Consider the following 68,251-nt stretch of genomic DNA (forward strand, 5'->3'; position numbering starts at 1 on the left):
TTTGGCTCACAGCCATCAGAGACATGAATATCACTGCCAAGGTCTGTGAATCTCTCCGTGACCTCAAAATCCTCACCACAAACAGGTACAGATAAGATAGCAGCATCCAAGATGTCAATGAAAGCCTGGATCTTAGTTTTGACCAAAAAAACCCCGTAATCCCAGCGGATCCTACTCCTCATTCAGCACCTCGAGGGCCCCTACAAAGATATCCAGAGTCTCCACAAAGATGACTGCATCATCTGCGAAATCAAATTCAGAGATCTTGACATTCCCAAACGATGCACCACAGCCTAATCTCTCTGAAATCCTCCCCAGAATCCAGTCCATACAAGCGCTGAAAAGTGTGGGGGCCAGTACACACCTGACGAACTCCAGTTACAACTGGAAATAAGTTTGCAATGGTATCACCACATCCCACAGCACTCTCAGTACGAGAATAGAATTCAGACAACAGTTTGATCTGTTTTGGTGGCAAACCATGAAGACCAAGAATCCTCCAGAGGGCATCCCGATTCACTGAATCAAATCCTTTGCAGAGATCAACATAAACTGCAAGCAGCCCCTGCCGAAACTCTCCTCTGCATTTGGTGAGGACCCGAAGAGCAAGGATACGGTCAATCGTTGACCTCTTTGGTGTAAAGCCTGACTGCTCTGGATGCTGGTGCTCAAGCAGATGGTGGCGAACCCTATCAAGAATTGTCTGAGTAAAGATCTTGCCCGGCACTGAGAGCAGCGTCACCCCTCGATAGTTGTTGCAGTCCTGGTGATGACCATTCCCTTTCCAGGGAGGCACAACATGGCTGCTCTTCCAGTCAGTTTGGATGACGCCTGTGTTCCAGGCAGAGCACATAACTGCATGCAATGACATGAGCACAGCATTTCCACCAGCCTTGAGAAGTTCAGCATGGATGCCGCAGATCCCAGGAGCTTCACACCATTTCATCCGGTTCACCGCATGATGTGTTTCCACAAATTAAGGTGAACCACAGTTTATTGGAGGGTCAGCAGTAGGGATTGCAACACCCCTGACATCTAACTCGACAGCTCGTGGATCAGCCTGGTACAGTTGCTCAAAGTAACTGGCCCAGTGGGCCTTCACCTCGGACTCCTCTGTCAAGAGCCCACCACCCTCAGCTCTAACTGCAGTACACTGAGGGATGGGCTTGGAGAAACGCAATGTGAAAATTCCCCTGCAAGCAGAATAAGAATCAGTTGACCACAGGTGATGCTCTACCCCCTCACAGATTCCTCACACATAGGCCTCCTTGTCCACCTTCGGCGCACATATAGTTTCACACCTCAACTCCCTGAACAGCTCAGTTCTGCCAGTAAGCCTGTCCCTGCGACTCTGGTCAATGGTATCCAGTGTCCCTTGAGAGACAAAATTCTTCTTCACCCAAGTCCCAAGACATCCACCGGTAACATCAAGGATGGTGGTCTTGAAGGAACTTCACAACTCTTCAGGAGTCCCCAAAGCACCCCGACCCCCCAAATACCGACTCAGTCTGTTCCCAAACTCCTCAGCTACCCTCTCATTCCTTGAGCTTGCCAACATCCAGCCTTGGCTGCGATGGTACCTTGGTTCTCCAAGATATAAGCTACAGCTTCAGAGTTGCTCCAACAAACCTGCGCTCGGTATTGAGGAACTGAGCACTCTGGTAGACTCTGGATCATCCTCCAGCGACCATCAACAAGCACATGGTCAATCTCCTTTGCCACACCACCCACGTTGGAATACCAAGTCCAGCGATGAGCCTGTGGTCGCTGAAACCATGAACCAGCCACCATAATTCCATGTCTTCTTGCAAAGTCAAGGAACTTATTGTTATTCTGGTTCACAGTTCCAAACCCATGGGGACCAACACATGTCTCATAACCATCCCAATCAGTTCCAATCGATGCATTGAAATCCCCCAAGACTAGAAGTGTATCTCCTCTGGGGCACTGATCAACCACAGACTCGAGCACGGCATAGAATGCGTCCTTCACGATGAGATTACTCGCCTCAGTCGGAGCATAAACAGAGACCAGGGAAAAGACACCCAAGGAGTGACGAATCCTTAGTCTCATAATATGCTCGTTGACCAGTGTGACCTTAATTATAATTGAAGTCAGCTTGTTGGACACAGCTACAGCAACTCCTTTGGCATGGTAACCATCAGAGTGACCAGACCAAGAGTAGGTGTAACCACCTACCATGATCTCGCCATTGTCCGGTCTCCGAACCACAGAGTGCTGCAATACTGATGTTCAAACGCTTGAACTCAGATGATAACAGAGACAGGTGATCATCCTCTCTTTGGGATAGGACATTCCAGGCACCCACCCGAAGGGACCGCCTCAGGTTAACCCAAGGAGACCGCCGTCTGGTGGACGACTCGTCAGCACCACCCTGACACACACTACCGCAATCCAACACAGGAAGGTTACCCCATGTTTTTGCTCCCATCGTCAAAGAGTCGAGGTCCCGAAGGCTTTGCCGCAATCCCGGAATCCAGTGAGCTGCCCTGCGAATGGCAGCTGCACAGGAGGTACTCCTATGGAGTGGGTTTTCAGATTTATTTGCGTTTTTAGTACATTTTGTGGAGTGAAAGGCTTTACCGTGGCCAGGTTGCAAATCCTGCCACCATCCTCCTCAAAAAAGTAACCCAACTCCAGGAGGACGTCTGTAGACACGATTGGGCACTAGAAATGGACAGCCGTTGGCTCACGAGGAGCTCCACCAACCTTTGAAAGGTTTTGTTTTTAATCCTGCTGGATGTTCATATCTTTCCACTCTCCTCACTAGAAAACCTGGTGGCGGAGATGGTTTAGTTGCCGAAAACCCGACCATGAAACAGGTTCATACAGGTTTACGTGGTACCTGTAGCACGTCACAGATCCAATCTGGCTTGACCTGGCTTGACCTGATTTGACCTGAATAACAAAATCGACTGACCAATATACTTGAAAAAATCTTCGATTTTGCAAGTAACAGACAGACAAATAAAGAAAGATGTCGTGCATAGCACAATACTTGCAAAATCCATAAAACAAATTTGACCTTAATAAAAATAATTTGTGGTTGAATGAAATTAACAAATATGCAAATCCTGTTCAAATTTCAAGTCAATCGGATGAAAATTGAGGATTTTAGAAATTGCAGTGAAGTTGTTGACTTTCGACCTATGTTGTTGGCCTTTTGACCTCAAAATCAATCGGCTTCTTGCTTATAACGAACTCTACCAGGTCGTGAAGTTTCGTGAAGATCAATTTAAAATTGTGACCTGGAGGCGACTGGCATGCACACAAACATACAGAAAAACAGACAGACAAACAAATTCACACGACCAACCAATATAATTGAAAAATCTTCGATTTTCACAAGAAACAAACTGACAAAACAAACAGACAGACACCGGTGAAAACATAACCTCCTTCTCCCTTCAGTAGCGGAGGTCATAAACAAAAGAAACTAGCGATACCCGTGCACATGCACGGGATAGCAGTACAACATAGCTGGTCGCAGACGACAGACCGTACACGGGAAATGACAAAAATACGCATTGTGCAAAATACAAGTGGTACTATGGAACGCCAAGACTTCCCAAACATTGTCGGCATGTCTGCTAAGTGCCACAGCAATTTCATAGGGATCGTGTGACGGCGAGCCGAGTTTTTAGTGTGCAAGCTTGGTATTATAATAGAGATGTTTATTATCCCATGCACTGCGAAGTGAAAAGCGGGGCGAAACAATTGGTTCACTTCTGTATATCCGTCGGTCCGTCTGTCTGTCTGTCCTTCCATCCCCAAAGTCAGTTAATGATCGAGGAACAACTTGGTTTTAATCGAAATGTTGTATTTTGCATTTTGGACACAAAATGGAGCATGAATCGAAAAACAAACAGCTGTAGTTTTGCAGTTCTTTGGCTCTGAATTTGTCTCAATCGCACATGCACAAAGATTTTTTTTTTCCACTGTCTGCCTGCTTGTCTGGCAATCAAACGAAATTGAAAATCATTCCAAACAGGAAACTCACTGTTTTTAAGGACGTTATAAAGGACACAAACAGGCACGAAGAACCAATTTAACAAGTTAAATAAGGTGGTGTAAAAGATGCTGCATCAACGGCGGTAAACTTCCGAATTTTGGTTTTTTTCGACTTTTAAAATCTTTATTATATTTCGGAATTTTATTTTTAATGTGACCTTTAAAATCATTATTTTATTTCAATTCAATTATACACTTAAACACTGCTCCACAGGGATTCCACAGGGTCTGGTAATAGCATGGTTTGCCAAGACAATCCAGCGCCATCGTCTTCTTTTTTCGGACATAGCACATGGCTGTGCTGCTGAGCCTCGTGGCAAGAACCTGAGTACAAGGCTCATTGAAGGCTTGTGGTAGAAAATTTGACAGAATGACGAACCTCAAAAGGCTGCTAACAGCTTCCATTCTCCTCGATGGAAGGTTCCGTTTGAATTTTGAGCTGGCTGAAGCTATTCCATTGATTAATTTCTCCTGCTTTGGCCTTCAGTGCATCTTTCTTCACCTGCCACGTATAATTTCTCCTAAACTGCCGCGGAACATGCCTGGTGTGTTCCACGAGACACTAGAACATTCACTGCCCGCACGATTCCTGTTTATCCCAACCGAGTCCAGCTCATGAGGGGGAGTGGGGGGGCACAAGGGTTTTATCCTGACTGCCTATTTGGAAAAAAAAATCACTAAACGTTTTATTTATTTTATTGTTCATGCAGTGGGAAAAGGACAATTTTATTTGTCCAAGCAACTCGATCAGAGACAGTGGTATAACAGCGTTCACTCAAACATATTTGAGATGTGATGCCGTCTCCTTGTTTGAATGACGTCACGTTTTGTATTCATTTCGTTTTCAAATGGACCTGGGCTCGTGAAAAGTCCTGACCTGAAATAAAAGTCAGTTGTCGGAATTAATAAAACTTATTTGTTACAATCTCTTTTTGGGTGAAGCTTTTTGGATTGCATTTTAACCCCAAAAATGAAGAATCACCCCCATTCTAATTTTCTGCTAGGTCAGGCCTGGTAATTTCCACATGACCTTCATACACACCCTTTCCTGTAATTGTAATTGTGAATGTAATAAAAGCAGAAGCTGTTTTGAATCGAGAAAAGCTTGAGGTTGCAGGTATGAGTACCATGGTGTGGGTTACATCTACATCAATAGTTTGTTGCTTTTAAAATGAAACCCTTTAGACATATTTTGATTTAAAAAATCATCTCAAACCAAAATACTGAATATAAATTAACAATCTTAAAACAATTATTTGTTTAGTTTGTTATTTATTTCTTTTTTTGGAATGATCCTGTTCAAATTTGCCAAAGAGATTATCATGTTCAAGGAGACTTATCATGCCAGAGACGAGTGTATGAGGCTCGATCACTTTTGTTCACAAATGAGACAAAGATCACAGGAATCATGTCCAGTATCCCACTCAAACAACAAACGACGACGACGACTTCTTCGGCAACATCTCCCATTATACCACCTACTTGAGGGGTCGGCCAGGGAAAGTCTTTCACGAACGGGCTTTCATTCCAAACGTCGCCATGACCCACCAAAACACTTGAAATACCTCTTTGTACAAAAAAAAAATTGCCAAGATTTGTAATTCTCTTTCATTTTTTAATCGTTCGAAACATATCCAATGCTTTAAATTCCTCGCTCTGTATAAGCCCGCTCATTGTTGTGCCAACGTGACCGCAGCCCTCGAACGTCATAAAGCACTTTGTTTTGTAAATGCATGAGAAATATTATTACACGTTTGTTCGATATCGTGCACCAGTGCCTTTTCATCCTGCATTATTATAACATAGCCAAAGTGCTGTTATGATTATTATTAAATACAAGCAGACCCGCCTGCAGGACTTTTTAACAGACATCTCAGATATCTGCTCTGATAGGCCAAATTACTATGTAAATTAAATAACACACTCCAACTTCTTCGCACATTACCAATTCATGGAGGTATTCTTTATTTTCTCTGCACATTACATGCACTATGGTGGTCGTTACAAATGCGATGCCGCAAGATGTAATAATGGGATAATTCTGCAAACGCTATGTCATGCGAAGCGCGAAAGCTCGTTTCATCTTTGCTTAAAGGGTTGTCTGTTTAGGGAGCATGGTGTGGCTAATCTGGTGAAAACACCAATTGTCAAAAAAAGAAAAAAAAAACGTTTGCATTGTATAGTGTAGGCCTCAGATGTGTTGAAGAGGTGATGGTGGCACGAAGCGAAATCAGACATGTTTAATGAAATAAACCTTTTAATTATCTTCATGTCATCACTTGGTGAATATATATATATATATATATATATATATATATATATATATATATATATATATATATATATATATATATATATATATATATGCTTGCGATACCCGTGCACATGCACGGGATAGCAGTACAACATAGCTGGGAGCAGACGACAGACCGTACACGAGGAATGACAAAAATACGCATTGTGCAAAATGCAGGTGGTACTATGGAACGCCAAGACTTCCCAAACATTGTCGGCATGTCCGCAAAATGCCACAGCAATTTCATAGGGATCGTGTGACGGCGAGCCGAGTTTTTAGTGTGCAAGCTTGGTATTATAATAGATATACTATGGAGTAGTCACAGCACTGTTGGGATTCGTGCGATGCACGTGCTTCCTAAAGCTGGGAAAGCAGTCCAAAATGATTCCTCGAGGCTGCACATTCAGCACTGATTTATACACCCTGGAATGGGCCCGGAATATGCAACTAGTACACATCCAGCGATAACTATAAATACGAGGGATGATCATTAAATTAAGAGTCTGTGCACTGACACCAAAGTAAAGACTATAAAAGTGATTGTGTACTTTTGTTTTAAATGTACCATACTCTTTACAGAGTATGCCTGGTGTTGGCTTAGTGGTTAGGGTGGCTGGCTTGGGATCCTAGGGGTCCTGTGTTTTATCCCCGTTTTCCACTGAATTAACACCAGGGGGTTGACTCAGCCTGCCATCCTTCTGAGGTCGGCGAAATGAGTACCAGTGTACTGGTCCCGGTATATGCCCCGGTTAGAATAGGTGTACCATATCCCTGTGTGTCATAAGAGGCGACCAGGGTTGGTGTCAGGAAGGGCATCTGACCATAAAAACATTGCCTCAAGAAGGGAACCATGGTTGCATGGAGCCCGCAAAAAGCTAACCCCGACTCAGCAGGGAAAAATGGCTGTAAAAAGGCTGTTTTTTTTTTAATCCTCTTTGTAGAGTCTGTGCTGCCAAAGCAGTTTCATGACAAGTGTTATCGTGGGTGGTTTGCCATTACCTTCTCAGCGTTGTTTGTCCATGCTCCATCCTTGTAAATTCTGAATGACAAGCAAGGAAGCAGCATGTACCATCTTTTAAGGTCTTTCCTATTACTCTATCGGGATTTGAACCACCGACCGATAGAGACTCACTCGAACCATTGAACAGAGTCTGTTAAAACACACACACACACACACACACACACACACACACACACACACACACACACACACACACACACACACACACACACACACCATGAAGAGAACGTGATGTTACATTTTGAGTCCTAACAAAAGGGCTCACTTGAGTAACATTTGAATATCTGACAGTGAATCCAGTTTAAACTCATTCCCTCACTCCATGCAGGCACACACGAATGATACATGGAAATGCATTTTTCGCAAGCCACTTCAAATTCATTCCTATCTGCACTTTATCAGAAGGGAGATAAAAATTAAAAAAAAGAAAAGATAGTGCTGCATTTCGCTGCATTTCAGTGGTTTTATTTTAGCTCGACGGTGTATTTACCTTTTCAGAATTGATGGAGGAGGTGAAAGAGGAGAGTTGGAGTCAATGTAGGGAAAGGAAAAAATTCTTGATTTGCTTCGAACACTTGAAATAGTTTCACGCCGTGAGCATTAACGGCATTGGCGGACGTTTTTCATGAGCGTGCAAAATGGATCTTTGAGGAAAGTGCATATTGATAAAAATGAAGGTAAAGCTTTAATGCACCTCGAAGGCCCCTGTAAGTGATTGGAGGAGAGGTAGACACTGGTACAGGTAGCCTTGCAACACTTCACAGTTCAGGCCCTCTCTGTCTCTGTGCACAGGTCTCTGTTTCCATCCCTCTTTGTGTTGATGATATTTACATCTGGTTTTGTCTCTGTCTGGCACTGCTTTTCTCATGAAGAGATCTCCCTGGATTGATGTTTTGGGTTCAGGTTAGAGTTTGGTGAGCATCGTTGGTGGATGCCGGTTGGACCGCGATTGGATTGCCAATCGACCCACCGGTTGCATCATTACAGAAAGCATGTCTGTGCTGCTGATGCAGTCGCCTTGCACATTAGGCCAGGAATTTTGAACTTAACCACCGGAATGCCACCACATAATGACCTGCCGCTTTTAAAAACGCAGCTGTGCTCTTTAACGTTCAGCTAAAAATGCAAGCAGGTGCAAACGCACCTCAACATCCATCCGAGGGATGGTGGTACACTCGTCGATGCACCGCCATGCCTGCGAAGCACCGATCCAATAACTTTGAATTGAGTTCGGACTCGAGATTTGATTGTGAAATCCCCCGTTTGAATTCACCTTTCCACGTGAGTGATGAATCCATCATCATGCTAATAAAATGCAAAAGGGCTCTTAATATACATTTCTTGTTGCTGCTTTTTGTATTTTCTGCATTTTATGTCTTTTTGCTGTTGTATGACACCACCTTGTTATTCCTCCTTTTTGTACTTACCACGTTTCTTCCTTGCTCTTCAATGAGAGATATTTGTGTGTTTTCTCGGTGCCTATCAGCTGTATGCCTGGAATTATTGTATTAATGCAAACGGGTTTTGTTGATGTAGAAGTAATATTTGAAATTGGTGTTGATGTCACCTTTTACCAACTTAGAAGGCGAGACACACCCGCTCCCCTCGGAAGCACTTACAGTACAAGTCGTCTTCCCCCCACCCCTCGCAGTGAGATGGGGGGTTTACCATGGGTACAACCAACACATATGCACAATTTGGTGGAGACCAGGCCAGCTGTTTTTTTTCTGTGATTTTTAGATTAATGTAACACACACACACACACACACACACACACACACACACACACACACACACTTATTTAACCCTTAATAGGTAACCAAGGGTTTTGAGGACCCTCAGCCCAACATTTTTTTCGAAAAAAAAATAATTAAAAATAATTATTAATAATAGAGTAATCTAGTTTTAGTCTCAAAATATTGCAAAGAGTTTCAGTTTTATATTTACATCATGTTATTGTAATAAAATGATTAAAACAATTTCTTTCAAAAAAAAAAATTAATTCGGGTGGGTCTCAAAGACGTGAGGTTGTACAGATGTTACTGTGGGATGATGGTTCCCTATTAATGGTAAATAGATTGCTACCCTTTTTGGGTGCAGTTTTAAAAACAAATTGGCTTTTTGATGTGGTCCATTATTTATTGGATGAAATCAACAGGACATTTCATCACTCCCAGGTGTCAACAGAAGACTCTCAGATCTCCAGGCTCTCATTGACATCTTGGATGCTGCTATCACATCTGTATCCATCTGTGGTGAGGATGCTGAGGCCACTGGGATATACACTTACCTTGGCAGTGATATTCATGTCTTCGCATGGTGTGAGATTGAAGTTGATAGATGTCTGGGTCAGGCCTGTGGAGTCAGGGATCCACTTGATAATGGGGTGTGGTGCTGTCGGTATCAATGCAGGACGATGAATGTCTGAGTCATTAAGTCCTTGGTGCTTCCACTCATACTCTACAGATATGAGGCTTGGACTCTGAACAAAGATCTGAGACAAAGACTTCATTCCTTCGGTACCAGGTCTCATAAGAGAACACCTCGCTATCACTGGTCAGACTGTTCAACGAGCGTTTGCTGAGAGAGGCTCAGATAAGATTTGTTACCTGTATAATCCATGAGCATCAGCTGTGACTGTATGGACATGTGGCTCGTTTTCCTGTTGCTGATCCTGTTCACCAGATTCTCTCAATGAGGGAACCTCATGAGTGGAGGAGGGCAACGGGAAGACTATGTGCCTCATCATTGCAGCAGGTTGATGAGCAAGTCTTCGCCTGGTTTCACTGATGTCGATCTTCTTGTGTATAGTGCAAGTGAATCTGTAGATCGCATTCATGAGGTACCGTCGAAGGGTCATTGACTTTAATACTCCTTTTGGGATGTGAAATAGAGGTGGTTGTCGATACCATAACCTCCATGAGCAAGACAGGTTCTTCATTCTTTCATTATTTATTGTTTGTTGGACTATATTTCTAGAAATGAAGGTTTCTTTCAAGGCAATTAATCCAAGTGTCGATTTATATGTGCTACATTTCTGTGAAACAGACTCGGTTGCATAATGATTAGAAAGTCCGTTCTCGATCTGCGAGGTCGGTGGTTCGATTCCGACCCAGGTTGAGTCGTTCCACAGACTTTAAAAAATAATACATGCTCCTTCCTTGCTTGCTTGACGCTCAGCATTTATAAATCACAGAGCACACACAAACCCTGCGGGTCGATATCCATGGAGGAGGAGGAAATTCCTCCTCAATTTTCCCACCGAGTGCGGAAGAAAAGCGACGTCATGAAGATGGTGTGACCAGTACCCAGAGTACCGCAGGAAGTTGTATCACTTCTCCAAAGCTCAGCGGCTGTATTTGTCTGAGGTCCAGTCCAACCGTATGGTGTTCTTGGTTGTCATCTCCACATACGGGTTTCAGATAGTGGAACAAAGCCTTCCTAGGTCTCAAAGTATCCACCTCCGTGCGTGCGTAAGTTTCTGTTGTTAACTGCCATCTCCACACTTGGGTGGGTTTCACGAGGTGGAACGGAAACCTACCAGGCCTCAAAGTATCCGCGTGCGTGCGTGTCGAAAAGAAAACGTCAATGAGCAAAAATCACAAGCAATGTGCGCTCCTCACCCCTCACCTCCTCACCCCACACCAATTATACCACTTCAAACAATGGCATGAGCAATGCAAATGTGAAATTCCCAGGGCCATGATGAAAGCAAAAGGTAACAGAAAATTCCTCCTTCATTAAAGAATAATGTTTCATCAACATCGGAATTCAGTAAAAGAGAAAAATCTACTTAATCCATTACATCTTACTTTCGAGAACTGAATTATAAATGTTCCCCAACGTCGGCAGACATTTCACGTGAAATATGGCCGAACAAGACGGTTGTGGCATTTCATATATTTTTCCGAAACACATCATTATTCAGAAAAAGAACACAACTCATTAGACACATTTTGCATTCATAGTTAATGTAATGTAGATACTCTCTAAATTGTATCACACAAATGTAAATTTCATTACTTTCCCTTCAAGCTATTCCATTTATCTTAGGGCCTATCATTCTTCTGATTCTGTTTTATTTGGATTTAGTTAAGAAGCTGACAGTGTTACACACCCGTTTCATTTAAAATAAAAAATAATGGAATGGAAAGTAATGACAATCTTTCTTTTCTTTCTCTCTCAAGGTCTTTCCCTGACAGGTGCTAGTATTTTATCACGTCCTGTGATTTTCCCGCTCTTCCAACCGTATAAATGTGTGAGGTTGGGCTTCACTGCTTCCAATAGGAAGTTCCAAGATGTGGCATAAAATTTGCCAGTCCATGACAAGATTTGCATCGGGTTTATGAAACAACCTTCATAGAGAAGGCTTCCGTGGAGAGAAGCGAAATGGACAGAAGCAAACGAACCTTATACGTCACAATAGCGCCTTACATATCGCCATGTTTTTATCCTCCGGCGATCAAGCGCGTTGTTTCAGCAAATTGGCTCTGCCTGAAACATTGGCATTCAAGAAGTTTCCTGAGCTGAGCCCGGCAATGTGGAAGTGGAGGGAGTTTGACCGAATGGAAACGGCTAACCACCATCACCACCCCCACCCCCACACCACATTCCCACTTCTTCCCCACCTTTTCACCAACTTCCTTTCACCACTCGAATTGTTGTGCAACTGTGCTTAATTCCCATCTGTGTATCCACAGAAGCCTCCTCTGGTTCTTGGTGGGCTTTCTACTTCATACAAGCGTACACATGGTGGTGCTTCTCATGCCCTCTACCAGTACCTCTGTACCCCCCGCCCCTCACCCAGAGCGATTTTATGTCACATGCGTTCTTCAAGAAACCCCCACCTGCTCACCTTGCCAAAGTACAGGCTGGTTGCCCTTCTGCATTCATTCATCCCCTTATTCTCCTGATTGCAGATCAATCATTTTCCTGTGTCCATTATCTAGTCGTCCTCACTTCAGTCTTTTCAAGTGTGCTGCCCATCACCACTTCATGCGCTCACTCATGCACATCCATGATTTATTCTACACTCGCTGATTCTTTCCCACTCTGTTCCTCTCCTCGTCATTGTTACTCGTTTTTGTGTTCTTTCTCTTTTGCTACTTTTGTATGTGCACACCCACCCCCCTTTGGTAGCTTGTCAACCTGCTGCGCTTTGTTGTTGAGCTTCCCCATGAGCCTTGACCCTTGTATAAAAAGTTTTTAAAAAGCACTGTCCAGCTGGTTCGTGAAAGACTTTGGCCAAACTTCCTCCTTGGTTGACTGCACAATAATGTGGGATTAATGGGGAAAGCAGCAGTATTAGTAGTAGTAGTAGTAGTAGTAGTAGTAGTAGTAGTAGTAGTAGTAGTAGTAGTAGTAGTAGTAGTAGTAGTAGTAGTAGTAGTAGTAGTAGTAGTAGTAGTGCTTTTGTTAGAATTGCCACAAATTCCATTCAATGTCACTCACTTTCCTCATCTCTGCTCGTCCATGTTCAGGGCTGCAGTGGGCAAGGTGGAGCATTTTGAAAGAGAAAGCAATTCCAAGACAGGAGGATAGTTAAAGATCACCAAAAAAACAAAATAACACATTGATACAAAAAACAGCAAAGTACCTTGTGAGGAAATACTGTTGTGGGGCCGGGTCTCGGTGGCGAGCACAATCACGAGATGGAGCAGTAGAGTCGGCTCCACCGAACACCCGGAATTTAGGTCGTACCTTTCAGATGAATCCGAAAGGTCACGGGTCCCTCATCAGACCGAAGATCGCCAATAGGTCGACCACGTGGGATAGGGTCAATTGCCAATTTCAATATACCTAAATACCCACGTCATCCAAACTACCGGGGAAATTCACCCTCGGCAGGATCTGCGTGGTCCGGGCCATTACCGAGCCAGATCCGAGTCGTACCCCGAGCAGAGGGGACCAGATTCATGACGGGCCGATTGCACGATTACGGCAACAATGAAGCCTCCTAATTCCCGTTCGCAGCGCAGCAAACCAATGATTGAAAGGACAAGGACGAGCTGGTACATTCAACAAAAGGGATATTTATTTATAACAATAATTGGGGAAACGAGGGGAGCACGCAAGGGCAGAGTTATCCGACAAAGCAATGCAAATAATGTACAGCAAAAAGCACTTAACAATTCTACTTGTAGATGGGGCCCACAGACACACAGATACCCAGCAATGGACCACGTCGGATCTTTATTGAAGGCCTCCAGTTCGAGAAAGGTGAGCTAGAGACCAGAGATATCTTGGACCTGTCCACCTCGTGTGGTCTTCGACGTTCTGGATCAGCGGGACTCGAACCCGCAATCACGATGCCACTCCGAGTACCAGGGACGGAGGATGAAGGACGGACGCCAACCAGCGTGAGGGCGGACAAGGCAGCGAGCGCCAGCAGGCAAGGCGAGGCGATTCCAGACGATCCGGCCGGCAAAAACCAACTGCAACTGCTTCCAGTCGGATCGCGCCGATCAATAATTCACTCCCCATCCAGGGGGCAGGGGACGCCCTGACATAAACCGTCCCCCCCCCCTTACTGGACGGTTATGGCACACGATCTGCCTGTTGCCCCTGTGATTGGCCAAAAGGGGCGCCAAGTCCGCTGATTGGACCAGGGGGGCATGGCAGGCGTCACGGCAGACCACCCCTCAAACAGGAATAGGAGTAATATTGTCCTGCATTGGCTCTCATTGGCCGAACGACGGCAAACTCACTCGCATCTCTCTGAGTGGTCGAGAGAGACACCAAGTCCTTCTTGAACTCCGCCAAACCGCGAGCGTTATGGCGTCAGGATAGAGCAAAGGTGTTGTTGTTGTGAAAGCGAAGATGTAAAAGAAAACCCTGACTATCAAAATAACTCCGCAGCGCACGAACATTAAATCACCCATGAGACACAGGGGATGGGTTCGAACTAAACACATATACTTAACGAAATAACTGAGCTCTGGGGACCTGTCTGTTTTTATGCTCATGGCTGCCAGATTCGTAACAATACTACAGAGTGCATCATTTAAAAGGTCCATGTTTCCTGAAACGTTTGAGGTGTTACAATATTCCGCAATATTCTGCTGCAAAACCATGAAACCGAGCAGACTGAAACTTTGCATGGATATTAAGGGAACTCCAAGGAAGTCCAAGAGTGAAAATTTGGTGTTTGGGTTAATTAAAACACTCCTTTTGAAGATAATTAACAGCCTTATTTAATAATGTCCATAAACAGGCGCATCCTCGGCCACCTCACTCTCTGGGGTCTTAAGGCGGCGCATCCTGGGTAACCTTGCTGGGGTCTGAAGCCACCATGTTTTTTGGCCTGCTCAACTATGCCTTGATTTGCAACAGACCACAACAGTTTCTTAATGATAAAGATTATTTTTTCACGTTCCTCACTCATTATCGAATGACTGATCATCATACCTACAAATCGCTGGGTACATTGCAATGCTAAGAAACGCCCGGAGATACCAGTGTTCGTGGCTTTATTTTATTTCCTCACATGCCATAATCTCGAATCTCTTAAACGAAGCCAAATTACAAAATGTAAGCTCCAGAATTGAAATTAGCAGCAGCTCCGATTGGTAAAAAAAAAAAAGTGTTAATTTGTCCAATTCAGACATATTTGATGTTTTGAGAATCTCCAGAAGGTGTGTGTTTAATATGACGGTTCAGAAATTGCTATCGCTTGCCAATCGAGACCATTCCTTATCAACCGTTTCGTTGAAATGCTTAAACCACTTGGCGAACGCTCCACAATATATGCACTGTCACTGAATAATTCATCTATCTATAATTCCAGGTGTGTGTGTGTGTGTGTGTGTGTGTGTGTGTGTGTGTGTGTGTGTGTGTGTGTGTGTGTGTGTGTGTGTGTGTGTGTGTGTGTGTGTGTGTGTGTGTGTGTGTGTGTGTGTGTGTGCGTGTGTGTGTGTGTGTCCGCTGTTTCTCGACAACCACTGGTCCGATCTAATTGAAACTTGCCAGCTATATTGCTGAGGACCTGAGGATGCGCCTTTTCAAGGTTTGATATTAATCGGACAAGTGCTTCCCAAATTATGGCCATTTATTTACCAACCAATGACATGACACGTTGCTGTATAGGCCGGTGTGCGGCCGGCCGACGATGACTTCACGGGCCGTGCCGGTTACATGGCAGCGAATGTCATGACAAGCAAAGACAGGGAGGTAAACTTGATTTTAATAAACTCTGTATGTGGAAGTGTGGTTGTTGCGAGAACGTGAGAGCGAAGGAACGGCCTGTGTGGTTGTCGTTTCTGGCTCACGGTTTGAAAGGTTTTTTTTATTTATTTATTTATTTTTGCACGTACGGCCACGCACGTACGGGCACGCACGTACGGGCAAGTGAGAGCGAAGGAACGGCCTGTGTGGTTGTTGTTTCTGGCACGCGGTTTGAAAGTTTATGTTTGTTTGTTTGCACGCACGGCCACGCACCTACGGGCATGCACTAGTATTGATAGATTTGAACAATGTTCAGGGGCCACATGCCTGCAACGGCCTTGCATTGTTCTGTGATCACTTCAACAACAACAAAATCCAACACAGGTGGAGGCCATTCAGCCCATCATGCCTGTGCGAACACCACACCAGCCCAAGATCATTTTAATTAATGAAAGAAAAAAATTTGTATTTTTTTTGTATTTCTTTGTTTTTGTAGTTTTTTTTTTTTTTGGTAATTTTTTATTTTTTTTTATTTTAGTTTTTTCCTTTCTTTCTTTTCTTCCCCTCGAAGAGGGGCATGGGCTTGGTTAAAACACACATCAACCACACAACCCCCCTTAACAAGACCCCCACCAACAGCACTCCGTACACAACCACCCATCAATACTCAAACAACCTAAAAGTCTTATCAACATCCCCATACCCCTCCATCTCCATAACTTCCAGGTTCCTGTCTAATTCTAATTTAAACTCAACCACTTTTTTCTGCTGCCACAACCTTTACAGGGAGACCATTCCATGCATTAACTTCTCTCCGAGTGAAAGTCCCCTGCCTTACCACCGTCTTAGCTCTCCTCTTCTTTACTCTCAGGCTGTAGCCCCTGGTTCTGTCACTGTCTACTCTGTTGAATAATTAATCTGCACTTATTTTATCTATATCTTTCATTATCTTAAACATCTCGATCATATCTCCTCGCAATCACCTCCTTTCTAGTGAAGATAACCCTGTCTCCTTCAACCACTCCTCATAGCTGAGTCGAGCTCGGCCCGGAATCAATCCAGTAGCCCGAAGCTGAACATTCTCTCTGGCATCCATGTCCTTCCAGAACTGTGGTGACCAAAACTGCACACAATATTCTAGATTTGGCCCTCATTAAATTCCTGTGCAATGTCAACACCACTTCTTGATTTATAATTGATCCCCTCCTTATACAGCCAAAAACCCTATTTGCTTTACCTATAGCTGCCTGCCACTGTGCTGCCTGTTTACCTCCCATATATATTACCACCCCCAGATCCTTCTCCTGTGTGACACACTCCAAAATTACCCCTTACATTCTGTAATCTCTATTTTCAGTGTTCTTTCCCATCCCCAACACCTTACAGTTGCTCAGGTTAAATTCCATCCACCAGTCTTTTGCCCAATCCATACAAGTATCAATACTCTCTTCTATCTGTTCACCACCCCCTCTGCGATCCACCGTACCTCCAAGCTTTGTGTCATCCACAAATTTGGAAAGCTTACTCTTTACCCCATTACCCAAATCGTTGATGTAAATATTGAATTGTAATGGTCTGAGTACTGATCCGTGAGGTACCCCGCCACTTACATCTTCCCAGCAAGACATCCTCCCACTCACAACCACTCTTTGCTTCCTAACACCAAGCCAGTTTGCAATCCAATTAGTCACCTGACCAGCCACTCCACAAGCCCTCACTTTGGCTGACAACCTCCTCTGTGGTACCTTATCAAATGCCTTCTTAAAGTCGAGATATACGATGTCCACTGCTTTTCCCTCATCCACCCAATCAGACACTGCTTCATGGAACTCTAAAAGATTTGTAAAACAGGAACTACCTTTGGTAAACCCATGCTGACTGTGTTTAATTAGTTTGTATTTGTTTAAATGGTTCCTCATTCGGTTTTTAATTAATGTCTCCAACACCTTCCCCACAAGTGAAGTCAAACTAACAGGTCCATAGTTTCCCAATTCTTCTCTGGATCCTTTATTAAATAATGGTATTACATTTGCTACTCTCCAATCCCCCGGTACCTGTCCTGACTCCAGGGAACTATTGAAAATATCCGTTAACATCTCGCTTACCTGCTCAGCCACCTCCATCAATACTCTCAGGTACATATTATCTGGACCCAGAGCCTTATCCACTCTTAGATTACTGAGCTGTTCCTTTACTTCCTCCACTCCAACCTGGATATTCTGTAAAAGCCCTTCCTCACCTCCTTGATAGATACTCTCAGCTATTGGCAATTCTCCTGACTGTTCTTGTGTAAAAGTTGAAGAAAAATACCTGTTCAATAAGCCTGCCATCTCACTTATATCATTAACCACTCTCCCGGTGCTATTCCTCCATGGGCCCACACTGGTCCTAACCTGTTCTCTTCCCCTTATATACTTAAAGAAAGCCTTGATATTGTGTTTAATATTCTTAGCCATGTCCTTCTCATACTCGCTTTTGGCTTGCCAAGTTATTTTCTACACTTGCCTCTGTTTACTCCGATAATGATATAAATCTAACTCCAATCCTGTTATTTTAAACCAAATAAATGCCTTTTGCTTCTCCTTAATAGCATTCCTTATCTCACTGCTCAACCACACTGGTCTCTTTCTACTTCTAGTTTTGCACCTCATTGGAATGAACTTACTCTGCACTCTACACATTTGGTCCTTGAAGGTTTCCCATTTCTCTGACTCTGATTGTCCTGTTGTTGGAGTCTCCCAATCTACATCACCCAACTCTCTCCTCGTACCCTCAAAGTTTGCCTTCCTGAAATCAAAAATCCTTACCCTACGATGATGAACTCTAACCCTCAACAGAATCTTTGCACAGCAATGTTCTGGTCACTTGCTCCTAAATGCTCCCCAACCTCCACCTTCTCCACCATATTGGGATCGTTAAAATCCGTTAAAAGGAGGTCTAAAACTGCACTCCCCCTCGTGGGCTTATCCACAAATTGGTTAAAAACCAATCCTGGACTAAAACTAGGAAATCCTCAGCTGCTCTGCCCTTTCCCTGTTCCTCCACCCAATCTATTCCAAGCAAGTTAAAATCTCCCATCATCAATACTCTTCCCTTACCAAATGCCATTTATACCAGTGGGTGGCCATCTTGCTTTTGTTTTATTATAATGTCTTTCCAAAGCAGAGTCCATTTATTTTTCTTGGTTTATCATTCCAACTATGATGCATAGGGTATTAGGTATAAAACCCAGTTCGATCAAGTTACTTTATTGTACTCATGTATATCCATCTTTACCAGGGCAGTCTGGACTCGTGACCGTGTGGCCGCGGAGCTTCGGTTTAACCTGTATATTGGCGGCCATCTTGGATTCTTAATATGACGTCTGTCAGAATTAAATTATTTCGTCATACTAGGATAAAACATGTTATGTTTAATATATAAGCCAATTTGCAGTACTTCAGTATCCCAGAAAAAAATAGAAATCGGAATTTACCTTTTTCTACCCCTTATTCTCGTTGTGCGAAAAAAGCCGAAATATCGACAAAAATTCAAAATGCCATCAAAAATTTTCCCTAAAGTGAATCGCTCAGGACTTTTTTTCGGTGGTATTGGAGACATTGGTGAGTAAAAATCAGAAGAGTTTGATAACATAGTAATTTCTTCCCCAGCTTCGACCTATTCCACTAGTCTACTTTTGAATTCTTCATGTACTCCTCCTTCCTACCCGGAGCCCAAAAAAGCATCCCACCAGTATCTGACTGTGTTTACAATCTCTAATCTCTAACCACATCCTCAACATCTATTCCTTCCTTAATGTCACCCCTTTCTCTTGATGCAATGCTGTCCTTTACCCAGATTGCTGCTGCTCCTCCGTTTTTCTCTTTCCTGTCACACTGATACACCTTGCAGACTTCTAATCCTGTCCTCCAGTTACTCTCTTCCTTAAACCATGTCTCACTCACTGCAACTGTATCGTACTGCTCGATATCTACTTTGGCTTCAAGCTCTTCCATCTTATTATTTTAACTTTTGGCTTTGGGATAGAATATGATTAACTTTTCACTTCCTGAAATTCTATTTTCCTGCCTGGCCTTACTCATCACAATTACATCATCAGTGCCTTCCTCAATAGCTTACCTATCCTCTGCTGGCCTAAAAAAAAGTCTCAATTCCCATTGCAAACCTTGCTGCCCCCTTTCTATTTAACATGCGGCCATCATTCTGGAAACACTCCCTTTGTCCCCTAAATGATTCTCACTACTTCCGAAATGTAAAACCTTCCTCTCTACACCATTCTTCCAACCATTGGTTGACGTCTATTGCTCTGCTCATAATTTCTATATACAGGGTGCCGCACAGAAAACCAGGAAATTTGGTACAGTTTATTTAAAACAAAAGCAAACTTAGATGTAGTGGAAAACAAAGATGCACTTTATTTTCAAACAAAACAAAACCAAACTTAGATGTAGTGGAAAAAAAAAATACACTTTATTATATGTTAGTTTATTGATATGGTAAAATACGGCAAAATAAATCTCAACATCTCAAATTTCCTGGTTTTCTGTGGGGCACCCTGAAGTTTCCTAATCTTGGGAGAATCCCGGAAAACATGACCTCACAACCCTTTGCTTTCAGCCGCTTACCCAGTATCCTATGTCTATTTTTCAAAACCTCTGAGGAAACTAAACTTTCCCTACATCATTCACACCTAGGTGTACCACAACCAACCTCTTCCTGCCGTGACCTGATACAATATAGTTTACCCTTCCTTCAATGTCCCTAACTCCCCCTCTTTCAAAACTACACAAAATTCTGTGTCTACAATCCTTCCTGCAGAATGAAGAATCTACATATTTAATTGTCTCAACACTCACAAAAACTGTCTCCCATACCTCATGTCTACCAATTTATATTTCTGCACTTCCACCACTGCCCACGCCTGCTGCACATCCGCCAATGCCCGTGCCCACTGCACCTCCGCCACTGCCCATGCCAGCTGCACCTCCGCAACTGCCCGTGCCAGCTGCACCTCCGCCAATGCCCGCTGCACCTCCGCCACTGCATATGCCCATTGCACCTCCGCTAATTCCCGTGCCCGCTGCACCTTCGCCACGACCCGGGCCCGCTGCACCTCCGCCACGGCCCGCACCTGCTACACTTCCGCCACGGCCCACTGCACCTCCGCCACCGCCCGCCCCAGTTGCACCGTCGCCACCGCCCTCCCCCGTTGCACCGTCGCCACCGCCCTCCCCTGTTGCACCGTCCCCACCCCCCTCCCACGTTGCACCGTCCACACCCCCTCCCACGTTGCACCGTCACCACCACCCTCCCACGTTGCACCGTCACCACCACCCTCCCACGTTGCACCATCCCCACCCCCTCCCACGTTGCACCGTCCACACCCCCTCCCACGTTGCACCATCCCCTCCCCCCTCCCACGTTGTACCGTCACCACTTCCAATATCCTCAACAACCCCACTCCACAACCGTAAACAACCATTATCTACGAATTTCTCACATTTTTCTTCTTGCTGCAAATTATCGATGCGTTCCTTCAACCCGGTTATAACCTTCCTCAAGTGGATCATTTCCTCACACTTCCAACAACAATAAGAACCCTCTGCTTCCCCCACTGTTGACGTGGCCCACACTGAGTAACTGTGACATTTTACGTCCTCCTCATCCTTTCTCCTTCTATTCGCTCTCTATTTATAACCTTATTCACCCCCATCCTCCCAAGGCCCCAACTAAACTTATCACGAGGCCTCACCGTGATTCTATCAATAAACTAACTCAACCACTGGCGAAAACTGTTATGAACACAACACGAAAAAAAATTACTTACACAGCCCTTGATACAAATCAGGGTCTGTGGAAAATATAACAAAATAACAAAAAACGCAAAACGCTGTCGTACTGGAAACTTAGCTGGAGAGGACCCGGAAGAAGGGCTCGCCACCCAGTCGTCCTCGTGTGTCGATCCCGGAACCGGAAGTCCGGAAGTGACGTCAATGCAATTCGACATCGACAAATACAAAAAATAAAAATAAACATTTCATTATTATTGTTGTAGTAATCAACAATAGACCTTTTCGATCGGCTTTATTCTCACAAAACCCATACGCATATCTACAACAACATAAATATACATAGGGTAAGAATAACAAAATACAATAACTTGTACACATAATACTGAAGGCAAATACCACATACGCATCACATAATAACGAAGTTAAACTCCATACTCTAATACCAATTACATTCCTCAGAGTACATTATTCCTAATATAGTATATAACATACCATTACTGTTCCAGCATGACTTTCCACGGAGTACGTGGTATACGTGTCAACACCAGCCATTGACCTTCATATACAGTGCTGCCACATCCGCCCAATTACCGTTGCCGCCAATTACAGTATGGCACTTTATTATCACAACATTCACCCCCTTCCGAGATATCTATCTCTATAAATCTAGTCTAATAGGAAGACGAATGGTGCGACCGGATCTTCTTGGCACTGGAGGGTTATCCACAGCATCTGATTGCTGTGGAGTTGCAGGAACCATATCAGGAACGAGATCACCCCCCTCTGAGCAGGGTGCGTCTTGGGGACTACCCTGGGGAATTACATTTTCTTCAGAAGCCTGAGGTAGAATTTGGGGTTCGCTCTTGGATGGGATTCCAATTGGGGCTAAGTGTCTAACAGAGACCGTAGTTTCCCTGCCATCCGGGTAGCGAATATGGGCATAGTGGGGTCCTGCTTGGAGGAGGTCGACTTCATCCACAAGGGGATCAGTTTTATTTGTGCGTACGTGACGCTTCAGCAGGACTGGCCCAGGATTGCAGAGCCAAGTCGGCACCGAGGCTCCCGAGGAAGAACGACGAGAATAGTTCAGAAGTCTTTCATGAGGGGTAGCATTGGTTGCTGTGGACAACAGTGAACGAATTGAGTGGAGAGCATCAGGCAGAACAGTCTGCCAGCATTTGATGGGTAGATTACGGGATTTTAGAGCCGTTGTGATTGCCTTCCAAATGGTACCATTGAACCTCTCCACTTGGCCATTCCCTTGAGGATTATAGCTAGTAGTTCTGCTACCAGCGATCCCCCTACTGGCAAGGAAGTCTTGTAATTCCTTGCTCATGAAGGAGGGTCCCCGGTCCGAATGAATGTAAGCCGGCATTCCGAAAATAGCGAACAGCTGACAGAGGCACTTGATAACCGTGGAAGTGGTCATGTCGGCACAAGGAAATACAAAAGGAAACCGTGAATATTCGTCCACAATGTTAAGAAAATACTGATTCTTATCTGTACTCGGAAGAGGCCCCTTGAAATCTATATTGAGACGCTCAAATGGCTGAGTAGCTTTTATGAGTCGAGTCTTATCTGGTTGGTGAAACTTGGGCTTGCATTCTGCGCATATTCTACAAGATCCAACAGCCTGCCGGACATCCTCCACAGAGTATGGCATATTCTTAGATTTCACAAAATGGTATAAGCGGGTAACCCCTGGGTGGCACAAGGCTTCGTGGAGGTTAAACAGTGAATGTCGATCGTGGCATGCCATCCCACAATAAGACCTGGAGAATGTATCAGAGGGAATGTTTTCTCGACCAGGACGATACACAATGTCAAAATCATAGCAAGATAATTCCATCCTCCAACGCATGAACTTATCATTCTTTATCTTATTTTTATGCTGCTTATCAAACATATAGCTCACTGATCGTTGATCTGTCTTTATAGTAAAATGTCTGCCTGTCAAATACTGTCTCCAGTGGCGAACTGTTTCAATAATAGCCTGGGCCTCCTTCTCAATAGAAGCATGACGACATTCGGGTCCCTGAAGGGTTCGGGAAAAGAAGGCTACCGGACGTCCTGCCTGGGTGAGGACTGCAGCAATTGCTACATCCGAAGCATCGGTCTCAACTTCGAAGGGTACGGATTCGTCAATCGCCCTCACCACTGAACCTTCAATGTCTTGCTTGAGTAGATGGAAAGCCGCTTCTGCTTCCCTTGTCATGGGAAATGTAGTAGTGGCACACAGTGGGCGGATCTTGCTTGAGTAGTCATATATCCACTGTGAATAATAGGCAAAGAAGCCAAGGATGCGTCGGAGCGATTTCATGTCCCGAGGCACAGGCAAGTCCTGCAAGGGTCGGAGTTGTTCCGGATCCAGGCGCATTTCCCCTCCTTCCACCACATATCCGAGAATACTGAGCCTGTTAGTTGAAAAGATGCATTTGTCTTCATTGTAAGTTATATTCTTTCTCTTAGCAGCCTCAAGAAATTTCGTGAGATTAGCATCATGCTCTTCCCGAGTCATGCCGCAAATAGTAATGTTGTCTAAGTAAGCAAATGTTCCAACCAGTTCTTCTTCTTGGATGAATGAATCCACGATACGTTGGAAGCAAGCCACTCCGTTGGTGACGCCAAAGGGAACCCGAGCAAACTGATAAAGGCGTCCACAGGCCTCAAACGCGGTGTATGGCTTATCTTCATTTCTGATGGGGATTTGATGATACGCACTACGGAGGTCAATCGTACTAAAAACACGGTATTGAGCAATCTTGTTAACAGTGTCATCTATACGAGGCAGAGGATACCCATCAAGAAGTGTAAATTTCTTGATAGTTTCTGAATAGTCCACGGCTAAGTGTTTCTTGTGAGTTTCGTTCTTAACGACAACAACCTGTGCACGCCAAGAGGAGTTACTGGGCTCTATAATACCTTCCTTCAACATCCTATGAATTTCCTTTTCAATGAATTTACGATCATCGGGAGAGTACCGGCGTGATCGAGCAGCAACAGGATAACAATCAGCTGTCAAGTTGGAAAACATTTCTGGAGGGTCAACACAGTGTACTCAGTCCACAGATAACAAGAGGAGGCAAACTACCTCCATATGTCAGTGTAACACTATCATGCAGTCCCTGAAAATCCTGGCCCAAAACTATATCTGAACACAGCTGAGGGAGTATGGACAGACGCACATCTTGGAAGCACTGACCGTTTACTTTGATATTGACTTGATAGAACCCTGATGTATGAGCGGTGAAGGAAGTGGATGCCATGGAAACATTGCCTTGGGTGTGATGTACACTTAAGGAATGGCACTTAACGAGGTCGGGATGGATAAAACTTTCTGAACTACCACTATCCATAAGGCCATCCAATTCCACTCCATTGAGCGTGACCCTCACAACCGCCTTTGATAACACCCCTGGGGCAGCGGCAGAAGACACAGCCGCTAACGTTGCCTGATCAGAGGAAGTTGCACAAGCACCAGTAGCTACTGATGAAGTACTACGGCACACCTTAGCAAAATGACCCTTTTTCTGGCACTTATGACACACAGCCTCTCGTGCCAGACATTTTACACGTGGGTGTTTTAAAAAACCACAAAAGAAACATTTAACTCCCGTAGCAGCCATTACAGTTGTGGGTTCCACTTCACCGGTATTCTGATTGGATGAGGCAGCACCCAATGAACGGGAGGGTTGAATAACACAATAAGATTCTGAATTTCTTTGGGCTGAATCTAGAGATCTCGCCTGATCAAACATGGCAGCTAAATCTAAAGTCTTATTTTCTAATAAACGTTGTCTGATCAGTGGTGACTGCAGGCCGCTAATAAAGGCATCCCTGATGGATTCTTCGCAATGTTGAGTTGCTGTTACAGCCCCAAAGTTACACTCTTTACTTAACGTTTTCAGAGTCAGAAGGTATTCATCTAAGAACTCTCCGACCTGCTGGCGGCGAGTTGCAAGATGATGGCGTGTGAACACTTCATTAGTGGGCTTTACGTACTGTGACTGTAAAGTACGGATAGCCTCATCATAAATGGTACACTCTGATATAGTTTCGTATAGTCTTGGTGAGACAAAATTTGTAAGCAGACTCATCTTATCCAGATTATCCTGTGGTAGAGCTCCCAGGAAGTTTTCGAACGTCTTCAACCAGTGTTTCCATTGTTGTGCCGCCGTGGGTGAACTGGGATCCGAATCCAGCCTCTCTGGTCTCAGCAAACGCTCCATTACAGTGTAGGCCTCGGCGCTCTTCTGGTCCAATCCAACCAGGTAAGTTTTGTGAGAATAAATTATTGTTGTAGTAATCAACAATAGACCTTTTCGATCGGCTTTATTCTCACAAAACCCAAACGCATATCGACAACAACATAAATATACATAGGGTAAGAATAACAAAATACAATAACTTGTACACATAATACTGAAGGCAAATACCACATACGCATCACATAATAACGAAGTTAAACTCCATACTCTAATCCCAATTACATTCCTCAGAGTACATTATTCCTAATATAGTATATAACATACCATTACTGTTCCAGCATGACTTTCCACGGAGTACGTGGTATACGAGTCAACACCAGCCATTGACCTTCATACACAGTGCTGCCACATCCGCCCAATTACCGTTGCCGCCAATTACAGTATGGCACTTATTATCACAACATTCACCCCCTTCCGAGAAATCTATCTCTATAAATCTAGTCTATTAGGAGGACGAATGGTGCGACCGGATCTTCTTGGCACTGGAGGGTTATCCACAGCATCTGATTGCTGTGGAATTGCAGGAACCATATCAGGAACGAGATCATCCCCCTCTGAGCAGGGTGCGTCTTGGGGACTACCCTGGGGAATTACATTTTCTTCAGAAGCCTGAGGTAGAATTTGGGGTTCGCTCTTGGATGGGATTCCAATTGGGGCTAAGTGTCTAACAGAGACCGTAGTTTCCCTGCCATCCGGGTAGCGAATATGGGCATAGTGGGGTCCTGCTTGGAGGAGGTCGACTTCATCCACAAGGGGATCAGTTTTATTTGTGCGTACGTGACGCTTCAGCAGGACTGGCCCAGGATTGCAGAGCCAAGTAGGCACCGAGGCTCCCGAGGAAGAACGACGACAATAGTTCAGAAGTCTTTCATGAGGGGTAGCATTGGTTGCTGTGGACAACAGTGAACGAATTGAGTGGAGAGCATCAGGCAGAACAGTCTGCCAGCATTTGATGGGTAGATTACGGGATTTTAGAGCCGTTGTGATTGCCTTCCAAATGGTACCATTGAACCTCTCCACTTGGCCATTCCCTTGAGGATTATAGCTAGTAGTTCTGCTACCAGCGATCCCCCTACTGGCAAGGAAGTCTTGTAATTCCTTGCTCATGAAGGAGGGTCCCCGGTCCGAATGAATGTAAGCCGGCATTCCGAAAATAGCGAACAGCTGACAGAGGCACTTGATAACCGTGGAAGTGGTCATGTCGGCACAAGGAAATACAAAAGGAAACCGTGAATATTCGTCCACAATGTTAAGAAAATACTGATTCTTATCTGTACTCGGAAGAGGCCCCTTGAAATCTATATTGAGACGCTCAAATGGCTGAGTAGCTTTTATGAGTCGAGTCTTATCTGGTTGGTGAAACTTGGGCTTGCATTCTGCGCATATTCTACAAGATCCAACAACCTGCCGGACATCCTCGACAGAGTATGGCATATTCTTAGATTTCACAAAATGGTATAAGCGGGTAACCCCAGGGTGGCACAAGGCTTCGTGGAGGTTAAACAGTGAATGTCGATCGTGACATGCCATCCCACAATAAGACCTGGAGAATGTATCAGAGGGAATGTTTTCTCGACCAGGACGATACACAATGTCAAAATCATAGCAAGATAATTCCATCCTCCAACGCATGAACTTATCATTCTTTATCTTATTTTTATGCTGCTTATCAAACATATAGCTCACTGATCGTTGATCTGTCTTTATAGTAAAATGTCTGCCTGTCAAATACTGTCTCCAGTGGTGAACTGTTTCAATAATAGCCTGGGCCTCCTTCTCAATAGAAGCATGACGACATTCGGGTCCCTGAAGGGTTCGGAAAAAGAAGGCTACCGGACGTCCTGCCTGGGTGAGGACTGCAGCAATTGCTACATCCGAAGCATCGGTCTCAACTTCGAAGGGTACGGATTCGTCAATCGCCCTCACCACTGAACCTTCAATGTCTTGCTTGAGTAGATGGAAAGCCGCTTCTGCTTCCCTTGTCATGGGAAATGTAGTAGTGGCACACAGTGGGCGGATCTTGCTTGAGTAGTCATATATCCACTGTGAATAATAGGCAAAGAAGCCAAGGATGCGTCGGAGCGATTTCATGTCCCGAGGCACAGGCAAGTCCTGCAAGGGTCGGAGTCGTTCCGGATCCAGGCGCATTTCCCCTCCTTCCACCACATATCCGAGAATACTGAGCCTGTTAGTTGAAAAGATGCATTTGTCTTCATTGTAAGTTATATTCTTTCTCTTAGCAGCCTCAAGAAATTTCGTGAGATTAGCATCATGCTCTTCCCGAGTCATGCCGCAAATAGTAATGTTGTCTAAGTAAGCAAATGTTCCAACCAGTTCTTCTTCTTGGATGAATGAATCCACGATACGTTGGAAGCAAGCCACTCCGTTGGTGACGCCAAAGGGAACCCGAGCAAACTGATAAAGGCGTCCACAGGCCTCAAACGCGGTGTATGGCTTATCTTCATTTCTGATGGGGATTTGATGATACGCACTACGGAGGTCAATCGTACTAAAAACACGGTATTGAGCAATCTTGTTAACAGTGTCATCTATACGAGGCAGAGGATACCCATCAAGAAGTGTAAATTTCTTGATAGTTTCTGAATAGTCCACGGCTAAGTGTTTCTTGTGAGTTTCGTTCTTAACGACAACAACCTGTGCACGCCAAGAGGAGTTACTGGGCTCTATAATACCTTCCTTCAACATCCTATGAATTTCCTTTTCAATGAATTTACGATCATCGGGAGAGTACCGGCGTGATCGAGCAGCAACAGGATAACAATCAGCTGTCAAGTTGGAAAACATTTCTGGAGGGTCAACACAGTGTACTCAGTCCACAGATAACAAGAGGAGGCAAACTACCTCCATATGTCAGTGTAACACTATCATGCAGTCCCTGAAAATCCTGGCCCAAAACTATATCTGAACACAGCTGAGGGAGTATGGACAGACGCACATCTTGGAAGCACTGACCGTTTACTTTGATATTGACTTGATAGAACCCTGATGTATGAGCGGTGAAGGAAGTGGATGCCATGGAAACATTGCCTTGGGTGTGATGTACACTTAAGGAATGGCACTTAACGAGGTCGGGATGGATAAAACTTTCTGAACTACCACTATCCATAAGGCCATCCAATTCCACTCCATTGAGCGTGACCCTCACAACCGCCTTTGATAACACCCCTGGGGCAGCGGCAGAAGACACAGCCGCTAACGTTGCCTGATCAGAGGAAGTTGCACAAGCACCAGTAGCTACTGATGAAGTACTACGGCACACCTTAGCAAAATGACCCTTTTTCTGGCACTTATGACACACAGCCTCTCGTGCCAGACATTTTACACGTGGGTGTTTAAAAAACCACAAAAGAAACATTTAACTCCCGTAGCAGCCATTACAGTTGTGGGTTCCACTTCACCGGTATTCTGATTGGATGAGGCAGCACCCAATGAACGGGAGGGTTGAATAACACAATAAGATTCTGAATTTCTTTGGGCTGAATCTAGAGATCTCGCCTGATCAAACATGGCAGCTAAATCTAAAGTCTTATTTTCTAATAAACGTTGTCTGATCAGTGGTGACTGCAGGCCGCTAATAAAGGCATCCCTGATGGATTCTTCGCAATGTTGAGTTGCTGTTACAGCCCCAAAGTTACACTCTTTACTTAACGTTTTCAGAGTCAGAAGGTATTCATCTAAGAACTCTCCGACCTGCTGGCGGCGAGTTGCAAGATGATGGCGTGTGAACACTTCATTAGTGGGCTTTACGTACTGTGACTGTAAAGTACGGATAGCCTCATCATAAATGGTACACTCTGATATAGTTTCGTATAGTCTTGGTGAGACAAAATTTGTAAGCAGACTCATCTTATCCAGATTATCCTGTGGTAGAGCTCCCAGGAAGTTTTCGAACGTCTTCAACCAGTGTTTCCATTGTTGTGCCGCCGTGGGTGAACTGGGATCCGAATCCAGCCTCTCTGGTCTCAGCAAACGCTCCATTACAGTGTAGGCCTCGGCGCTCTTCTGGTCCAATCCAACCAGGTAAGTTTTGTGAGAATAAATTATTGTTGTAGTAATCAACAATAGACCTTTTCGATCGGCTTTATTCTCACAAAACCCAAACGCATATCGACAACAACATAAATATACATAGGGTAAGAATAACAAAATACAATAACTTGTACACATAATACTGAAGGCAAATACCACATACGCATCACATAATAACGAAGTTAAACTCCATACTCTAATCCCAATTACATTCCTCAGAGTACATTATTCCTAATATAGTATATAACATACCATTACTGTTCCAGCATGACTTTCCACGGAGTACGTGGTATACGTGTCAACACCAGCCATTGACCTTTATATACAGTGCTGCCACATCCGCCCAATTACCGTTGCCACCAATTACAGTATGGCACTTTATTATCACAACAAACATCACAGCAGGATAGCTGAAAGGTATGCATGCTCGCTCCACGCTGTGTACAGTTAGGGAATTTTAGCAAATTGTATTGACCATCTGTGAAAAAATTGCTTACCAAAAAATTTCTTCACTAACGTATTCATCTCGGTGTCGACTAACACCTATCAATTCGTGCAAACCCAAATCCTTGTGGAAAATTCTGGGGAGCCAATCAAAGTTCGGGTGCTCAGAGGGCCTGCGCGAAAAAAATCGGAAAATTAACTTTTGCCAATATTGACTTGTGGGATGTCTAACTAGGGGTTTTTTGGGGTGCTGAATTGATTCCAACCATTAGATTTGAGGGAAAATGAATCCTTGATCATATAAAATGTATTTTATTGACATTTTTAACAGAACTGTGCTCAATGGAAATGTTGCTTCGTCAGCTTTTACGACCTTATTCATCAAACTCCCCAGTATCTTCCTCACTCCTCTTGTCATCCAGCTGGTTTATGTTCAGGCAAGAGTTACCATGACAGATGCCGCAAGCAGAAATACACTTGACTCCTTGCTTTTTACAGCAGCACCTGAGTGAGCTGCAGTCCCCCGCACAGTTGCAGCTGGCAAACGTCAGGAGGTAGTCTGGTGCAATGGGGTCTGCAGAAGGGACTGGGGCATATCCTTGCTCAGTGAGTTTACATCCATAGTCCCGGGCATCCAACGATGGACTTTGCAGCATCAGCTAGTCTCTAGTCGAGAGGTAAGCTCGGAGAGAGTGCTGTGCTGCAGCTCCTGTTGTTGGGGGGAGTTTCTCAGGTTTTATGCTCCCAGTAGCAGCTCGCTTGAATCTTCCAAGCTGTCTCATCTTTGGAGAATTCCAATTTCTTTGGAGAAATGAGAATTCCAAAATCGAATCTCAAATCTTCCAAGTCTTTGGAGAATTTCCCATGGAACATGAGCATGAAAAAATCACAGCCTGCTTTAATGATATCACCTTTCTCAGCTCGGATGTCCATAAACACGTCCATGGCCCTCTCTGCTTCATCAGTCTTGCAGAGCTTGCTTAGCAAAGTTGGTTTGCTAAACCCAAAAAATGCAGACACTGTATCGCAGCCAGAGAAGCTGTGCAAGAAGATGAGATACCTCCGGTATATCTCTGGGAGGGCCTCCCGGATCTTTCCGACATCGTAAGATGTTTCTTTGGCTGTGGTAAGGAAGATCGGATGGTCTGCAACATGATGAATCAGCATAACCAGGACGTCTGTGGCCTCAGCCCTCACCTCGACAGGGGACTCTCTTGCCTCATCGAGAGCTGCGCGGACAATGGAGGTGTCGGCATCATCGGAGCATTGCTGTACACTGATTCCATTCCTACTAAATGTCTCAGCAAGGAGCAGAACGAGCTGGGCTTTGTTGTTCTTGTTATTGAGGAACGTTTCTCTTGCAATGATGATTTTGAGATCCAGACGAATCTGAATGTCACAGCATGCATTCTTTGTTCATCTCAAGCGGTCATGGTCCTTGTTGGAGCTGCCATATCCATCAAAGACCACCGTTATCCGGAGGCGATGGCTCCCCATGGACTTCACAAACCGGAGGTAGCTCTCGGCAACAACCTTCCAAGTAAGGTTAGCCTCCCACTTGACATTGTGCAGGAGCCACCCACCATCAACCACAAGGCTTGTGCAAGGGGGTTGTTCGACAGGTGCCACACATGCCTTCAGAGACCTTGCTGGAGCAGCCTTGTCGAACTTTCGCAACTTTTGATTTTTGTCAAACAGAGACATCGGTTTTGGCGTCAACTCAAAGTGCAGAGCTTCTTTGGTCTTGACTTCACGCTCACTGATGACAATGAGGCAGTTGAATAGCTTCAATGAGTCAATGACCAGCTTCTCGCCATTGACTTTGGGTCCAGATCTGAGGCTTGCAAGTGATTTGACCTTGTGTTTGGTTACCACTGCATCCACAACAGTTTTCCCATCCATCTTAGCCTGTATGGCTCTGCCAACCTCTTCTGCTTGATCAGCGTTGACTTGGTCTTCGGGAATGCTGCTGAACCCAGTTGAGAAGGACACCAGAGTCTTCTTGTCCCGTGTGGCATCGAACAATCTGAATCAATTGAGCCAAATTACTGCAAAACACAGTCTGAGATATCTAAAAATGTATCATATCAATATTTTACGGCCAGGGTTTCATTTTCCCTCAAATCTAATGGTTGGAATCAATTCAGCACCCCAAAAAACCCCTAGTTATATATCCCACAAGTCAATATTGGCAAAAGTTAATTTTTCCGATTTTTTCGCGCAGGCCCTCTGAGCACCCGAACTTTGATTGGCTCCCCAGAATTTTCCACAAGGATTTGGGTTTGCACTAATTGATAGTTGTTAGTAGACACCTAGATGAATACGTTAGTGAAGAAATTTTTTGGTAAGCAATTTTTTCACAGATGGTCAATACAATTTGCTAAAATTCCCAAACGACTAGCCTGGGTTTGAATCCGGACCCAGTTATAATTTGTCATTCTGGTGTTTTGCAGGCAGAGTGATTCACAAAAGTGTACGATGTTAAACTAGACATCATATATATATATATATATATATATATATATATATATATATATATATATATATATATATATATATATATATATATATATATATATTACGAACACACAAACACACACACACATGCACTGATGAGCCAAAACATTATGGCCACCTGCCTAATATGCTGTTGGTCATCCGTGTACCGCCAAAACAGTGAGGAGGCATGGACTCCACAAGACCCCTGAAGGTGTCCTGTGGTATCTGGCACCAAAACATTAGCAGCAGATCCTTCAAGTCCTATAAGTTGCGAGGTGGAGCCACCGTGGATAAGACTTGTCGGTCCAGCACATCTCACAGATGCTCAATCGGATTGAGATCTGGAGAATTTGGAGGCCAGGGAAACACCGTGAAAACTTAATCATGTTCCTCAAACCATTCCCAAACAATGTGTGCAGTGTGGCAGGGCACATTATCCTGCTGAAAGAGGCCACTGCCATCAGGGAATACCTTTGCCATGAAGGGGTGTACCTGGTCTGCAACAATGTTTAGGGAAGTGACAGGTGTCAAAATGACGTCCACATGAATCGCCCGACCCAGGGTTTCCCAGCAGAACATTGCCCAAAGCACCACATTCCTCCACCGGCTTGTCGTCTTCCCACAGTGTATCCTAGTGCCATCTCTTCCCCAGGTAAACGGTGCACACGGACACGGCCATCCACGTGATCGAAAAGAAAACGGGACTCATTGGACCAGGCAACCTTCTTCCACTGCTCCAAGGTCCAGTTCTGACGCTCGCGTGCCCATTGTAGGCACGTTCGACGGTGGACAGGGGTCATCATGGACACTCTGACTGGTATGCGGCTCCGCAGCCCCATACGCAGCAGGGTGTGATGCACTGTAGATTGTGACACATTCCTCCCGTGACCACCATTAAAATTTTCTGTGACTTGTGCCACAGTAGACCTTCTGTCGTTTCGGACCAGATGGTATAGCCTTTGTTGCCCTCACGCATCGATGAGCCTTGGGTGCCCAACACCTTGTCACCGGTTTGTGGTTTGTCCCTCCTCAGACCACTGTCGATAGGTACTCACCACTGCTGACCGGGAACACTCCACAAGCCTTGCCGTTTGGGATGCTCTGACCCAGTCATCTGCCAATAACAATTTGGCCATTGTCAAAGTCACTCAGGTCTTTACTCCTGCCCATTTCTCCTGTATCCAACACATCAACTTCAAGAACTGACTGTCCACTTGCTGCCTAATATATCCCACTCCTTGACAGGTGCCATTGTAACAAGATAATCAATGTTATTCACTTCACCTGTCAGTGGTCATGATGTTTTGGCTCATTAGTGTATGTATACATATATATATATATATATATATATATATATATATATATATATATATATATATATATATATATTGTTGCGAATTCGCGCCGCCAGCGTGCGATCCGCCACTCGACTCGAATGGCGGCCGCCTCACCCACCGGAATGGACAATTCTGTCGTGACCCTCTCGGAACAACGCCGGGAGCTAGTCACGGGTGGGGGTTTAACCCCACTATGACCGTGCCAATTGCCCACCCGCGCAGGATAGGGTTGCTCGCCAAATTCGATCTACCGAAGTACCTGCGTGGATGGTCGACCGGGCGATCGTACCTCGCCGCAGGCCGACTCCGGACACGAACCGCTTAAGCAGTCCGTTCTGTGCTATTGGGATAACCGAGCGGTGTTATCGTTGGCCTCGATGGTTCCGATTAATTATCGGGCGTATTAATCCCACTACGAACCCTTTACGTGAAGCAGGATGGAGGGTCAATCAAGAAAAGACGAAGCGAAACGGGAAAACAGTTCACACAATGCACATTTATTACGCCACACATGGAAAGCACTCATTTTCAGCCAAACAGTCAAAATGCACATGTAGCAGTTACAACAAGAGAAACAATGATGCAGAGTTACTACCGAATACGCGCACACACGGCAACACTTATACAGTTCTACTTTACAGATGGCGCCAACACACATTTACTCAAAAGCAAAGGAAAGAAGCCACCCTCATAGACAAGGGGGCAGACGGGCCTGTAGGCCAATATGCGCGCGTGACCTGAAGGAGCGGCCAGGTCCGCGAGACCGGGTGGGTCCTACCTGCGTCCTCGTGACGCGTTGGTGGACGAGCCGTAGATGTGGCCGCGTGGCTGTGCCCCGACTCCGTGCTTCTTGGCGGGTTTCGTTGGCACGACGTTTGGAGTGGGGTGGGAACGGGGCCCCCTTTGTTGCACTATCTCAGCACGGGGGAAAAGGGGGAATTGTTGATGCCCTGGGAGAGGGAGAATGGCTGGCTGGCTTGGGTCTCCCAAGCTCCCATCGCGACCTCGTCGCCGACCGCCGTCCTTCTCGCCTCGGACCCGAGCTCCTTGGCCTCTTCCCACAACTCTCCTCAGCCGACTGCAGAACCCAACTCGATGCCTTCGCCACCCGACTCCACTCTCTGCCACACTCTGCTGCTGCCACACTCTGCCACTGCCACACTCTGCTCTCCAACTAAAAACTGACTCTGCCACGATTCGCCTTGCGCTCGCCGTTTTATAGGCCGGCAGGAGAAAGCAATATGCAAATTTCTGGATCAGGATGACCTCGGGGGCGGAGCCACACTCGCCAATTGGACAGAGGGAAAGTGGGCGTGAACCTCCCCTGATCCGAGAATTTGCATATATGGATTTCACACAGACGCGCCTGGAGGCGGGGCCAAGCCGCTCCGCGCTTGCTAATGGGATGGATCAGAAGTGGGCGTGTAGCGTTCTTGATCCGAATTCTCCCTCGGAAAGGCCGCTATTTGCACTCGCGGCTCGGTGCGTATCTTGAATGAGCCCAAGACAGCCCGACGCTCAGTGTTCACAGGTGGTGCGGGAATGGCCGTAGAAGGAGAGAGGTGAGGGTGGTGGAGGGTTTATTGGTGGTGGTTTGATGGTCATGGTGCCATTTGGGAATGACGGTGATGCGATGTTTGCGGGATTGAGTTGTGAAGGTAAAAGTCGTGGCTGTTGGCGTTGTTGTTGTTGTCTGAGAGTTGGAGCGTGGTTGTAGTCGGTGACGATGGCTGGCGTGGTGGTTAAGGTGGTTGTTGTGTGATGGCGGTTGAGACGTGGTTGGTTCAAAATAAAGATAGAACAGAAAAACGGCTATCTCAAAGCGTCGCAGCCCGAATGAATCACATAAATTCCCTCTGAACAACGGGTTTGGGGCTAACTACACATGTACTTAGAGTTATCTCACCTACGGGCCCTGAATGGTGGTTTGCGAATTTCCACAGCCGTTACAATATATATGTATATATATATATATATATATATATATATATATATATATATATATATATATATATATATATATTTGGAAACGAAGCTCGTATGAGAGTGAATACACAGAAACTCACAAAGGGAACAAGAGACAAGAGGGGTGTGAGAGGGAAGGAAAAACATTGTGGAACAGAGACATGAGGAGATCTGTGGAAGGGAGAGGGATGGGGCGGGGTACACGGGGAAAACACGATGGACACTACAGGGACTTTCAGGTCCTTACACGACAGGGACTTTCAGAAAGGAAAGCAGGGAATTTGAAGGAGGTGGGTTTAGGGTGGATTAGGGCGGAGAAAAGATCAAGGTTTTGGATGGGGGAAGGTAAGAGATGGTGGTGAACAGCTGTCTTGAAGACCTGGAGGGAAGAGTGGGATTGAAGCGAATGTGGGAGTTTGTTCCAAAGGCGGGGAAATAGAGGAATGAAAGAGTGAAGGTGAGAAGTGATTCTTGATTTTGGTAGTTTTAGAAGAAGGGGGTTGCTGGCACACCTTGAGCATCCTGTGGAAATATGGGTGGGGGGGGACATATCTCAGACAGAGCAGGAGTGGGCGAGGCCAGAGAAGAGACGGTAGAATACAGAAAGACCACCGTTCTGCCTGCGGTGAGAGCGTGAGAGATCTAAAGACTTAGCCTCATCGCGGGAGATACCAATGCTCCTAAATGCCTTGGTTTCCACAACGTGAAGCCGAGAAAAGTGAGAGTACCAGCCCAGTGTGGATAGCAGTAATTCATCAGGCTGTGGACAAAACCTTTGTATGTGGTCAGAAACTCAGGTGTGCCAAGGAAGGACTTTGCACGACATAGGATGCCCAGTTGGCGATTGGCTTTGGAGGAAAGCTTGGAAAGGTGGCTTTTCCAGGAAAGATCATGGCAGATCGTGAGACCCAGCAGCTTGAATGAAAGGTTGTGGGTGTTAATTCAAAGGCTTAGCGGGATTTGAACTCAGGACCCTCGGATCCCGAGCCCGCCACCCTAACCATTAAGCTGGCACCAGGCATAAGGGGAATGCTGGGAGTCATTTTGCTGACCTTGGAAGGATGATAGACTGAGTTAACCCACCTGGCATTAATTCAATGCTCAATCTCAAGACCCTAATATCTTCGGCAAGCCACCTAACCGTTAAGCCAACACCAGGCTTGGTTAATACATCACAATTGACAACTTATTTATATCCACAAATCTTTGGGCAGATACACTGAATTTAGCCCCTTCCTTCCTCATCCAGAATGAAGCGGAAATTGGCTTGCCATCCCACCCCTTATTCTCAGAATAAAAACTAAATGATTGTTCCAGAATTCAGCAATTATACCTTTGTTCAAGAAAAATCATCCAACCTGTTATTCTCCAGGGATTATGATAAAATAATCCAATTCTCGGTACACATCGATGGTGCTGGACATTTTATAGGACATGTGGACGCTCCTTCTACCCTCCCCCGACTTGGCATGGCTTTATCAAAATCTTATAGCCACCTCTCCATGGCATCATTTTGTGATGTGATGTGCCTGTAAAAGATATGGTGATATGACGTACAGTGTTTATTTTTTTGCAGTCTTGGGGGTTTTTTGCATACATAGTTGAGGCTCATGAAAAAGCCAGTACACTGAACGGATCAGGGCGTAACAGGACAAAAGGAACAGTGGAGAGAGAAGGTAAAACAGACAGTAGAGTTTTGATGGACAAGAGAGGGAAACATGGACAAACAATGGATAAGGGGAAGAATGGGTGGTGGGGCGGAAAAGGACGTGTGGGGTAGACAAGATGGATACAGAAGGACACTCTCAGGAGAGAAAAACTGGAGAAAGGCTTGGAGTGAGGTGTGCGGTGTGGGGAGGGGTTAACAGGTGTAGAAAAGATCATGGTTTTGGATTGGGGGACATCTGAGATGGTGGTGAACAGCTATCTCAAAGACATGGAATGAAGAACGAGATTGGATGGGATGTGGAAGTTGGTTCCACATGTGTGAAAACAAAAAGGAGCGAATGAGTGGAGGTGAGCGGTGATCCTGGATTTTGGGAGTTTCATCAGAAAAGGGTTGATGATGGATCGTGCGGGTCCTGCAGATACCTGGGAGTGGGGGGGGGGGGGTGACAAGGCACGGAAAGATCAGATGGTGCAAGACCAGAAAGGAAGCGGAAGAAGACAGAGAGACCACCGGCCTTTCTGTGATTGCGTCGTGATAGGCCCATAGACTCAGCTTCAGCACAGGAGATTCCAATAATCGTGAAGGCCTGGGTTTCCACAGCATCAAGCTGAGCAAGGTGTGAGACGGGAGCCAGCCCAGTGGGGAAAGCAGTACTCCATTAAGCTGTGGATGAAGGCCTTGCAGGTGGACAGGGGTTGATATGTCATGAGAGCCCAAAGATTTCCACTTCAAGTGCAAGTCCTTCTCAAATCTCTCTCATGGCAGGCCAGCTGTTCCTTCAGAATGCTACAGTTACAGAGATAACTCATCCATTTCACACCCAGTAAGTATTTCACGGTTGCACGTCATACCAAGGGAAAACTTGCCGTAGATTTACATTCGCAATGTCTGTAACTAAACGTGAGTAGAACATTGACTTGATGCAAATTTGGCCACAAAAACATCCTGTATTTATAGAGGGCAATACACCTAAGTTCCCTTGTGCGTAAACATTGAAGTAAAGGTGGTGGACAAAGAAAAGTTTGCACACCTCTGCAAAAACACAGGGACATTACCGGAGTCAAAAAGGTGAAGCACAGTGGATGTTTCAGCAATCCAGGTTTACTGGGACACTATGCATTATAGACGAACGTATAAATGTTGTTATATATCAAGATACTTTGAGGCTACAAATGCCTTCTTCAGCAAGAAAGCAATTTAGGGTACAGCTACTTTTCCGGCATGAAAACGGTCCAAAGCACGAGGCCAAGTAAACAGATTGATTTTTTTTTTTTTGGAAGAGGAACACAGTCACCGTGTTTGATTGGCCTTGCGAATCTCCCAACCTCAACCGGATAGATATGTGGGTAAAGCTTTGAAACGATCAAGGTACTCAACGAATGTGCAGCTGATAAAAGAAGTGCATCTCTTGAAGAATAAACAAAAATTCCAGGAAGAAACATGTTTTTCACCTTGCATGGAATATTAGAAGGAAAACCTTTCGGCTTTTCATCCATGTCAGTGGCTTAATAGTTGGAGCGTCCACTCTGAGTATGGGAGGATGGCGGTTCCGAACCCAGGCTGTCATTTCAAAAACTTTTTTTAACTGTTATGTGCTGCTTCAATCCTGACGCTCAGTACTTTTTTAAAAAAAGAAAAAAAGTACAAATAACTAACCATATATTGGCAACCATTGCACAAGCTTGATTGGCTGAATGGCCTCTTCCAGTGTAAAAGTTGCTTGCAAGAGAACTCATATTTATTTACTGATACCAACTCCAATTTGACAATTAAAATTTAACATCCACAACTAAATGAAGATGTGCGGACAATCCATGCCACCTGAGTTCCATCGCATGCACCAACATTCACACCAAAATGGACCTCCACCCCATGTACATTCCACCACTGCATGCCCAAGGCACGAAGCAACGCCAATGCCACGTACGTGCCCCGTACGCATCGCGGTGCTTGCCAGGTGCAACGCAAACAAAACCCGAATCACAGTAAACGCACCCCAGACAATGGCGACAAGGAAAAGTGGGTCGTAAATTTGTCGGGTAAAAATCTTGTTGATGTGGAAATAGCTTTTGTGAGGAAAGGTTTGGAGTCCATAGCTGTAGTTCGAGTTGTAGCCAGTGTCGAGTCGGCTATAACTAATCTGCCTACTCAGGATAAAATCAACATTACTGACTGCGAATCTCTGACAATCGGAGCATTTTTGGATACGGAAAGACCAAGAAGCATTATTTTAGAACCTGAACGTGATGCTATTGATCATGTAAAGAACATACGTGATGAGATTGTTCCCTGAGTAGATGATGCCGAGCTAGGGGTGCAATGGAAAAAGAGGCTTACAACCCCCCAAAATGGAGACACTCTTCAACGAAGATGGTACGTACCAGAAACTGGCAGATAATCCCACAGACAAACAATAATGGGTTTCAATGAGATGCGTGAATCGACGCAACACAAACTAGAAGGGCACTCGGTAGAGAGCATACCTCCGCCAAGCTGATTAGTTCACGTTTTGTATCCCACTGATAGGCCGGATCAGGATTCGGACCTGAACTAAAATTCAATCAGCTTGTTCTTGTTACCAAATCAACTCATCCACCAAGTTTCGTCCAAATATGTCTCTAACTTTTTGAGATATCCTGTTCACAGACAGACAGACAGACAGACAGACAGGGGAGAAAACATAACCGTCACCTCCATCCACCTTCAGTGGCAGAGGTAATAACCCAGTTAGTTAGAGTTATTGCCCAGTTATGTATGGCCTACTAACTGTATCTTTCATAAATTCTCCTCCATAGAGACCGTTTGGCCATTCAGGACAGATTATCAGTAGGTTCGTGTTGAAAAGGTGAAAGGAATGTCAAAAACAGTGATGAGTTTTGAGAAAGACTAAAGCCTGGTGTTGGCTTTGTGGTGAGGATCTTAGGGTCCTGAGTTTGAGCCCTGTTGGCTGCTGAATTAACACCAGGTGGGGTTGACTCAGCCTGCCATCCTTCTGAGGTTGGCAAAATAAGTACCAGTGTACTGGTAGACAGGTAGAGGGACACAGCATCAGCTGTATAGTCACGCCCACCAAGCTGCCATACGTAAGAAGAAGAAGAAGAAGAAGAAGAAGAAGAAGAAGAAGAAGAAGAAGAAGAAGAAGAAGAAGAAGAAGAAGAAGAAGAAGAAGAAGAAGAAGAAGAAGAAGAAGAAGAAGAAGAAGAACGAAAAATAATTAAAATCTGATAATCTGGTACAATAAACCAATGGTATCTGTTAATGTGCTTTCACTCTTCGCAAATACTCCAATTGATTTTGGCAGTCAAAACCATGAACGGTCATCTAAAAAGATCTTGTGATTGGAAATTGTGCTGCAAGAACAATCAGACAAGTCCAGAAGCAAGATGTCTCCAGTTTGCTGGAGATGTATCTGAATAGCACTGAAATCACATATAACGAAGCACACTATTGACAAATCTAAACACGGTGCACGTAAAGTGAAAAGTGGGATTAAGGAATCATTTGTTTGTGTCTGTCCGTCTGTCTACCCATATCATCAATTTATGATTGAGGAACAACTTGTTTAAATTGAATGTTGTATTTTCAACATGAAACGGAAGACAAGTTTGAATTTGTCCCGATCACTTTGCCTCTGAATTTGTCCGATGGCGCATGCGTAGAGAGGGATGAGATAATTTATTTTTACTATGTCTGCCTTGCAGTCAAACACAATTGAAAATCATTCCAAACAGGAAACATACAGTTTTTAAGGATGTTATAAAGGACACATACAACAGGCACAAATAACTAATGCAACGTGTTAGATAGGGTGATGTAACAGACACTAGGTAAAACAGCGGTAAAACCTGGAATTAAATTTGTTTATCTGCCTTTCAACCTCTTTCAAACTTTATTTAAATTGAAATGAACTGGTATACTTGAACAATGGAGTACAACAAATCACCTTCATGATTCTTCCAAAAAAAACAGTTTTACAGTACTTGGATTTGTTTTATAGGGTGGTGTATGTAATGGGAGCTGTCAAGTGAAGCCCCTCGGAAGTGGGCATGGCATGTGAGAGGGTGCGGTATCGTGGTGAAGAAGAGGCCGCAATTATGACGATGTGCAACGCCGATTGACGCTGCATTCTACGGTGATTAATAAAGGCTCCATCTCCTAAACTGCGACTCAACGTTGCCGTATTACAATGTATAAGAGTGATGTTTAAGACGGCTTCAATTGCAGTAAACTTCCGGATATTAAAAAAAATGATCTTCAAAATCTTTTTTTTTTATGAAGTTTATATTTGAACACTACCAATGGTATCGTGTTCTATGAACTCTCCAGTTGGTGCAGCTATGGGATCACCGGTGTCCTCAGTTGTACCCAACCTGTTTATGGAGAAATATTTTCCAGAGTGATGATTTCATGCCATGATTCTGGAACATATACTGTATGTTGATGACAAATTTGCCATTATGCATTTGGATAAGTGCGACTACCTTCTTGAGCAATTCCGTGAGCTATGTCTTTCACAACATCAAATACTAATGAACAAAATTGAGAAAATAAAGATTTGGAGAAATTGAGAAAGTAGACGTTTGCCCCAAAGGCAGATGTATCTTTGGGAACATCAATGTGGAGAAAACCAACAAGTAAAAAAATTATCAGAGCATTCGGTCGAGCGCATACTTCCGCCAGGCTGAACAGTTGATGTATTGTATCCCACTGATAAGCCAGATCTTCCACCAAGTTTTGTCATAATCCATCCACACCGTTTTGAAATATCATAATATATATGTATATATATATATATATATATATATATATATATATATATATATATATATATATATATATATATATATATATATATATATATATATATATATATAATTATATAATTATATAGATATTGTTACAGCTGTGGAAATTCGCAAACCACCATTCAGGGCCCATAGGTGAGATATCTCAAAGTACATGTGTAGTTAGCCCCAAACCCGTTGTATAGAGGGAATTTATGTGATTCATTCGGGCTGAAAAATATGAAAAGCAAGGTGAGTCAGTGAAGCATTGAATCCGTGAGTCAGTCAAAGAAGCCGTGAAGATCACAGTGTATGCCTATTAATCATAAACGTATATATGTACATATATGTATGTATATATGTGTATATATGTATGAATATATGAAGATATATGTATGACTAAATGTATGTATATACTGTACATACATGTATATATATATATGTATGTTTATATATATATATATATATATATATATATATATATATATATATATATATATATATATATATATATATATATACATATATATATATATATGTATGTATATAAGTGTTTTTGTATATATATAGATATGTATGTGTATATATATATGTATGTATATATTATATATATATATATATATATATATATATATATATATATATATATGTATGTGTATGTATATATGTATGTATATATACAAATGTATATATCGGTATGTATATATGTATATATATATATATTTGTGTATATATATATATATATATATATATATATATATATATATATATATATATATGTAGATATGTATACATACAGCTCTTGAAAAAATTAAGAGACCACTGCAAAATTATCAGTTTTTCTGGTTTTACTATTTTTAGGTACGAGTACGTGCCAGTAAAAAATAAAAATAAAAATAAAAATTCATAAATAAATATTCAAACCGCGAGCAAAAAACAACAACCACACAGGCCGTTTCTTCGCTCTCGTGTGCCCGGACGTGCGTGACCCGGAAGTTCGCATATTATATAAGGATAGTGATATAATACAAGAGGATAGTGATGACCACAGCAGTGGTTTTTATACTTTTCCTTGTTAAATAAGATTCAGTTCAGGTGATCACCTAATCAGTACCTCACGAAGTAGAATGAGGTGTGCCTGTGTTGGAATTCAACAGACACTGGAATGGAATGGCTGCCATACATGGAGAGATGCTGATTTAAAAAAAATTGGGAGTGGTCTTTTATTTTTTTCCAGAGCTGTATATATATGTATACATATATATATATATATATATAATTATATATATATATATATACATATATAATTATATATATACATATATAATTATATATATATACATATATAATTATATATATACATATACATATATATATATATATATATATATATATATATATATATATACATATATACTGTATATATAGTTTTTGGCCCCATCTCTCAATAGCGAATAATTCAATGAGAAAATGTTTAAAAAAATTATCGTATCTGTTTCCGGATTTGGATCTTCACCAAAATGGAATCAATAGTAAGGAATAGCATCCATGTCATCGTGTACAGTCAGGCCACAAGTTTGATCTCAGTGTGACTTGGATCCTGGGTATTATGCACAACGTTGTTGCATATGCAGCCTGTAGCTGCTGTTTACATCATTTTACGGAAGCACGGCTGTACCGCTGATGCAGTGCCCCTGTTACCAGTAAGCTGATCCTCATTTTGCCGACCTCAGAAGGATGACAGGCAGAGTCAACCACCACCTAGTATTAATTCAACAGCCAAGTGGGATTTGAATTCAGGATCCTAGGATCCCGAGCCCACCACCATTCCCATAAAGCCAACACCAGGAATTTCGGTTATATACTGCAAAATATTTTCCGGACATCGACAACATGATGATTATCAAAGGACAATTCAGTTCTTTGATGAGGCTACAAAGAACAGACAAAATTTGTGATGGTGGTCTTGCTATACATTCAATGCCTTTTTCAAAACTATGCCCCCACCCCAACATGGAATCTTATGTAAAGGCATTCGCTTTCAATGCTGAATGACACCACAATTACAAACACAATGAGTTTATTGTTTCGGAATGCTGAGAGATAACGCCCAGCGAGCTCATGATAGTTTTTGTTGCCAGAGATCGGTATCGCCTGAACATGATTGGTTGAAGAACAGACGAGAAGACACGACAGTTGATGACAAAAGTAAAATATGTGAAAAAGGGGGATAACGGGATTGTATTCATATAATACTTACCCCGGTGCAGTCTTGAGAACGACTTGGTGCAATCCAACTCTTCTGGCGGCAAATTTGTAATCGGATCCATCGGCACTTCTGAGGTGAACGTGTACAAATTCTATTTTTTGAAAAGTCTGCTGTAGAGTACATTCAAAAGCCTTCACAAAGTAGGTTTTATTCTCGTTCTCGAGTGTTTCCACAACTACCAAGGCTGATAAAGACGCCAGAATAGATCGATGAAGTATAAATCAGGAGATTGTTAAAACACCTAATTGGACTTCTTCTTATTCTTCGCTTTTTTCACCAGCCGAGCACAATGAAGGCCGAAGCGATTACAACCATTCTAATTTCTAACGCAAGGAAGTGACATTGAATCGATAAACCGGGGGTGGGAATCATAATTTCCAACCAGATTTATCTTTGGGTATTCCGCTTTGTTTAATTCACCATGTAAGTTCTGAGGGGGACGTGATTCATCCAAGTAATATGTGCGATATCAAATGGTCAGGTAACATGTGTTAAAGTTTCAATTTCCTCCGTTGAACGGTTTTCAATGTACGCTCTTAACATGCGAACTGCTGGCAGTGTTGACCAGGTACCAAGATGTCCTGCTTTGATCGGACACCAGGCCCATTAAGTCCTCGTTATTCAATTGAATTCAGAATGGGATTAAAAAGCTTAAATTGAAATCAAAACGGAAGACCAAATGAAATAGGTACAGTACAGGAAGCCCTCCAATATTGCGGGGGTTAGGTTCCTGATAGTTGAAATCGCGTTGGTGGAAACCAAGGACCAATGGGAAAGCGGGGGTTCGGTTATATATATATACACATACATACATAAAGCATGTTTACATTGAAATAAACATGTAAATACAATAAATATGGTGTAAATGAAACAAAAACACAGGACATTTAGCTTTTAAATTTATTACAACACAGCAAGGTGGGTGATGGTAAACATATTACAAACTTATACTGTACTCCGATGTAAATGGAAAACACAAGACTTAGCTCGGGATGATGATGTTAGAGGGGGGAGGGTGGAGTAGAGCGGGGAAAGGTGAGCAGGAAAATGGTGAGTGGGGAAGGTGTGCACGGAGAAGGGGTGTGTGAGGAAGAGGCATGTGGGGAAGTGGCTCGCGGGGAAGGGGCACGCGGGGAAGGGGCGAGCTGAGAAGGGGATTCATTGAACACAAAAGCAGCATTAGCTTTACAACGAAGGCACCTGCAGCATTGCCACAACCCACAATGAAGAAGGGTAACACTATCCTCAAATCACCTTACCTTGAACCACAATCTTCACTGCTTGGGGACCAAGGTACGAGATGACTTCCTCTTCCAGAATAATCCAGTCTCGTCAATGTTAAAACCCCTGTTCCGTTATAAATCCCTTCGCCTCAGTTTGTTTCATGAACAGCGCGTCAGAATGTGTGTTTGAGACGGGTTCGAATCCGGAAGTCAGAAATTATGCATTTTGGCAATAAGGTTTGACTATTGAGTTGGAAAATGAACATTTGGGAATGAGGTTTGAAGGATAATGAACGTTTGGTAATAAGGTTTGAGGGTAAATGAAGGTTTACGAATGAGGAAGAGTACAATGAGGAAGGTTTTACCTGCAATCATCGACCCCGTAATGGCGGCCCGTACAGATGCCGCATTTTCTCCTGGAACTAACCTAACAACTCGATATTTTCGGCCACGTCATAACCTTTCTCTGCCTTTTGGCACAACTAACTTTGTCCGTCACTTTACATTTGGGCTCATGAAAATTGGTGCGCGACAAACACTGCAAGGCTCGTAATGGGGGGTAATTGTTCACGCACGGGACGGGATATAAATCTCCCCTGCTTGGAGAGCAAGGTACGAGATGATGTCGTCTTCCAGAATAATCCTGTCTCGTAGGTGTTAAAAACCTGTTCAATAATGAATCCCTTTGCTTCGACTTCTTTCATGAGCTGCGCATGGTTCAAATTTGAGTGTCGGAAATGAAGCGTTTTGCCAATGAGGTTCGAAGATGCAATTGGAAAATGAACATTTAGGAATTAGCTTTGAAGGATAATGAAGGTTTAAAGGAAAATGAAGGTTTATCAATGACGAAGAGTACAATGGGGAAGGTTCAACCAACAATCATTGACCCCGTAATGGTCGCCCATACAGATTCCGCATTTTCTCCTCAAACCAACCGATGTAACAACTCGATATTTACACCCAATGTCATAACCTTTCTCTGCATATTGTTACAACTAACTTTGTCCATCGCTTCACATTTGAGCTCAATAAAAAAGGTGCACAAGAAACTCCACAGGGCACTGAATGGGAGGTAATCATTCACGTGTGGGACACAAGCGACAACTGATCTCAGCTCAAAAACCACGATTGGTCGAAATGAAATCCCGCGATTACAGAATAAGAACACAATCGGTTGCCAACAATTGGTGAAAACCGGCAATAGTAGAACCCGTGATGTTGGAGGGTTTTCTGTACTGCATTGGGGTCATCAGAAGGAACACGAACAAGCAAAAAGCAAAGATGAAGTCATCAGGGGGAACTTGGATAGGACTCAGGTTTCAGCTGCTACTCCTCTACCCTCAAACCCACCCAAGCACAACCAAGTGAGCCTTATTCAAAAAAATAATAGTAATAAAAAAGAACCCAGATTTTTTAAAAAAATTAAGTTATTCTGGGTGCCAGACCATGCGTCCGATCAGGTTGAAATTTGAAACATGTATTCGCCATCACAACTAGATCATAATTTTGAAGTTTCACGCCAATTGATGCAGCGGTTCAAGACGGAATTTTAAAAATATTTTCCTTCAATCCAATATGGCTGCCAAACCATGTGACCTATCAATTATTCATGAACACCCTGGTATCCCCAAGGCTCGGGAAACATGTTTATAAAGTTTCCCCTCGATCTGTCAGGCTGTTCTGGAAAAGAATATTTTTGAAGGCTTAAAAAAAAAATAGCTGCCGAACCACCTGACCGATGATGTCATCAATTTTTTTCTGGTGACCAATTTATCCCAAGATGACCCTCAAAATTTTTTTTAATGCTGATCCAATGTAGCGTTCTACGTATGCAATGACGTCACAACTAAGGCACCTATGACATCATAAAAGAAAATCATATTTATTCCCAATGGGGAAGACTTCACATGTGCCAAGTTTCAATTTTTTCAATAGAGCGGTTTTGGAGATAGAGGTCCAACGTTTCTCCTTTTTTCCAACATGGCTGCCACACCACATGACGTATGACATAATTATCATTAAAGCATTCTGCATGAGTAGTTGCACATATGGGGAAAATTTAATGTCAAGCCGATAAGTGGTTGCAGAGAAACGGGACTAACAAAACGGAGAGACGTCCATACATACGCACGTACGTGACCGATTGCTTAACCCCACCTTTCGCTTCGTGAACGCGGGCTAATAAACGAATACTCAATGTTCATTCAACAACAAAAGATAAACTACTGTTTGCCATAAATGCTTGACAAGACTTGACATTTCGGCGATTTCAAGATGACACTCTGCTAGTCTGCTGCCATAACGCGTGTTCGAGAAAAGTCACCCAAATGGCACTCAAAGAACAGAAACCTACCTTGCCGAGAAGAACTCAAGACTGGCTGAAAATAAGCGTCTATGACGAGCCAAGTTGCAGCACCTTCTCTAATGAGTCAAGTATGCCTACAAGATCCACTACCCCAATATTTGAGACAAAAATTAATTCCATCATTTGCACCAAAGTGCTACAGTGGCAAAAAAAGATACAGACAGGGAAGGTTTCAACAGAAGTCAGCCAAAACTCTATCAGTGTAAAAGTAAAAATGTAAAAGACAGAGAGGACATATTGCTATGGCTGGTTGGCCAAGGTCACGACATGAGAGCAAATGATATTTGCTACCACATACCATGCGTGAATGCTTTCAAAGCAGCCAGAATTCCCATTGGTAAACAGCATCAGGGCATCCATGAAGCGGCATCCACTCGCCTGGTTGAGCAGTTAAAAACCTCTCTCAAGAGTCGTGTGGTTTTCTGATAAAGTCACGAAGAAACCGATTCAGAGTATTCTTCAGGAGCTCGGAGTTGAAAACGCAGATACTTACCAATCAAGTGCTTTGAAAACAAAACTTCAGCATAATTTTGGAACAGAGAATTAAATTAAATGGTCTAGTTTTATCTGCGCCTCTGTTGTACCTCTTGGGGATGTTCTTAATAATCTGAGGCAGTTAGAAGAGGACCAGCACGTCGATGATGAGGGTATCCTGTGTCGGGAAGCAAAAAGTACTTGGACATTTTAAGTGGTGCAGGAAGTAGAGACGACTTGAGCTGTCAACCCACATGTGTTTTACTGCTGCTGAAAACAACATGATGTTAACACCAATGATAATTCTTGTACATGCTGCGTTCACTGTCCAGAAGGAAGGTGTGAAATGAGTTGTGTTCCATGTTAACAAGAAAGACATCATTATCATGGCTATATACTTTGCTGGCACTCTTCTGAGAGATTTAGCAGAATGGTGGATGTGAACAGGAGCTGGTAACGACCTGTCAAATCATGATATTGCAGCATGAATGGTCTTCTCACTGCCAATCACTTCCCTTCATTGACAGACTTAGGGAGCAAGACAAGTCGTTACCCATGTCCCACGGGGAGGGGGGGGGGGAGTTGGTTGGCCACCGTCAAGAGGATCTACATATCTGTATCGGAGAAATTTGCAGGGGGTGAGCAGTCCTTTCTGAGTACTGCAGAAGTTACAAGTCAGTCAAGGGTACTTTTTATGGAGAGAACAATAACAAGCATGATGAGTCCACAGGCTCTGATCGAAGTAAGCAGAGGGTTCACAAGTTTATCAACAACAAATCAACCATGCTGAAGTTGCTACCACAAACAGAATGTGCATTCCTTCAGCATCTACGATGAGCATCCTTGGCTGCAAAAATATACAAGAGTGCTCAAGTTTGTAAAGCCAGCATCCCACAATTTGTGGAATATGGATGGGCTCTCAAGATTGGCAGGCAAGCTCCGGTGTCTTCAAAGGAACCAGTGTGGCTAGAGGAAATGAAAAAGTATGTTATTGCATCGAAGGATGCAACAGAAACTGTTCCTGTGCGAAGCAAATGTCACCTGTTATGTTGCGTGTCGCTGCCAAGGATCCGTAGAGCAATGTACCGGTGCAAAGTACAGTATGACATTGTCAGACGCTATCTCGGACGGTGATAACAGATGATTATATGGTCCAGAAGTTTGTCATTACCAAGTCCAGATGGGAGGAATTGCCATTGGGAGAAATCTGGGTCAGGATGCTCACAGATTGAGTCAGTCCCATGGAGTCACAGAAGTTTTTGCTGAAGTGCCATGACTGGTGAGAGAGGTAGCAACACCCAGCCGATTTGGATGGTGCAATTGAAGTCATCACATATGAGGAAGAGAAAGTTGGGATGAGTGTTTTTTAAAAGATGGTCAATGTTGTCTGAGAGAGAGATGTAGATGGAGTCATCACTGCTTGGAGGAAACACACAAACAAAAGGTGAGAGCGGAGGGGAAGTCACAGCCAGAGGTAATAGTGGGGGTTGGGAGGTGGTCAGTACAAGGACAATGAGAAATTAATTTTGATGAAAAGTGTAAATCCACAACTTTACATCAATTCCACTTTACGTTAAGTTCACGCCAATCAAATCGGAGGAGAGACTAGCTGGAGAGAGACAATAAGTAATCAGGGAACACCTGTGGGAGGATGGATTCTGTTAAACATATCATGTCCTGTTCATCGACAGCAGCCTGGATCGAGAGATCTATCATGTTGGAGTGGTGATCTCGGATGTTTGAGGTCCACACAGTTATGGATGGGGAGAATGTGTTGGGAGGGTGCAGGACGGGAAGGGAGAATTTGCGGGGGCAGAATGAGAGGGAGGCTTTGAGGGACCAGGGTGAGGGGAAGCATTGAGGAGGTCGCGTGTGGGGTGAGGAAGTAGGCAGAAAGTGGGGACGTGAAGTGGAAGGATGCCAATTCCAAAATACTAAATTGGACAAATGGAGATAAAGATCATGAGATGGGAGGTGAGAATTTTGTTGAAGGGATGGAGAAAGGTGGTGCTGTATGTGTGGGAAGAGGGTTGCTGAACTAAACGCTGAGGTGACAGACAGTTTTTGGAAAATAATCCCTTGTGAATAAGAAGAAGTTTAATCTATTTTGGGATGAAGAACATGTGCAATACTTGTGATGGAGAAATAAGGAAAGTGAAGCATTTTAAAATGTTTTCAAATGCTTTTAGAGGAAGAAGGAGGCGTTGATATTTAATGAAGATTCAGTTTGGAGATATTGAGTAAAAAGGGGGGAAATGGAGAACAGGAAGTACAGGCAGAAGGAAATTCAAGTTGAAGGAGATCGCTGTGGAGTAAAAAACAGTTTTTTTTTGTTTGTTTGTTTGTTTTTTTTGAAGTGAGGAGGGGAAATAGGATGACGTTAGGAGGTAGAAGTCCAATGTTTGGGAAGAAAGAAGCAAAATCATGAATACTGAGACAAAAGGGACACAAAATATTTAAAGTTGCTTTCCGAGGAGTAGCTGAAGTAGCCTTGAACAAACACAAAAATGAATTTGACAAATACAGCACAAACAACATCAGATTTAACAATGAAATTTGGACTGGATATAACAGCAATAGAGGGACGAAGATAGAACAAACAAAAAAAACCAACAAATCTAGTTCAGAAAACTTTAATGAAAATGTATATACATGTATATACAGTATATATATGTATATACAGTATATATAAATATATATATATGTATATACAGTATGTATATATATATATATATATATATATATATATATATATATATATATATGTATATACAGTATGTGTATATAGATATATATATATATATATATATATATATATATATATATATATATATATATATATATATATATATATATTGTTGTGGTTACCAAATTCGCAAACCACCATTCAGGTCCCTTAGGTGAGGTATCTCGGTAAGTACATGTGTAGTTAGGTCCAAACCCGTTGTCTAGTGGGAATACATGTCATTTATGCGTGCTGCGACTCTTCAGGATAGCCGTTTTTCTTTTACTATCTTTAATTTGGACCAACCGCCATGATTACCACCACAATCACAACATCAACCACCAACCACAACGCCGCTTCACCACAACCGCCACGACCTTCCCGTCACACCTCGCAACCGTAGCATCGCCACCGTTCTTGCGCCGCCTGTGGGTACCGGTGTTGGACTCGTGCAGGGCGCGCGTCGAACAGCGTGTACAAAATCACGGATTTTGTGCTTCAAAAACGGATCAAAAACGACACACGCCCACTTTTTGCCGTCCAATCGGTGAGCGAGGGGCGATTTGGCCCCGCCTCCAGGACATCGATATATGCAAATTTGTGGATCAAAAAGCCTTCACGCCCACTTTTTCTCGGGCCAATGGGGAGCGAGGTGAAAGGTCAAAGGGAGGGGGTCAAAGGCGAAGCTACGGGGGGATAAAAGGACCGTGTTCGTCAGTCAGGAGAGTGGGGAGTCGGAGAGTCGTGAGTGGAGAAGAGGAGAGTCAGAAGAGTCCAGAGGGGAGAGTCGAGAGTCGGAGAGTCCAGAGGCGGAGAGTAGGAGAGTCGGAAGCAGAGGGTCAAGACTTCGCGGGCGGTGGAGCTGCTCGTCGTGTGCGTTGGAGTCGGAACGGAGGGGACGAGCTGTGGAAAGGCGGCGACACCAGACGAGGGGGTGCTCGCGTCGTGCAGGGAGCTGCACCCGAGGGAGGCCGACAGCGCGACCTGGCCGAGGTGGAGACGCACACCAGGGATAATAAAGATCCTCTATACCCCGAGCATCAGCAACCCCCTCCTGTTTCCCCCCGCGCTGAGATAGTGCGACCAAGGGGGCCCCTTTCCCACCCCCTACCAGACACCCTCCGCGAGGCCCGCGGGGTTGGGGCGCCATCGCCGCTCCGCGTCTCATCACCAGACGGGTAGGCGCGACCCGGTCTCGGCCTCAGGCCCGCCTCATTCTTGGGGGTATTCTTTTCCTTGGTTTTGGGTATGTGTTGTCGGCGCCGTCTGTGAGGTAGAATTGTATAAGTGTTGCCGTGTGCTCGGTAGTCGGTATTAGCTCTGCATTGTGTTTTCGCTTTTACATTTGCTTTTTGTGTAAATTGCATTGTGTCTTTTCTGTGTGCTTTTGGTGGAATTGTATATGTGTGCTCCCGTGTGCCGCGAATAAATGTGCTTTTGTGTTGAACTGTTTCCCGCTTCGCTTCGTCATTTCTCCCATTGAATCCTCATCTTGCTTCACGTAAAGGGTTGGTAGTGGGCTGAATACGCCCGATAATTAATCGAACCGTCGAGGTCGACGATAACACCGCTCAGTTATTCTGATAGTACGGAACGGGTCGCTTAAGTGGCCCGTGTCCGAAGTCGACCTGCGGCGAGGTGCGATCGCCCGGTCTACCCTCCGCGTGGGTACTTAGGTAGGTCGGGTCGGCGAGCAACCCTATCCCACGCGGGGGCTGATTGGCTCGATCGCGGTGAGACCGAAAGGTCCACCCGTGACTGGTTCCCGGCGTTAGTCCGAGAGGGTCACGACTGGATTGTCCGTCCGGTGGGCGACGTGCCGCGATTCGAGTTACGTGGCCGTCAGCACGCCGGCGGGCGCGAAATCCGCAACAATATATATATATATATATATATATATATATATATATATATATATATATATATATATATATATATATATATATATATACATATATAAATAAATATATAAATTTTTTTTCATGACATCAATTATTATAATAATTTATTAAATACTATCGATATTCCTAATACGTGAAATTAACATCCAAAGGATCTTGTAAGTTGTATATCAATTGTACAACACCCTTTTTTTAATAGAAAACTTTAAAAATAGTTGTAAGGTAAGCCTCAAGTAAGAATATCAGTTATCAGTAACCCATTAACTAATGGACTCCATTCTTCATCGAGGTTTACACATACACATATACACTGTAATTTGCAAAGTGAAAAGGAAAAACTCAGAACCCTGATTAGTCCTTTGCATCCCATTTATTCCCCCCATCTCTTCGCTCTTTACTATCCCTTCACAGCTGTGTCGCTTTGGTCATATCTCTCTGGAGAAATATCCATCCAATGCATCTGCACGTCACACCTGGACCACTTTCATTCCTTCACTTGACCAAACAGCATTTGTTTCACAAAAGCGGATTGTCCACAAGGGATCCATGTTTCACTCTGCTGCTTTCAGCAGCTAATGATGGCCAGTTCTGGTCCAACCTGCCTGCAGGCATTCTAACATATTTTTTGTGGTCTTCCTATTTGAATTTGAATTTAGTGGCTTTACACAAAACTGCAGTTCATCAAATCAACTATCTATAACTGTTTGGTTATTCAATGGTTGCCACAATCAAACGGTAAAAGAATAATGGATGTGTAGTGTAACGGTGTAATCAACTATCTGCCAAATATCATATTGTCCACTTCAGTCATGGACTAATCAAACAAAATCAATTTTCAAAATGTCAAAGACTGGTAAAGAATAATCAAGCACAAAAGTTGATAGGATTACAAACATCTTTACCACCTCTCCCACGAAGCCTGCCAACGCATGTCCAGTTTGAGAATCCTCAGAAGTCAATTTTGCAGAAACTGTGTACACACTACAATAAATTCCCTTTCACGTCCATTAATGGTGGCAAACCCCTCCATGCCAATAACCTCCCTCCTCTCAGCTTCCCCATTGTCTCGCCACCTCTCAGCTTCACCCTCATCCCGCCTCCTCCTGGCTCCAGGCCCCTATATTGAACACCATCCAAGCTCCCCCATCACTTGTCTCCCTCCTCTAAAACCTGGTAGTGCCTTGTCAAGTCCGTCTCTGGTGTATGCTCCCCTTCCATCCCCTCCCTCTCTTCAAATACCACCACAGCCGACTCGGCTCATGAGAAGGCCAAATGCCTCAATTCTGTGTTTGCTTCCAAATATTTTTTTCCCAAACCCCTCCCTCTCTGTATCCACCCAACCGTCACACTCAATTTCTCCTGGACTCTGTGTCTTTTTCACCTGAGAAGGTGGAGAGGTTTCTGACAACCCTCGGCTCTGTTTCTGCAACTGGACCTGACTGCATTAGCTCACATGTCCTAAAAACCTGCTCTGCTGCTCTTGCACATCCTCTCTCTACCTTTTTCATCTGATAATTTGCCCTAGGTCATCTTCCATCTGCTGGGAAATCTCATCACTGCATTGCATAAAAAAGGTGTGAAAGCGATTCCCTTCATTATAGATAGATGAGCTTTCTTCTACTCATCAGCAAAGTCATGGAATCCATCATCACAGATGACAAAATATCCTTCCTGTACTCCAACAACCTCAACTCAGATCATCAATTCATATTCAGCCAAGGTCACTCCACCTTGGAGATGCTGCTTCTCCTCTCCCACCAATAGATGGAAGCCCTCAATATCAGACATGAGATCAAGGCCGTCTCTCTGGACATAAGGGCCTGCAAAAGTATTCACCCTTTCCCAGGACCACATTGAGATGAATTACGAATTATGTAGTAAACAATTTTTCCAAATTAACTTTTCTATTCATAACTTAAGCGATCAAACTAAACACTGTTATAGTTGAAGGAGGTAACATGTCAGGAATACCTATAAACTAGAAGGGCATTCATCAACATTGCGATGTCACCAGATATTTCTCCACCCACATTATTACGTCATCATACATACTTGTACCAAGTTCGATATAAATCCCTGAACACAGATTCAAAAAATTAAATAATTCTGGCTGCCAGACCATGCGTCCGATCATGTTGAAATTTCAAATGTATTTTCCGCATGACTACTACTACTCAGCGGACGCATCCAAGATAGAGTTCACAATGCCGCGCCAAGAGTCTTTGTCCATCATCAGTGTCCGCATGTCCGCGATGTCATGCTGGATATCCCTTGCTACGCAGTCGATGTAGTTCAGTGGCATTTTTCCTCTGGTTGGGCAAAGAAATCTCAAGCAGATCACGTCAGATATAATTTGGTCTTTGGCGTGGAAACAGTGACCAGCAAAACGTGTTCTGTGACGAGCTACAATGGTAGAAATGGGTGGTATGTCTAGAACGAATCTATCCATCTCTCCTTTGTCACTATCAGGCTTCGACCGTCCCAGAAGTTTTAGGATCAACCCGTCATGTGTGTTGGCAGGAAGCAACATTGGCAAATTAGACATGGACGAGGAATCAGGGGCTTTAACCCTGGTGCTATTGCGTTGTGTACTCATAATCTTGTTGATGGCTATAGTGGATCTGTGGGCGCCTGTTAGGCGCCCACAGAATTTATACCTGCCAAACCATGTGACATGACATCATGTGTGTGTACCTTTTTGTTCCTCATGGATATGCGATCATACCTATAAAGTTTCTCCTCGATATGTTCAGCCTTTTCAGAGAAGAAAATTTTTGAAGGTTTTTTAAATCTTAAAACAACATGGCTGCTGAACCACATGACCGATGATATCATCAATTCCCCCCCCCCCCATGAAATTTAGCCCGAGATGACCCTAAAAATTTTTCAGACTGATCGGATAAAGGCACTTTGAATTTATATGATGACATAACGAAGCCACCGATGACATGATCATCAAAAAAAACAACTTTTCCCTCGAGGAGTGCTTCACATGTGCCAAGTTTAAATTTTGTTTCCATGGAGTGGTTTCAGAGATACAGAGGTCCAAAGTTTTTCCATTTTTCCAACATGGCTGCCACATCACATGACCTATGACGTCATGATTATCATTAAAACATTCTCCGTGAGTTGTTGCACCGATGGTGAAAATTTCGTGTCAATCGTATCAGCGGTTGCAGAGAAAACATGAAAAAGAGCAATCAGATATTGCAGACCCTCGCCAGGACTTCTTTTGAGTGGTGTATTTTTATAGGTTTTAGGGTAATATGGCTGCCATCCATGTGACCTATGATATCATGTGTGAACCTTTTGTTCCTCATGGACAGGCGGTCATACGTGTGAAGTTTCACTTCGATTTGTTCAACCACTTCAGAGAAGAAGATTTTTGAAGGTTTTTCTTTTAAACAATATGGCTGCCGAATCACGTGACCGATGACGTAATGAATTTTTTTTTTCTGTGGACCATTTTATCTCAAGATAACCCTCAAAATTTTTCATACTAATCGGATGTGGTGTTTTACATATGCAATGATGACGTCATAACGAGGGCGTCTACGTCCTCATCAAAAAACATTGCACTCATTCCCCACGAGGAGAACTTGCTCTGTGCCAAGTTTAAATTTTTTCCTTCATGCAGTTTCAGAGGTACAGACGTCCAAAGTTGTACTGTTTTTCCAATATGGTTGCCACACCACGTGACCTATGATGTCATAATTATCATTAAAACATTCTACGTGAGTCGTCGCACCAATGGTGAAAATTTTGTCTCAATCCGACAAGTGGTTGCGGAGAAAAACCTCCTCCCCCCTCCTTCCCCTCTTCCTCCTCCTCCTTCATATGCAGCACACAGCTGTGGGTAGCATCATTGGCTGAAGGGAAGTCGATGCTGCTGATCCATAAAAAAAAATTTTCTTCTCATTGTCAGTGCACATTTTGCCGACCTCAGAAGGTTGACAGACTGAGTCAACCCCACCTGGTGTTAATTCATCGGTGAAACAGGGACTCAAACTCAGGACCTTTCGGTCCTAAGCCAGCCACCCTAATCGATAACTCAACAGCAGGCTTGATGGGGATCGTCGATGGATGGCGATCTTCAAGTCTCGCCATAAATGTTCAATTGGGTTCAAGTTCAGGACTTTGACTGGGTCTTTCAAGAATAATTATTTTCTTCTTGATCATCCACTCTAGTGTGGCTTCAGCTTTGTGTTTCAGATCATTGTCCTGCTGAAATGTGAATCTCCCACCCAGTTTCAGATTAACGGGGCTGACTCAAGCAGGTTTTCATCAAGGATTCTCCTGTACTCTGCACCGTCCATTGTCCCTTCTATCCTGACAAGCTTGCCAGTCTCTGCTGATGCAAAGCAGCCCCATAACATGTTTATAACATGCAAAGCAGCCCCCACCACCATGCTTGACAGTAGGGATGGTGTAGACTGGGTGATGTGCAGTGTTAGGATTGCGACAGAACGAATGCTTTGAATTTAGACCAAAAAGTTCAGTTTTTGTCTCGTCTGACCACAAAACGTTTCTCCACATGCCTGCAGTATCATGAAGATGCTTTCTCGCAAATTCCATATGAGCTTTGAGATGAGTCTTTTTCAGTAATGGCTTCTTTCTTGCCACCTATCCGTAGAAGCCAGCTTTGTGTAGGGAACAGGTTATTGTCGATTGATGGGCACTGACCCCCATCTCGGACATCCAGCCTTGCAGATCTTTCAAAGTCATTGTTGGTTTTACAGCGATATCCCAAACCAGTTTCCTACTTGCTCAGATCCTGAGTTTGGATGGGTGACCTGATCTGGATAGTATCTGGGTGGTCCGATACTTCTTCCACTTCTTAATTATGGATTTCACCATACTCAAAGGGATAATGAATGACTTTGAAATCGTCTTATAACCCTCTCCTGAACGATGCTTCTCGACCACTTTATGTCTGACTTCTTTGGAAAGCTCCTTCGTCTTCATATATTTGCATTGTTGGTTGACCAAGTGAGTTACACCTTTAAACTCCTTCGAAAGGTGGGGGAGCTTAATTGTTTGAAGTTAAACCATTGAATATATGCAGGTGAAGCCTACTACACTTATTTTGTAACCTTTCAAACAAATAATTTGCTCCTGAAGTGATTTAGGATCAATTAGGCAAAGGGTTTAAATACTTATGCAACTGAGAATCATCTGATTTTCTCTGTCAACCGAACTTATTCATATTTTATCTGCATTTTTCAGCTTTATCACTTTGGAGTAGTTTGTGAAGACTCCATATATTAACTTTGATTTGAAAGCATCATGGAATAAGCTCAGGTGACAACAAAATGTGAAAACTTTGGAGGGGGGTAAATACTTTTGTAGACCACTGCATCTTCATCTTTCAATACAGTCCGGCATCCTGACTTGCTCTCCAAACTCTCCGCCCATGGCATCCAAGGCCAACTCTACTCTTTGGTTGCTGACTCCCTCGACTCTCATAGCCAACGTGTGGCTCTCAACAGATTCCTTTAATCTCCTCTTCCTGTGAAGGCTGAAGTTCCCCAATGCAGTATTCTGGGGCCCATCTTATTCCAAATCTTCATCAACAATCTCTCTGACTTTCCAGAAAATTTAGATTTTTTTTCTTTAATTAGAAAAAAAAGATAATTTGATGATGACTCCACCCTCTGCCCTGACATCCCTCATCCTTCTGATAGGCAGGCTGCAGCTTCTTCCCACTCTTCGTACCATGACAATATCACAAGGTGGTCAAACACTTGGAATATGTCTTTCAATCCTGACCAATCTCACACTCTCACTATCTCTCTCTCACTATCTCTGCCTCCGTTTGGCAAACACTCCCATCTACTTTCTGAACAATCCCCTTGAAGAAGTCCTTTCATTCAAGCTTTTGGGTCTCACTATCTTTCATGATCTTTCCTGGGAAAGCCACATTTCCAAATTGGCCTCCATAGCCAGTCGTCGACTGGGCATCCTCCATCGTGCAAAGTCCTTCCACAGCACATCTGAACTGTTATCAATGTACAAGGCCTTCATCCGCACCTTGATAGAGTACTGCTCTCCCCTCTGGACTTTAGTTTCTGCCTCACACCTTTCTCAGCTTGAAGTTATGGAAACCAAGGTCTTCAATACAATTGGAATATGCTACAAAGAATATAGTCCATGGACCTATTACTTTCCAATCACAGACAGGTCGGTCATATCTGAGTCTTATTCTGCCTCCTTTCTGGTCTTGCACCCTCTGCTCTTTCCGTGCTCTGTCTCCCCCCCTCCTTCCCACCCCCTCCAAGGTTTCTGCAGGGTACACATGGTCCACCATCAATCCCCTCCTGATTATACTCCTAATATCCAGAATCACTGCTCAGCTCCAACCATTCATTCCTTTTTTTTTAACCACCTGTGGAACCAACTTCCTTCGTCTCTTCAATGCCATTCTTCCCTCTAGGTCTTCAAGACAACAGTTCATCACCATCTCAGATCATCCCCCATCCAAAACCATGATCTATTTTACCCCCCTTAAACCACTCCCTTCCCCCCCCCCCCAAAAAAAAATTCCAGTCTTTCCTTCCTGAGAGTTTCTGTCTCCATATTATCCACACCTTACATCTTCCCAGACCCCTCTTTCTTATCCTCATCCCTTGTTTGTTCATCTCCATCTATTTTGTCCTTCAACCCTGGTGTGGGTATTTCTCTCATCCACCCCCTCTCTCTGTTGTTCCTTTTGTTCTGGTGTGTCCAGATCCATTCTGTGTTCCAGCTTTTTCAAGAGCCTTGACTGTGTATACATAAACTTGATAAAGAAAAATAAAATCCTTGATTACCACCCAGATGGAGATGTTACTTTTTCAATAACCCCATTGTTTAAACAAGTGTATGCCCATACGTGTGTGCCCGTACATGTGTGGCCGTACGTCCGTGGCCGTATGTGCAAAAAAAAACAAAAAAAAAAACTTTCAAACCTTTTGCCAAAAACAACAACCACACAGGCCATTCCTTCGCTCTCGCATGCCCGTACGTGCGTCACCGTACATGCGTGGCCATACGTGCATAAAAAAAACTTTCAAACAACCACACAGGCCGTTCCTTCGCTCTTATAAACGACGACTGGATTGGGCATTGCGTTTATCTATAAATGCGCATAAGAAATCGAGAAATTATTAGAATACAGTAAATCATCACTATCCGGAAGTGGTGCGTGTCCGTACGAAATGTTCACATGCATTCCACGAATTATCGCTTTCATTGAAGCAACAAATGCTGTGATACTTACACACACAGAGTTAATTAAAATCCAAATTAAAATCAAGTTTACCTCCCTGTCTTTGCCAGCCATGACCTTCGCTGCCATTGACCATTGCCACTCCTATGCCACGGTGAGGCGACAGGGTAGGATTTGTAGGAGACCTGAAAGTACAGTGTCATTAGGTATTCCATGTTCGAATTGTTTTAGTTTGAAAATAGTTAAAAAAAAAAATCGTTTGCAAAGCATACCACCAAAATGAGATGTATTTCGTTGGCAAGCATGTTGAGTCGAGCTGAATTCCTTAACACTTCCAAAGGCCACACCGTTTTGGCACTTGGAAACAAAAAAAAGTTGTGCACTTTTTTTGATAAATTATTTTCGGAACAATGTTTCTTCAATAAATAAATAATAATAAAAATTGTCTACATGTACACACCTTTATCTCGTTAGCACCTCTTCATAAACAACATTGCTGAGGAAACAGCGCATCCGGAAGTTAAGTCATCACTGTCCAGAAGTTCACATATCGCAGTTACGATTATTCGCAATTTAGTTTTAATGGCCAATTATTCAATTAGCGCCAACGTATTTTGCCTTTTCGCAATGTCATCGCAAGGAAAAACACAAAGAGAAGAGAAGAGGGAGAAAAAAAGAAAAAAACGTACGTGCAAAAAAAAAAAAATAAAAAAAAATAACAAAGACAAAATCCAAAAAAAAATTTCAAACAACACAGGCCGTTCCTTCGCTCACGTAAACGACGACTGGATTGGGGCATTGTGTTTATCTATAAATGCGCATAAGAAATCGAGAAATTATTAGAATACACGAAGTCATCACTATCCGGAAGTCCGTATGTTGTAACCCGTAATGGGGAACGCGGCTGAGGATCTCTTCCCCAACGGCCAGACCTACGCAGCAACGTGTCCTCTCATTGGTTGGTAAATAAATGGCCATAACTTGGGAAGCACTTGTCCGATTAATATCAAACCTTGAAAAGGCACATCCTCAGGTCCCCAGCAATATACCTGGCAAGTTAGATAGGACCAGTGGTTGTCAAGAAACAGCGGTCACACACACACACACACACACACACACACACACACACACACACACACACACACACACACACAGAGATTGCTGGAATTATAGATAGATGAGAAACATTCCGAAATGTAAGAGTCTAACTAAGCACCAACATGCAAAGGTCGATCAAGTCTGATGAGCTGCGAGATGAGTGTTAATTTTGACACAAAATCTCGGCTCATGGAAAAGCGAGGTGACCAAGAGGAATATCACGACGTACAATGAGGCAATGGGACAACAGTGGGACACAAGAAGTGACTGAACGAAAGAACTGAAAAGAGAAAATGATGGGAGGAAACATAGTTACATGCAAGAGGGATTGGTTAATTGTGGAGTACAAAATATCATGGGTAGGGATGGGTTTAGGAGTTGACGTGACATGGTGGTGCACCAACTGCTTGAAAACCTACAATTGAACAGACTCTGGAGACCGTTCCACAAACAGGAGGAAAAAAAAAGGAGCAAAACAGTAGAGATAGGCGGCAGGCCTGAATTTTGGGAGTTTAACCAAGAGGGATGATTTTAATGAAATGAGGACATAAAGACCCAAATTCGCTCGATGTCTTCACAACGGCCTAAACCCAATATAAGCATTGCTGTAGATGTCCATGTCTCGTGTATCAAAGACAGAGCAAAATGAATAGTAAACGATGAAGAAATACATAAAACCACTAAAAAATAGAAATAAAACCACTCGCTAATTGACTTTGACTGGCCTGATTATTTTTGCTATTTTACGTTCAAGTGGGAGACTTGTAAACAATTCGAGCCAGACCATAATCAGCAGCTGTGCGTGAGTTCCAGGAAATGTAAATCGCAAAGCTGTAGCATTCCCAGTGTGGGACAGAAAAAGTGTGACTGAATGCAGCAGACACTCAGTTGGCAGTGGACGTACATCCAACAGTGTGGGATGAATAGCAATAAGCTACGTGACCATGTTCTTGCTCAGAAAAACCACAAAACCTGCCCTGTGTCGAAGACCATCCACTCGGTGAGCTTTTGACAGCTCAGACTTCATAGCGGGTGCACGTGACCTTTTTTGTCATGGTGATGAGGAATGAAGGCGAATAAGTGACAAGACTTGTCCAAAACCTTGCCCTGAACATCACGGGCAAACCCCAGGCGCATCTTTCCAAATCCCCGGTGTAGCATACAAAATACAGTTATGCTAATGGCTGCCGCTGATGGAGATGGAAGCAGGAACGGGCCTTGCCAAGTGGCCAGGGTTGCATGTCAAAGTAACAATATTTGTGGTCAGATTGTGGGGTTTTGGGCCCATTGAAGCCGTGCATTGTAGGAGGCCGCTCAAGCTGTCTGTTTTGTTGCCAATTCACTGGATTTGGTGCCTTATTGTTTCCCGTGCGCACCAACCGCTGTCTGGGTTTTAACTTAGATTAAGCATCTTTGTCTGCCACCGTATTCTCCCAGCTAGACAAGTTTGTCGCTGTCTGTACAGTGCCGTGATTAAAAACTTGTATCGTGCAACGTCTATTTAGTTTGCAATAAGTTTGGGATATAATTCGACTTCATCTCAAATTGAAACTTAAAGATCAGATTGAATGTCACAAACGGTGATCCGCTGTATCAATGACCCTGTCCCAATATGTTCCAGCTGTCAGCAACAGGCACGACCAGGAACTCAGAACATATTTGAACCATTATATCAGACTCCATTGTTATCTTTTTGAAAATGGTGTCTAATCGTGGTTTTGTCTCTAACTAAACAACATCGCAAGTGCCCGATGTTGATCACATTGAGCAGACTCGATATCCTCGAAACAAATCAAGGCTTTCCTTGACATTCCTCAGCTTCTCACAGCATACAAGACCTTTGTTATCTGCTCCATGTAGCACAAGCTTCGCTGGTTTTATGGATGCCATTCAGTCACTTCACATGGCAAATGTTGTCACTGTCAGACGTTTGGATATGATGAGCATGTGCTATCGGTGAGCCCAGGTCAAGGGTTCTCTGGTTGTTTTGAACCATGTCCTGTCTGTAACTGTCCAGCGAGCTTTTTATGATTGTCGCAGCTGGTTGTCGGTTAATAATAAGGCACAAAGTTTCACTGAATTGACTTTGTCAATGTGAAATTATTTTTATTCTTCCTTGACAGCCACAATTATTCCCATGTTATTGTTGGGTTGGCCACGTCGAAGTTTTTGGCCCAGGTCTTTAATGAGCCGGCTGGCCAGGTCTGATGCTCGACTAAGTAGTTAGGGTAGAAATTTGTAATTTGCTCATGGTTCCGGCGATAGCACGCCTACTCTTCGTGAAGGACGCTGTGGGATCTTTAACATACACTAACGAATGCCAGCTGATGTCCCGTTTAATGTGCATCGGAAGGGACGGCACACACATTGATGAATCATCCTACATGTGAAACACCAGGTTGAGGGTTTATAGGTTGGTCGGGATTCAAACCCAGGATAGACAGCTTGGACGCGAGTGTGCGTACCTTTAGGCCATCCTGCCAGCCCACCTGAAAGGAGCATTATCAAAGAGAAATAGAAGTTAGCTAAATGGAATGAGATTGGGAGAACACTTCATGAATATCTACTTGTTCATGACTTGAAACCAGGTATCATGCTATCATGTAACCAGACTAACCAGTTACAAACGGGATTCTAACCGGACTCGCCGGAATGAGTGGAGTAGACCCACTCTGAGTCTGGGAGGTCGGCAGTTCGAACCCCCAGCCTGAGCTATACCAAAGACGTGCTGCTTAGTACCTGTACGTGCTGATAGTACGTGTCAAAAAATAGTACGTGCTGCTTCATTGCTTCATCTTCAGCATTTAAAAGGGATGGGGGCATGGACAGAAGACCATAGGTTCGTGACCATTGCACAAGCTTGATGGGCTAAACGGCCTCCTCGTGCATTGAAGTTCCTGGGAAGGGAACTCATGATTTGTCAGCTTGCTGTAAACTTATGGAAACCACATCATTGAGAAAATCTTGTTTCCAAAATACTTGTTTTTGATAAAGAAAGATCTCGGATCATGGAAAAGTGAGGTGATCGAGGGCAACGGGTGAGGGGCAGTGGGGCAACAGGCAAACACAACAAGCATGGGAATGGATGAACAGGAAAAGTAGAGAGAAAGAGTGAGAGACAGAGAGACAGAGAGATACACAGAGACAGAGACAAGGGGAGGAAACACAGTCGAATCTGTAAGTATAAAGGTTGCAGAGACGTCGGGGGAGTGTCATGAGGATACAAAATACAGTGGGTAGAGATGGAGGTTCATACGAGATGGTGCTGTATCACCTGCTTGAACTCATGGAGGGAGGAGTGAGACTTTTTTTTTAATGTCCCTCATATTTACTTATGGCTAATGGATGGACAAAAAACAATTGAAAACCCTCAAACCTTCGCAATTGTCAAACATTGATTATAAAAAGGGATTAGTGGATCAAGAGAAGGTCTTTCTCAAAATATGTAGCAGAGCAATCGGTTTACTTAATTTACCGTCCATGCGATTTAACATCATGGTCCAATTTATACGGAGTTCGTTAAAAAAAGAGAATATTCTGAATGAACGAGGCAACAAAACTGCTGTACACTACCATGTTGTGTTGTGTTGTGGTTGTGAGAGCACAAAACAAACAATCTAACAAGCATTGTGTGGAGTACATGTTTGGCATTAGCATGAAAGAGCGAGCAATTGGTGCCAGGCGGTCAAAAACACAGCAGAAGGGTAATGGCACAGCATGCCGAGGGATGGGCGGAAGAGCCAGTTTAGAATACTTATACAAGTAACATGAGAAAATATAACAAACTAGGAAGTGTCAGCGACAACTGTGTCCACATTTCTTACAACGATATGATTTTTCGATACACCTTACAGTTTCTTTTTCAGGTCAGAGAAAGTGTGTCCGTAAATTAGTTTCCCATTTCAGAGGAAACTGTGATGGCACTCGGTAGATCGCATACCTCCGCCAGGCTGAACAGTTTACGTTCTGTATCCCACTGATGGTACTTATCTGGATCCAGACTTGAACCGAAATCTAATCGGCTTGTTCTTGTCACCGACCCAACTCGTCCACCAAGTTTTGTCACAACTCGTCCACAACTTTTTGAGATATTCAGCTCACAGAAAGACAGACAGACAGATAGGGGAAAACATAACCTCCGTCTACCTTCGGTAGCGGCGGAAATTAACCTGTTTGGGTGAACAGTCGATCAAGGACAAGAAAAAGTGTAAATATTTAACACAAGAGTTGAAAGCGAATGTCTCATTGTAGAATGGTTTTTCTTCCCCCCAACACTTCCTGATTCTTCATTGCGCTGGGGTGTGTTCCGTCAGCGAGCAGCTTGCTTGATTCAAGGCACTCGAGCAACATCTCCAATGTAACGGAGCGCTCGACACCGCTTAACAACATGCGGTGTCCATGGAAACAATGCTGTCCTGGTACTGTAGCTTAACAACATGCGGTCTCCATGGAAACAATGCTGTCCTGGTACTGTAGCTTAACAACATGCGGTCTCCATGGAAACAATGCTGTCCTGGTACTGTAGCTTAACAACATGCGATGTCCACAGAAACAATGCTGTCCTGGTACTGTAGCTTAACAATATGCGGTCTCCATGGAAACAATGCTGTCCTGGGACTGTAGCTTAACAACATGCGGTCTCCACGGAAACAATGCTGTCCTGGTACTGTAGCTTAACAACATGCGGTGTCCACAGAAACAATGCTGTCCTGGTACTGTAGCTTAACAATATGCGGTCTCCACGGAAACAATGCTGTCCTGGTACTGTAGCTTAACAACATGCGGTCTCCATGAAAACAATGCTGTCCTGGTACTGTAGCTTAACAACATGCGATGTCCACAGAAACAATGCTGTCCTGGTACTATAGCTTAACAATATGCGGTCTCCACGGAAACAATGCTGTCCTGGTACTGTAGCTTAACAATATGCGGTCTCCACGGAAACAATGCTGTCCTGGTACTGTAGCTTAACAACATGCGGTGTCCACAGAAACAATGCTGTCCTGGTACTGCAGCTTAACAATATGCGGTCTCCACGGAAACAATGCTGTCCTGGTACTGTAGCTTAACAATATGCGGTCTCCACGGAAACAATGCTGTCCTGGTACTGTAGCTTAACAATATGCGGTCTCCATGGAAACAATGCTGTCCTGGTACTGTAGCTTAACAACATGCAGTCTCCACGGAAACAATGCTGTCCTGGTACGGTAGCTTAACAATATGCGGTCTCCATGGAAACAATGCTGTCCTGGTACTGTAGCTTAACAACATGCGATGTCCACGGAAACAATGCTGTCCTGGTACTGTAGCTTAACAACATCCGGTGTCCACGGAAACAATGCTGTCCTGGGACTGTAGCTTAACAATATGCGGTCTCCACGGAAACAATGCTGTCCTGGGACTGTAGCTTAACAATATGCGGTCTCCACGGAAACAATGCTGTCCTGGTACTGTAGCTTAACAACATGCGGTGTCCACGGAAACAATGCTGTCCTGGGACTGTAGCTTAACAATATGCGGTCTCCACGGAGACAATGCTGTCCTGGTACTGTAGCTTAACAACATGCGGTCTCCACGGAAACAATGCTGTCCTGTCCTGGTACTGTAGCTTAACAATATGCGGACTCCATGGAAACAATGCTGTCCTGGTACTGTAGCTTAACAATATGCGGTCTCCATGGAAACAATGCTGTCCTGGTACTGTAGCTTAACAACATGCGATGTCCACGGAAACAATGCTGTCCTGGTACTGTAGCTTAACAACATGCAGTCTCCACGGAAACAATGCTGTCCTGGTACTGTAGCTTAACAATATGCGGTCTCCACGGAAACAATGCTGTCCTGGTACTGTAGCTTAACAACATGCGGTGTCCACGGAAACAATGCTGTCCTGGGACTGTAGCTTAACAATATGCGGTCTCCACGGAAACAATGCTGTCCTGGTACTGTAGCTTAACAATATGCGGTCTCCATGAAAACAATGCTGTCCTGGTACTGTAGCTTAACAACATGCGATGTCCACGGAAACAATGCTGTCCTCGTACTGTAGCTTAACAACATGCGGTGTCCACGGAAACAATGCTGTCCTGGGACTGTAGCTTAACAATATGCGGTCTCCACGGAAACAATGCTGTCCTGGGACTGTAGCTTAACAATATGCGGTCTCCACGGAAACAATGCTGTCCTGGTACTGTAGCTTAACAACATGCGGTGTCCACGGAAACAATGCTGTCCTGGGACTGTAGCTTAACAATATGCGGTCTCCACGGAAACAATGCTGTCCTGGTACTGTAGCTTAACAACATGCGGTCTCCACGGAAACAATGCTGTCCTGTCCTGGTACTGTAGCTTAACAATATGCGGTCTCCATGGAAACAATGCTGTCCTGGTACTGTAGCTTAACAATATGCGGTCTCCATGGAAACAATGCTGTCCTGGTACTGTAGCTTAACAATATGCGGTCTCCACGGAAACAATGCTGCCGTGGTACTCAAACAAATGGTGTCCGGGCCGTCGTTTTCAGTTTTACTCTAACCTCTTGTGACAACTTCTCCAAACGACTCTATTGTGTTAGCAGTGGCTACAGAGTATGACGAAGAGGGAAATAAAGACAAATCAATTGGGAGTCAGAAGGAGGAGGCCCCTGCCAAGCTTATCCATGGACCTGCT

General features: G+C 43.8%; 1 pseudogene; it reads right to left on the minus strand.

The window, feature by feature from the left end:
• Positions 1-30,321: 30,321 nt before the first annotated feature.
• Positions 30,322-55,579, minus strand: LOC147022627 (uncharacterized; annotated as a pseudogene).
• Positions 55,580-68,251: the final 12,672 nt, after the last annotated feature.

This window comes from Eptatretus burgeri, chromosome 7 (assembly GCF_056783735.1).
Source record: "Eptatretus burgeri isolate ZD-2024b chromosome 7, Ebu_testis_v1, whole genome shotgun sequence".
NCBI classification, from domain to species: Eukaryota; Metazoa; Chordata; class Myxini; order Myxiniformes; family Myxinidae; genus Eptatretus; species Eptatretus burgeri.